Source organism: Eulemur rufifrons, chromosome 16, assembly GCF_041146395.1.
Source record: "Eulemur rufifrons isolate Redbay chromosome 16, OSU_ERuf_1, whole genome shotgun sequence".
Lineage (NCBI taxonomy): Eukaryota > Metazoa > Chordata > Mammalia > Primates > Lemuridae > Eulemur > Eulemur rufifrons.
This window is the reverse complement of record NC_090998.1, coordinates 14,402,214-14,473,145: the sequence shown is the minus strand read 5'-3', so window position 1 is coordinate 14,473,145 and position 70,932 is coordinate 14,402,214. Positions and strand designations below refer to the sequence as shown.

Genomic DNA, 70,932 nt, shown 5'->3' with positions numbered 1-70,932 from the left:
GCCTGTCACTTAATTGAAATTCAGTTCCCCTGGTTGTCCTTTTGCCTTGGCTTATTCATGGATTCAAGAAAATGTATGATTTTCTAAATTAGATGGCTTTTTCCTCATTTTTAGGATAGATGTGACATGCTCTTAAGGTTTCTACATCCTAAATGGAATGATTCAGATAGAGCTGGCAAGTTCAAATGCCTACAAAGTCCAGATAGGGAACGTACATTACTAAACTAATCTAAGAATAAAAGTTATGAATTATGGGTAAATGAAGAAGGCATGACCTACTTGAGGACATACAAATATTTTTTTTTAAATGTTATGAATGCTAAACCAAAAATATCTTCTGAATTCAACTAACAAGTTGAATTCCTTCATTAAGGTGTTAGCAGAATTACACGTGCTCAAACTTGGTTGAGCAACTGGTTGATACATAACTAAGAGAACTTTAAAATGCATCATTTTCAACCCAAAAGGAAATTCCTAGTGTCATGCCCAGCAATCTCTACTTAGTCTTGTGCTATTTAAAATATTTTAATGTTTAGAATGAAGATATAAAAAAGAGCATTCCAGTTTTTTTCATGAAACAAAACCAAGAGTTTTTGCTAATCTACTTCATATCAGGATTCATGAAGTATTTGACAGGTTAAAATAAAGAGGCTTAATATGCATAAATGTAAGGTTCTAAAATTGGGCTTGATAAATCTACTTCAAACTTACAGGTGCATAGAATTGGTGAGATCTGACTTACTAACACAAGTTCCTACGGAAATGACCTATGATTTCTAATAGGTGCAAAATCAGTGAGTAAAAGAATGACATAATTGCCTAAAAAAGCTGCTTCAGGTTGCATGAATGGAAGGAGACCGTTCAGAACAAAGGAAGCCTTCAGTCCCACAAATTAGACACACATGTAGTGTCCTGTTGCCACATTTTAAAAGGGTCATTGCCTTACTGGAATTGAGAAGAGGAAGATGGCCAGGCTGATAGAGTCCAGGGGCCAGGCCCTCTGAGGAGCAGTTGAGTCAGATGTTGAGTCTGGAAAGGGAACACTTGAAAGAACAGAACAGCATCTTCGAATATTAGAGACAAGCAGTGGAGGAGATTTGGCTCCCACAGACCAGGGACTATTCCAAATAATGGTGAATAAGTTGAAATTAGATGAAGCTGATGCAATAAGTGTTATTTGACATGTTATTACTTTTTGGGTAAAGTTAACTGAACATCTTACCCTCTAGTCAGTGGGGGAAAAAAAAGTAGTGATTTGAGAAATGTGACTTATATTTGTGCCATTCATTGTTAATCAATGTAAGAAGATTTATAACAGTCTCAGAACAAGAGGAGAGCAAGTGCTCTATTAGCATAAGGCTAGGGCTATGTATTTTATAAGAATATGGCCAATATTATGTTTCTGAGTACAATATTAATTTCTCAAGTAGATGAGAGTTTTTGAAAGAAAATTAATCTTTAAATTAGTGGAATGGATTTGACTTCAGATACTCATAGAGCCTAAGCGGGAAACAGCTGTAGCATAAATTTAGAACTCTTGATTATTCTCTGTCCCCACCCCATCCATGAAAAGTTGGCTCACTCTTCCCACCTCCCCGGGAACAGCAACAGACAGTGAAATCAGACTTCACAAGAGGCAATTCCTGAGTGGAGAAGAAAGGCCATCAATTTTTAGTGGTGGACAGAAGCTACAAATTGTTCAAGGCACAGTCAGGACTGAGGATGCTAGAAGTTAATTCTATTTCTAGGGAGTGGTTTGTGGTTCAAGGGAAGTAGGGAATGGGGTAAGAGCTATTATCTTTGGTAGAGTAATAGCTTAAAAGAAAGCTTCAAGGGGCAGACTTCTGAGCCACACAAAGTATTTACTCACTGTAATCCATCAGGAGAAAAGTAAGATCCACCCTCCCTGAATCGCACCCCTCTGCCCCGTGTAGAGACCCGCCGCCTGGAAATAAAAGGAAAGGGTTGACTTCCAGGGTACAGACACAAACCTGGTAAAAAGGCTGCCAGTTCCTTGTGTCTTAATGAACAAAACGGAAATGTGCAAAGAGAGGATTATTGAATATAGACCATTATACCATAAGAGAGGTATCCGAATTTCAAATTAAGTATAGGAGCTGACACAATTGCAGAACTGAATTTACAACCACTAATATATGGAAGGCAGAGAATCGCTGTTGGTGATGGGAAATCTCAGTCTACTTAGCAAACTCAGTGCACCTGGGAAACAACCAGGGATTCAAGCAAAAATGCCAAAGTGGGGGAAAATTCTGAAAATACAGGAACACAGCACAATAGAAAACTCCAGATTGTGAAGCAATATTTGCCCCCAACAGACTATTTTGTCACACACGTGTGCATGCATGCACACACATACACACACACTGTTTTTAAATCCAAAAAAACAGAAATGGAAGAAACCTCACTAGAATGAGGCTGCAGAGATGCTCCTGTGATGCTGCTGCTCTTCCTTTGTTTCCTCTCCCCTGTTTCTGTCATCCTGTTTCCATGGATGAGCCCACTCATTTCCCCTCTTAGATGCTCAGTCCCACCCTGTGTCCAGACTGCCTTGTGTGCAGCCTCACATGACCTCAGTCTGGGAGGGACCCAGGCCTGGGGCCCTGGCCTTGGATACGGGGTCTCTCTGTTGCTGCTCTCTCCATCCAGGAACCTGGACTGAGACTTATCTGGGACCACAGCCCCTCCCAAGCAATGTAAGTCACTTCCAGTTCCCTCAGGCCTTGCTGTCTTGAAAACTTTAGAGCTTCTGTTCTCCACTAAAAATTGATAGTCTTGGGATTATGCCTCAGCTCTAGTCCTCATTCTCTAGCTAACTAATTCAACCACTATTCTCTTTTCATATATCCCCTTTGGGAAATGGAGCTTTTGCCGGAATCTCCTCCTAACTGCTAGGGCCCTGTTACCGATGTGCTAACCATCAAAACTGCATAGCTCTAAGTTTGTCGAGAGCTGGGACCATATCTGCTGAATCACCAGGGCCTCGCACAGAGCTTATGCTCAGCAAATATGTTATTTTCAAAATGCATGAATAGATGGCTACTCCCTTACCTGGTCTTTTCAATCACCCTGCTCTACCCCAATGTTGAGATGGTTCCAGAGTTATGGTGGATCTTCTGCTGCCCATTGTGTCTCCAGAACTGCGGACAGACCCAGCCACCAGTCCTTGGGCATGTGCCTTGCCTGCAAGCCTGGGCCTCCCAACCTGTTATGGGCTCCTAGGAATTCTGTCCTAGCTGTCCCAGAATGAATGGACTTTCTGAAGTGGTAGCGATGCCACGTTACTGAAACTTGGAAACATTCAGTCATTCAACAAACATTTAGTGAATGCCAATTGTTGTGTGGACACATGCAGCAGAAGTTACTCTGTCAGCACTGTTGAGAAGATTCACAGCAGGTGGGAGATAAGGAAAACAAAGCTCTTTCCCAACACTAAAACCCTGTGCTTTAAAAAAATAATGAGAATGAGAAAGGATAAATAACATGATATGATGATCAGTGTATAAACAAGCAACTGGATACCATAACAGACAAATTGATCTCATAGCTGTTGTTACATATGGATTCAAATGTCTCCTAAGAATGGTACAATATCTCTTCTGTGATTTCCCTGCCAAAACTGCATAATCTGAATTTAATCATCAGGAAATAATAAACAAGTCCCAACTGAAAAACATTCCACAAAATAACTGACTGATAACTTTTCAAACATGTCAAGGTCAAAAGGCAAAATAAACACTGAGGAAACTGAAGTTTAAAGAAACTAAAGAGACTTCATGACTACATGCAAATTGTGACCCTGGAAAAGAGATATGTTAATCAAAGGCCATCATAGGAACAGCTGATGAATTTGAATATGGACCATGGATTAGATAACAGTATCACATAAGTGATATTAAGAGAGAATGTTTTTTATGAAATAAATGCTGAGGTATTTAAAGGTAAAGAGCCATGATTTTTGCAACTTACTCTCAAGTGGTTTAGAAAAAAGAGAGAGAAAATAATAGAGCAATTGGGGCAAAATATAAACAATTGATGAATTTGGGTAGGACATATGGGAACTCCTACTATTCTTGCAACTTTTCTGTATGTGTAAAATTTTATTTAAATAAAATGTAAAAATATGAAATAACGGAGGAAGCTTTGCTCACTTCTATAAGAGTGTTGAGGGTAAAGGAGAACTGACAAGTTTAAATGTAGATAACTCGAACTTGTTCTAACTACCAAATTATGGGGTCACTATCAAGCAGCCTTCTGTGGATAACAAGAACTTCTGGCAGTAAAATATCCCTGTTAAATTGACACAGATCTGAATTCAACAAGAGCCAAACAGGAACTACTAGGGTCCATTGCCAAACCTTGAAGCTAGTAGCAAAAGATACATGGCCTCCCTAGGCAAGGCCCTAGTGACTACTTCAACCCATGCTCTGAAAGTAGCTTTAGAAAACTAGTCTAGTATTTATTCTAGAAAATAAGTCTAGAAAATTAGTAAAACCTCTTCTTAAACAGCTGCTTATAAGAGATTTTCAAAACTTGACTTTCACTGTGCTGGACGCCCTAATGAGTTGCTGGTCTTCAAACATCTGAGTAGAGTGTAAGGAGAGCAGGCACGCGCTGAGCAGCTGCTAAGTGTCAGTGACATTAGGAAACTGAAGAACAGAGGGGTTCCGTGCCTTGCCCACGGTCAAACATTAAGGAAGTGGCAGCTCCTGGAATTAAACTCAAGAGTTCACGTCTGTTCACTCATCAGTCTGCTTCTGACCCAGCACAGTCCACGGATCCACCCCATGACACTTTAGAGAGTATCTCAATTTCATTGTCAGCCCAGCCCTGCAAGATTGGTGGTGTCATCTTCCCTTTTACAGACGAAGAAAATGAGACTGAGAACTAATGTGACTTGTTCAAATTCACAAAAGCTAGGGCTCAGTGGAGGTAAAAGTCCAACACAGTCTGTGCTACTTTAAAACTTATGTCCCTTTTACTCATCAAGACAGCACTGATAGATCACATTTTGAAGAATTGGGTGTCGCCAAACAAATCATAACTGAATGCACCCCAAACTATAAACTAACTAATGCTAAATTATTACATGATAACCTTAATAAGATAACACTCAAGGCAAAATATGATTTGTAATGGCTTTAAACAATGTTAGAAAACTTTTTTTTCATTTTAATTCAAAAATATCCACAAATAGACCAGACCTCAGGCCTTTCCCTACCCAGTTGTTATTGTTAGTGATTCTCTCTCTCTCTCTCCCCCCCCCATCTTCCTCCCCCTCTCCTCCTCTGCCTCCTCCCTCCCTCTCCCCTTCCCTCTCCCTCTCCCTTTCTCTCTCTTAGACTGAGCAGTATTGAAAGGTCACGAAGAGTCCTGCTGCCCTCTAGTGTTCTTATTCTGGAAGTGGCAGTCATAATAGGAAAATCAGCAAAATCGTCACATAATAAAATGCCACTTATATTTCTCCAGTTTTTAAAGACAGTGGGCTGCAGAAAAGAGAAAAGTGTCTGTGGTCACTGAAAAGCTATTTGACTCCACAGGGCCTCAACAAACACATCTCTAAAGGGACTGTTAAAATATTTCCTTCTCACTGTTTTTCTGTGAGTTGAGATAATGTAGTCTTAAAACACGGCACCCTCTCAATAAGAGGAAATTATTGTTACCTTATTTAATTCTGACAACTCTATAAGGTCAAGGAAACTGAGACGAAGCACAGATTACTCATTGTTTCAAGTTAACTCAGCAAGCATTACGGGTAGAACTAGACCCAGAATCCAAATTTTCAGGTTCTAATTTTAGTTTTCTTCATGACACCTCAAATATTTCGAAGTAACAGCTACTAGTGAGGACTCTTAAAAATATTTTTAATCTTTTTTTTTTTTTTTTTGACAGCATCTCACTCTATTGCCTGGGCTAGAGTGCAGTGGTATGATCATATCCCACTGCAACCTCAAACTCCTGGGACTCCTGGGCTCAAGCAAACCTTCTGCCTCAGCCTCCCAAAGTGCTGAAATTACAGGCATGAGCTACCGCACCTGGCCAATTTTTTTTTTAATTTTAAAGGGATATTTTTATATGCTGCTAGTGATTACCATTAAATCTGAAAAATATGCATTCCATTGATCAGTGGTCATCTCTAGAACTGTGTCTTAAAAATTGTGAGAAACATACAAAGATTTATAGAGTTGAAAGCAAGCTAAATAAGATATTTATTAAATTAACTTTTGTACAAATAATAACTGTTTTCATTTATTGACCAAATTTAGGTGCCACATGCTGTTCTAAAGGTTATGAACGTATCAACACTTCAGTGAGGTGGGGACAATTACCATCGCCATCTAACACATGAGGAAACAGAGGAACTTGTTAAGTAGCTTGGCCAAGGTCAAATATTAAGTGGCAGAGACAACAATTAAACTGAGGTATCTTTCTCGAGAGTCCATGTTCTACCCACTAATCAATCTGCTTCTAGAAAAAACAGTCCAGGAATCCACCCATGCTATTTCATTGCGTAGTAGCATCTATATAATGGAATATTGTGCAATAATAAAACTTATGTTTCATAGGTATTAAATTATATGGGGACATGCTTACATTAAAATGTTACCAAAAAACAGTATGCAAAACTACATACTATATTATTTCAGTTCTGAAATATGAGTACATATGTGTGTATCTGTGTGCATAAAACCAAAACCTATATTTAAATAGTGGCTTTCTTCATGTGATGACTTATGAGTAATTTTGTTTACTCCTTTACACTTTCTAGATATCCTGAACTTTTGTTTATGTGATAGAACTGCTGTGATCATCCGAAAATTTGGATCAAAAAAATAGTTAGGGTGCCAAGAAAAGTAACAGAATTTTCAAGAACAGGATTTAGTTTCTCTTAACAGTTAAATAATGCATCCGGAAGTATAAATGGGAAATATTTGCAAGAAAAACAATGATACCAAGGGTCGGGACTAGAGGAAGGATGTTCAGACCAGAAAGGGAAGTACCTAAAAGAGTGTGTGATAGAACTCCCACGCTGGATGCACTGCGAACACTGGCCCCACTTTTGATCTATGATAGCTCTCCACAGGCGGTGTCCTGACAGATACCGTTAGAATTCACTGTAGACTGGAATAGGGTGGACAGGGGACCTGAAGTCCTCAAAAGAGAAAACAGGGAAGAGCTCTGAACCCAGAGACACATCTCTGGATTGGAGAGTTGCAAACGTTCCGTGGGAAAGCAGCAAAAAGAGTCTTCCCTTTGACAATAGCCCTAAAACGCTGCTGCTCCCTGACCTGGGCGGGGCGTATCAGCAACACCAGATGAGGCTGCAGGGGACCCACCTTGTGGTGGCGTGTTTCCAGACGCCCTGCCTGTGCCAATCTTGTCACTCCCAATGGAAGCCTGGAGATGAAGATAATGCCACTTGGCCTTATACAGGCCATGCTTTTTTTGCTGTCAGGCTGGGAACGTGAAGGCTAAACTGCTGAGTCTGACACTTAGCAGGACTTTGGCACTCCCCCCGAATACCGGCTAGATAGGCATTTTGTTTTAATTGGGAAGTAACGGGTTCACTTTAGAAACCCTTATTTGGTGTGCATATCTGGCTATTTCACAGAAGTTTCAGTTTTGCAAGGAAGTTGGAATTGATTTCTTCCCTGAGGCAAGTTGAGTGAGAGTTGTGAGGGGTCCACAGAAGTTTCAGCACACACAGGGGCGAAGACTCACTCAAACAAAACCCCTGAGAACTCGTTTCAGGATGAAGCTGCAAGAGCAAAGAAGAAGTATTCTTAATACAAACAAATGCTGTCCACTGATCAACAGATACAGGAGGATTCTCCTCCCAACGACTGCAGCTCCTGTGATGAGAATCCGGCTCCTTGGAGGGCCGCTGCTGCTCCTGCTGCTCCTCTCTGCCCTGCAGAGACCCTCGAAGAGTTCTGAGGTAAGGGCAACCGAGGAAATCGCTTAGGATCAATCCTCCACCACTGCATCAGCCTGGGACAGCCTGTAGACGACCCAAACCGCAGGCGCTTGGTATCTAATTTCATTCGGACATTGTAACAAATAACATTAGTGAAGAGTGTTGCAAACAATGATTACAAATTGAAGAATTCTTTATAGTTTAGAAACTTGGCGTTATGGAAGCTAGTGGCGTAGTCGTTTTCTTGATCTCCATAAAAATTAAGTAAAGTACTGCTTCCATGGGGGAAATAATGCAAATGAACCAAGTCTATTTGGCTTTAAACTGTGTCATACAGATTTTGACTCAAGTTATAAGTATTCTAATTTAAAGTTCTAGCTCATGAAAAATAACCTAATGTTAAGAGGTGACAGAGGACATCTTTGAGATCTAGTACTATATTAACAAGGTTTTGGAGTTCATCATGAGATTTGACAGAACATCATATTTTTGGTTTGGTTTGTTTTAACTTAAATAGAGTCTGTAAACCTTTTTTAAAACCTGCTGTAAAGAGTTATTGGTTAGAATTATTTAATTAGTCTTAAAATTTTGTTCTAGTTTATATACAACTAGATGATGTCTCATCATAAATAACAGTAAAAACACCAAATGGTATTTGTAATAAAATTTTTATTTCAAAATACTAGGAGATACAAGTGCTCTTGTTACATGGATGAATTGTATTAATATAATGCTGAAGTCAGAGCTTTTAATGGGCCTGTCACCAGAATAGCATACATTGTACGTGGTAGGTAAGTTTTCAATCCCTCATCTCCCTCCCAACCTTCCCCCTTCTTGGTTTCCAATGTCCTTTACACCATTTTATGACTGTGTGTACCCATTGTTTAGCACCCACTTATTAGTGAGAACATTTGGTGTTTGTTTTTCCATTCTTGGTTTCCAATGTCCTTTACACCATTTTATGACTGTGTGTACCCATTGTTTAGCACCCACTTATTAGTGAGAACATTTGGTGTTTGTTTTTCCATTCCTAAGATACTGAACTCCAGTTCCATCCAAGTTGCTGCAAATGACATTGTTTTATTCCTTTTTATGGCTGAGTAGTACTCCATGGGTGTGTGTGTGTGTGTGTGTGTATCACATTTTCTTTATCCACTCATCAATTGATGGGCACTTAGGTTAATTTCACATCTTTGCAATTGTAATGCAATAAACATTCAAGTACAGGTATCTTTTTGATGTAATGACTTCTTTTCCTTTGGGTAGATACCCAGTAGTGGGATCGCTGGATTAAATGGTAGGTCTACTTTTAATTCTGTGAGGAATCTCCATACTGCTTTCCATAGAGGTTGCACTTATTTACAGTCCTACCAACAGTGTATAAGTGTTCTTTTTTTCACTACATGCACACCAACATCTATTGTTCTTTTGATTTTTTAATTATGGCCATTCTGTTAGTGGTAAGGTGGCTTCTCATTGTGTTTTTAATTTGCACTTCCGTGATGAATACTGATATTGAGCAATTTTTCATATGTCTATTAGTCATTTGTATATCTTCTTTTGAAAACTCTGTGCATGTCTTTTGCCCACTTTTTAATGGGGTTGTTTGATGTTTTCTTGCTGATTTGCTTGAGTTCTTTGTAGATCCTGGTTATTAGCCCTTTTTCAGATGTATAGCATGCAAATATCTTCTCCCATTCTATAGGCTGTCTATTCACTCTACTAATTGCTTCCTTGGCTGTGCAGAAGCTTTTTAATTTAATCAGGTCCCATTTATTTATTTCCGTTGTTGCTGTGATTGCCTTTGGGGTCTTGTTCATAAATTCTTTGCCTAGGCTGATGTCTAGAAGAGTTTTTCCTGTAGTTTCTTCCAGAATTCTTATGGTTTCAGGTCTTACATTTAGGTCTTGTTTTTGATTTCCAGTTCCAACATCCTCAACATTGACTGGATGGAATCTTATCCTTTAACATATTCCTTAATGAGTACTGTTTATTATAAAAGCATCATTTCTTTGCCAAGAAATGAATGTTTTGGAATTTAGATCATTCAAATATGGCTTTAAATGATGGATGGATGATACTTAGTGAACTTTCATTCAAATCTCTAACTTCAGTTTAGCATGCACTAGATGTCAGTAAATAATATTCGGTGGGCTACTCATTAGAAAAGAATGTCTTTTTCCAAGAGGCAAGAATTTTCTGGGCACATTCCTGACTACTGTCCAGCCCTCACTCCACTCTCTCAGAAGTGGACAAATTTCCTTGATTGGGAATGTCGGAAAGAATAACTGAGTGTGCTGCGTTTGGCTCTGATCTTCTTCCTGGGAGTTAGTTAGCCTGATGGCAAAGGGCATCCGTTCTCTGTTCCTCCATGACAAGAATCTTACCTGGGTAGACCTCAGGCAAGTACTGCCTGCAACTGAGGGGGCAAACCTGCCTCATTCTGGGATTTACTCTTAAGAAGCCACTTGCTGTGAGACCTCATTCAGTAAGAAAAATGACATTTTTCTCTTTTTCTTCTCAATTTTTTAAGAACCTGGGTAGACCAGAGGGCTGCTATTTGTTGGAGGCCCCCTTGGGAAACCCAACACCACTCATCACTTAAGTCTTTTCTTAAAAACAGTTCAAAGATTTCATGTAGATTTTAGGCATTCATCCTTATAACACCTATGAGAAGATACAAAGCGGGAGTAAAGTGGAGGAAACAGAAAGTATAATTAAATTATAAGGTTATTAATTTTTTTCTTCCAAGTACTCAATATGCAAAAATGCTGTGATTTTAGTGATACAAAAAGGGTTACTTTCTCACTGGGCAGATGAGTTTTTCAGCTTTCAGTAATATTTATCGAACCAAATTCAATCTCTAACACAGGTCACTGATGCAGGAAGGATTGGAGCAATGTAATGGTTTTGAGTGAAACTTATTTCAGCAAATATTGGTTTTGAGGAGAAGATGTGGCCTTATGGGGCACAGCAAATCTGCAGCCACACTCACCACCTGATGTGAAAAATTAAAATCAAGATTGTTCTTTTCTTATAGGTTGCAATTAAAATCAACTTTGACTTGGCACCAGGTTCCTTTGATGATCAGTACCAAGGTTGTAGCGAACAGGTCGTGGAGAAACTAAATCAAGGAGATTATTTCACAAAAGAAGCCCATAAGAACTACTTTGGGGTGTGGCACAAAGCTCACTTAAACTGGATGAACCAAAAACACGCCTTCTCCACGAACTTGACTACTCCACATGCTGTGGCTCTCTTGGTTTATACATTGAACGACAATGTTCGCTCTAACTTTTCTAAAGCCATGGCCAGTGACGCCAAGACTCCACAGCAGTATGAACATTCATTCCATTTCAAATATTTACACTACTATCTGACCACAGCAATCCAGCTGCTGAGGAAGGAGATCACCACGGAGAATGACACTCTGTGTTATGAAGTCCACCATGAGATGAAAGACGTCCACTTCAAAGCAAACATAGGTGCCACCATTCGATTTGGCCAATTCTTCTCCACCTCCCTCCTAAAAGAAGAGGCACAGAAGTTTGGGAACCAGACACTATTTACCATATTTACCTGCCTGGGTGCACCTGTACAAGACTTCTCCCTCAAGAAGGAAGTCCTGATCCCTCCCTATGAGTTGTTTAAAGTTGTAAATATGAGCTACCACCCAAGAGGAAATTGGTTGCAACTGCGGTCAACTGGGAACCTGAGCACATATAACTGTCAGCTGCTAAAAGGTATTCTGGATCTAAATTAAATCCGCTCTTAGGGTCACAGACCACTACTCTTTTATAAAAGTTCTTTTTTCTGAGTGCGCTTATAAGAAAAAGGCCAAAAACATGGAAATTGGCCTTCAGTAATGATAGAACTGACTGATTAGAGAAATCAAGACCACTTGATTTTTTGGGTTTCCCTCTCTCCTTTCTCCTCTGCTACCTCTAGGAAAATGAGTTTCTGCAAGGGCATTATTATGTAGGGAATTCTAGACAGGGAGAGTAAATCTTGACTGGAAAAGAAAGAGCATAAAATTTAGAACTTTTTCCTTCTCCCTCAAACTCATTCTTTTTTCACTGTTATTATATAGATAAGGAGTTCTAAAAGTAAAGCAGGAGGCAAGATGTGTTCATTAATTTCCAATTCCTTAACCATCTTCTATTATGGTAGGAGGTCCTGACAATACAGGATGAATAAAGCAAAATCATTGACCTGGGAGGATTTTTAGACTAACAAGAAAGGAAAATATGAACAAATATATACAGTCAAGGGTACTAAGTGATACACCAGAGGTTTTTCTTTTTTTTTTTTTTTTTTCTTTGAGATAGAGTCTCACTCTGTTGCACGGGCTAGAGTGTCGTGGCATCAGCCTAGCTCACAGCAACCTCAAACTCCTGGGCTAAAGCAATCCTTCTGCCTCAGCCTCCTGAGTAGCTGGGACTACAGGCATGCACCACCATGCCTGGCTAATTTTTCTATATATATATTTTTAGCTGTCCATATAATTTCTTTCTATTTTTAGTAGAGACGGGGTCTCACTCTTGCTCAGGCTGGTCTCGAACTCCTGACTTCGAGCGATCCTCCTGCCTCAGCCTCCCAGAGTGCTAGGATTACAGGTGTGAGCCACCGCGCCTGGCCCCACCAGAGATTTAAACAATGTGTGTCCGGCTGCTCAATGCAGGGAGATGCTCATTCTCTCTGGGGAAAGCAAGGAAAGCTTCCAAATAGGGCCACATGGGACTTCAAGTGGGAGTAGGAGTTTTCAGTGAAAGAAGAGAGGAAAAGTCATTTTAAGTGGAGAATAGCATGCTACGGTTTCAGTGTATCCCCCATAAATTCATGTGTTGGAAACTTAATCCTCAATGCAACAGTGTTGAGAGGTGGGGCCTAATTAGAGATGATTGGGTCTCTCCTAATAAGAGATGATTTAATGAATAGATTAATGATGTATCACAGGAGGAGGTCAGTTATCATGAGGGTGGGCTATTATAAAGCAAGCCTGGCCTCTGGTGCCTCTCTCCGTCTTGTGCACTTGTTTGCCTTTCACCATGTTATGGTACAGCACGAAGGCCCTTGCCAGGTGCTGGAGCCATGCTCTTGGACTTTCCAGCCTCCAGAATTGTGAGAAATAAATTTATTTTCTTTAGAAATTGCCCAGTGATATTCTGTTATTGTAACAGAAAATGGACTAAGACACAGCATGTGCTAAATCATAAGGATTTCAAATAGCCTGGTGTCTTCAAGGAATCTCTGGAATTCTGGGTGGCTAGGGAGTAGGAAGTGTAGGATGAGGGGAGAGTACAGGTGTAGAAAGGGACGGGGCAAGTTATCCAGGTGGGAGAATTCTGACAGGGCCTGATTGTAAAAGGTCTTGTATTCCATGCTAAGGACTTTGGAACTTCATGCTGTTTGTAATAAGAAGTCATTAGAAGTTTTTAAGGAATGGAACATCAATTCAATCAGTATTTTACAAAGAGCTCTGATGATATTGCGAGCAGGAAAAATTAGAGCTATCACAATACAAAAAAAAAATTGTTACGCTCTTTTTTTAAACAAAACATGACTGATTCAATTTTACGCCTTTATGTTGCCACCTGGTCATTTCACAGAGGGGTAGTTCCATAGCAAATACTGTGCCCTGTTTGATTTAGCAGGGAGAAGACTGTCCTTACCCACATATGAATCCTTTCACATTCACAGCTAACTGGAACTCAGCTGCAGGATCTACCTTTGAAATATCCCCAAATCTGCCTCCACTCCATCATTATTGTCACTGTTTACAATTCAGGCTCTCAGTCTTTCTCGACATTTCAGGGATGTAGTGTTGCAAAGGTCTTCAAACTGGCATCCACACTAAGGTCTAGAGCCTGCTCACTCTGTTCTATCTATAAATACAGACCAGGAAAAGGTGACCTATAAATACTATTATCTCCTCCCACCTCTCCTTGGCAGCTTGGTGGCAATACAAGAGAAATGAGTATCTGCTCCATAGACCCAAGAGTCTAGTGTTTGCAGAGGATAAAATACTACAGTAGAATGTGGAGAAAACAGTGAGATTTTGATAATAAATGAGAATATTCATAGCCAGGTTCCAGAATAGTTTGGAACAATACCTGACTAGGACATTATTACTACTTCATTCTCCTTAGGAATTTGGGACATATAATTCTTCTACCAGGATAATGAATACAATAAAATATATTCAATAAAAAAAATCATAGGACATTTACATCAAGAAGTGAGTGGGAAACGGAGGGAAAGGAGTATAAAATAGAAACTATGATTATGCTCTGACACTATAAACCTCAAAAAAATATTTCAGAACATCCCCCCCCACACACACACACACAAATACACACATAAATTAATCTTTTCTTTCCTGGGTGAAACTACCCAAACATAACTTTAACTCAATTTTGAGTTAAGGCTTAGCTAGGTTAGCCATGTGTATTATCAGATTCTAGAAGTTTGGTTGGTCTTGATTAGATATTTGAAATCACAAATCACAGTTAAGGGAATCAATAATTTTGTATTGCTCTGTAAGTTCTTTGTGGACAGGAAATTGACTACATAGAATTTAAGAGCTAAGTATGGAATTTAGGCTGTTTGACCCCAGATCCACCCTGTCTGAATTTGTGTCCAACCTGTACTACTAATAAGCTATGTGTTCTCAGTCAAGGTGTTTAAACTCTTTTAAGTTTCTTTATCTACATAATGGGCATCATAATAAAACTCCATAGGACCTTTGTGAAGATAAAATAAAATACTAAATTATTTATACATTCCCAGGTATTCAATAAGTGGTAAACTCATGTTAGATGTTATTAACTTTAATCCCCTGGCACAGAGAGGTACTCAAGCTATTTTTGTTGAATGAGTGAACGAATAATGGTGAATGGATCAAGTATCCTCTTTCACACCTCTGAGTGACCTTGGGCCTTCAATCAGATGAACATATAACTCAATTGACTAAAAACAGTTCCATTATTTGAAGACCTAGAGAAGGAAAACATTCTAGAAGGTTCAATTCCTACTCAAAAGTAAGTAGCTGCAGTTACAATGTAAATGATCTGGAATGTGATCACTTGCAAAGTGAGTTACAGTAACTAAATTTTTCCTAGACATTCATCAATTAGAAGCTTGTGTAGCTTTGGGAAAGGAGTTTGTAAATGGCAGAACAAAAATACCACTCATCATAGAGGGTGCTATTTTCCTTACAAGTTGAAGTAAGGAAGGAAGAAACAGGTCAGAGGTCACATGATCGGCCAAGAGCTGGAACTGGAGCGTCTTGGCAGCCACCACAGCTATGAAACTACCTGGGAGAAGGAAGGAGGGAGAGGAATGAGATCAAACGGCAGGGATGCCTTTCTTCCCCAGCTGAGGGGACTCCCTGGAGCACTGATACCACATTCCCCATGAAACTGCAGTCTTCACAGGAGACTCTTTCTCATTCTTTCAGTTTTGTTTTGTTCTATTTTGTTTTGTTTTGTTCATGAGCAGAAACCACAAGCTATTCTATGTCCTTAAAAGTCCCTATAAACCAGGTGAATTATGTTGCCTCTTCTGTTCCCTCTTAATCTGGTAGATATCATACTTCAAAGGCAACATAAGACCTTTAAAATGAGCCAGCCGAGATACTGTAAATCCCCCAATGAAGAGAGATTATATTAAAAAGCATAGCTTCCGCAGTCCTTCAATTTATGCTAAAATTGATCCTGTTGACTTATAACCTCAGTTCAAAGAGTTTCCAGGTAATCTGTTGCCTTCAGGGAGATAAAAGGTCAAATTGGTAGAATAATAAATTTAAGGGAGTAAAATTTGCAAAAGAAAAATTAAGTTATTCTAAACTAACAGCTTCCCCCTCTAATTCTTCTATTATCTCTCACATGTCCTGTACTGGTTACCATAGAAACAGATGTTTTCATGCCCATTGGAAGACTCAAATTATGTTAACAGAATGTTAATTAGTTATTTGCCCTTCAGTGTTGCTTCTTTCAGCAAAATAATCTAGGCCAGAATCTACAGACACACAAATACATGCTCTGTTCTGTATCATTGAATTCACAAAGAAGAGGGGTTTATTTGTTAGAATGTTTTTCATAATCAAAATTCTTGACGTGTTTCTAGGAAAATATAGCCAATTGTTTGTAGTAAGCCTGTTTGACATGTAAACTTTGCCAGTTACTAGCAGTGATAACATGGGCAATGGCTTAGTCTTTCTGTGCTTCAGTTTCTTTACATGTAAAAGAGGACATTTTTTTAAACCTACCTTATAAGATTCTGGTGAGGAGAAAATGAATTAATATGTGTAAAAGCTCTTAGAAAAGTATCTGACTCATGTAGGCACTCAAAACTTTTTAGAGACTATTATTATTGCCATTGTTATTATTTATTTTATTAACTTCCTATATCTTTCCTGTTTTCTTTTACTCTGGGCTTCAATTATCTAAAATTAATTTGCCCTATTTGTGGAATCACAATGACCTTGAAGTACAGTATCTGTCTTAGATAAATGGATGAAAGAATGAGTAATTGAATGAATCCGGGAGACCGTAGTGGAAAGTGGAGCCAGACTTTGGAGCCAGAAAGATGTGGTCATATGTTAGTAGCTAGGTGACCTTGTGCAAATGACTTAACCTGTGAGCCTGTTTCTTCGTGTATAAAACAGGAGTGATAATTGCCTTGTGGGAATGTTGTGATAGCACTTGCCGTCCATCCACCCTCTCCAACGCTGCTGAGAAACTCTGGGACAGTACTTTGCACGTGGAAGCAAGATAATGATTTAAAGGCACAAATGTGTGCTTCAGTGAGAGTGACAGTAAGGATAGAAACCAAAGAAGAGACACAAGGAATAGTGCTTTCTATTTTTCAAGTGCCAACTGTTTGCCAAATAATATTCTCAAATATTAACACAGATTACTCTCTGCATTTTGACAGAAACAGGCTATAGACAACATTGACCATAAATACTAGATTAGCTGATACGCTGCTTGTCAATTTTACCTTTTTCTGGTTTTTTTCAAGAGATTTAATATTTACTTCTGAGCAGTCTGATAAAATACGGATTCAGACTTTATGAAATAAAAGTTAGAATAAGTATATATTTCTTCCAGACTTTATAGCCTAAGGCAGAGATGACCAAAATTAGGTTATAATACACCAATAAAATGATGTTTGTGTAGCAATTTAGTTTACAAAGTGCTTCCACTCCCATCGTCTGTTTAATTCTTACCACCACCCAGTAAATTGACCCCATTGTACTGATGTGAATACTGAGGTTCAGAGAAGTTAAGTGATTTGTGTAAAATCATTCACATTTTACAAATGGCAAAAGTAGGACCCTTTCAATGTTTTCTGACAAGAATTCCAGGACATTTATCTCTATAGAGTGGTTTCAGGGGATTCATTTGTCCTTTAGCAAATGTTACTGAGAAACTACCATAAGTTTCAAGCTTCTTGACTTGTGACTGTTTACATTAAAACTCAGTTCACGCACACATAAACACCCAAATACACACACAAATTCATGTATATGACAATAGTTATCATAGAGAAAACACTAGTGTTTTCTCTTCTAACCTTTTTATTACATTTTTAACCAGTGATAGTTTTGATCTACTAACCTAATGTCATAGCCCATTAATAGATCACAACTTCCAAGTTGAAAAATACTATAATAGGTAAAGAGGGAATAAAAACTTTTGAAGAGATAGTCTAGTGGAAAACTAAAGAAAAAACAAAAGTAAAAATAATATGAGGTATCCTCGAATAAAAGATTTTTTAGATTATAATTCATTTAATTCACAGATGTTTTCCTTTTATTCTCCTAAATATATTGTCATGTAAAAATAATGATAATGGAAGGTAAAATGAGAATGGCCATAAGTAGAGAAAAAGTATCAAGAGAGTTAGGAAGGAAACATCACTTTAACCTGAGAGAATAAAATTAAAAAATAAGCTATTTTTTAACATTCTAATTATTGTGAAGAAGGCTTAAGAGTTGGTTTTTGAAGGATGAGTATGATTACAACATAGTAATGTCTATGTGCTTGTCTCTTATTTAAAGATCATTATAATAGCAGCTATAATTCATTCATTCAATAAAGAATTATTTATTGAGCACTTACTGCATGCTAGGTACTATCCTAGGTGTAGGAAACAAAATAGGTGAAAACCCTTGCCCTCATGGAATTTACATTCCGGTGATAAGAGGCAGAAATGAACAAAATAAATGCATAAATTATGTAGTTCGTTGGTAGGTGGTGGGTACTAAGGAGAAAAGTAAAGCAGAGCAAGGGGATGGAGAATACTATAGGAGGGAGTTGCAAGGTTAAATTGGGTGATCATGGAAAACTTCACTGAGAGCATGACATTTGAGCAAAGGTTGAAAGGAGATGAGTGAAAGAGCTAATACTATGGCTATCTGAGGAGAGAGCATTCCGAGAAGAGGGCACGGCACGTGCAAAGGCCCTGAGACAGGAGCAACAGCAAGAAGACCAGCATGTGGGAATGAATGAAAGGGAAAGTAATAGAAAGTGAAGACAGAGGGTAATGTAGATTGGCTCAAATCTACATTGTGGCCTTGAAGGCAGTTGTGAGGACTTTGGCTTTTCCTCTTAGGTGGAAAACCACTGAGAGGTTTTGGGCAGAGAGCATAGAACATAGTTTATTTACACTTTATTAGAATCGGTTGAATAGATCAGTTGAGAATAAACTGTAATGAGGTACGTTAAAGCAGAGAAACCAGCTAGAAGGCTATTTCAGTCCCTCAGATGAGAGATGAAGGTGGTAGCAGTGGAGGCGGTAAGATGTGACCGGATTCAGGACACATTGTGAAGACGAGAGCTAAACAGATTTCCTGACGTACTAAATGTGACGAGTGAGGGGAAAAGAGGAGTGAAAGATACTCCAAGTTTTGGCTTGAGTACCTGAAAGGATGGAGTTGGCATTGACTGAGATGAAGAAGCCTGTGGATGGAGTAGATTTGGGCACAAACAGCAGGAGTTTGGTGTTAAATATGTTATATCTGAGATGTGAAATAGTCACCCAAGGAGAGAGGCTGAGTGGACAGGTGGATGTATGAGGCTGGAATTCAGAGGAGTGACCCAGGCTAGAGATAAAAATTTGGAGTCAGTGGGACATGGGTGATATTTAAAGCCATAAGACTGGGTAAACCCTGAACAGGAGTGTGTAAATAAAGGAGAAATGATGTCCTAGGACCAAACCTCAGGACAATCCGATTTTAAAAGGTTAGAAGCAAAGAAGACTGAGAAGGAAGGGCCAGTGAGAGAGGAGAAAACCAAGAGAGTTGGTGACCCAGGAGCAAAGAGTACGTATCAAGGAGGAAGAAGTGATTCACTATGATAAAATCATGGTTGATAGGTCAAGTACAATGAGGACTGATGATTGACATAACATTCCAGGAAGTTCAACATATGATTTCTTGAGTTAGACTCTCTAAGTTAAATACTAGCTCTGCCACTTCCTGTATGACCTAACAGAGAACCTTAAGCTTTCCTTGCCTCATTTTTTTTCATCTGCAAAATAGAGATAAAAGCATCAATCTCATAAGGTTGTAATGAGGATTACATCGGTTAGTGTGTATATTACTGCATGTGATACATGGTAAACTCTGTGTAAGAGTTAGAGGTCGTGGTGGTGGCAGTAGTAGTAATAGTAATAGTGGTAGTGATAATAGTATTTTTGAAATTCTTGAGATGCCCTCATTTTACAGATGAGAAAACTGAGGCTCCATGAAAGCAATTAACATGGTCAAGGTCAAACAGCTGGGGTCAGAGCTTCAACATCAAAGCTAATCGCCTCCGAAAACCATCCTCCTGTTATACTGCCACACTGTCAATCAATATTTTCTGATAACACTCTTCAGTGGAATCTTAGCTCATTGAAAAGTAGGAAAGGGTGGGGCTGGAGGTCCTTATGATCTCTAGCCTCAGTGAAGGAAAAACCAAAACGAAAAATGTTTGAGAACCATTCTAATGATTGACCTGCTAAAGACCTAGGCTAAAATGATCTAGGTCTTTGTGGGGATTCAGACAATACAATCTCAGCACAAACTTTGACAAAAGTTTAAAAAGGTGTATGCTCTATTAATTTTCTTTGCCTACTCTTATTGGTAAAAATTGGAGTTTTGAAAATTTCTGTTGATATATATGTAGATTAGATATATACACACACATACACACACACATATATAAATATATATATGTAAAATTCCACATAGAAATTCCAGAAAACTCAAAGGATTTCATATGTGAAAATCATGGAGATATATTTCTCTCTCAGCTATTCATTCTATCAAATATGGGCAAATATCGAGGCAATCAGAGTTAATTCTCTTCCTACCCTAAACAAACAGCCAGTGCAGACTGGTTGAAAAAGAGATTCCAGTCTTTATTTAGGCAATTTTTAGAAGGTTTCCATCTCCCATCTCACCTTATCTGCCATCTCATTGTATTCCCTATTAATAGTTATATCTGACAAGAATATTTGTTTTCCAGTTTTGATTCCATCAGCCACACCACACTGGCCGCTAACATTTTCCAAACTTCCTGAGAAAAATCTGTATGTGCAGGCAGTACACACACACACACACACACACACATGTGCTCGCCCATACACACACCCCAAGCAGGACTATGTGAATACTTCTTGCCCACCTTTTAGTAAAAAAATTCTATGAACAGACATGCCATATACGGACAGACAATACAGTGGTTAAGACCAAAGGGTTGAGTTGAACTGCCTGAGTTTGAAAGCTGCCTACACCACTTACTAGATGTGTGACATTTGACAAGTTTCTTCACATCTCTGTGTCACAGTTTCATCAACCAAAAAACAAGTATAATGAGAATAAATACTTCATAGATTTGTTATGAGGATTAAATAAGGTAATATATAGCAAGGACATAAAACAGATTCTAGCATAGAGTAAGTACTTAATGATGCTAGCTTTCATCATGGTGATGAAGATGATGATAGTTAAGATGGGGTAATGGTGATGGTGATGCTGAAGATGGAGAATCAGGAGATGTCTGCCACCAACCGGCTGGGTCACCTGCGGTAAATCTCTTAACCTCCTGGTGCCTGTTTCATCACTGCAAAATGAGCAAGTTGAGCTCTGTTAGAAAGATCTAAAACAATATTTTTTAAAAAGTAGCTAACTTCCAGTGTTTTTATTAGGAATTTTCTAAGTTAAATAAGTTCTACTTATTTAACTTAGAAAGGTAGTTTTTAAAAATCTCTGCTACCTAAAACATTTCTAACTTTCGTTTCATTTTGTTTTGTGGTTTACAGCTTCCAACAAGAAGTGCACCCCTGCTGCCATAGCTATTACTGCTCTCTCCTTTTTGACCAGTATCATGATCTCTTTCATAAGTGGAGTTTAAAGGACGCTTGTGGCTCTTTTTTTTAATATTCAAATGAAAACTTTTTATTGGCCTTTTGACGAGAAATGAGAATTTATTTGCCAGGAAGGATGATCCTATCATACTTCTGCTGAAACCAGTGCATGGTCTCCTGGTTGTTAATTCTGTTTTGCCTTCCCTACGCCCCTTAGCCATATTCCAATCAAGGCACCCCTGAACGCCTTTGCAGAAATCACTCTGCCCAGCTATCAGTGAACGCAGAGCTGGCTCAGCCCACTGCCTATGACTTGGCCTGTAACTCAGGCCTTAGCCAATCAGTATATTTCTTCTCCATGGACACGGAGATTCGTGCTGGAATAGAAAACAACCAGTCAGAGCCTGTGAGATACGATCAGGGTACTTTTTTAGAACTGGGATTGGGAGTAAAAGAGAGCCTCTTTTTTAAGTGGATATTAATGAAAACAGGGTATGAGCTTATAGCTGCTGGCAGCTATCCTGCCACCAGGAGGGGAGATCTCACCTCCCTGAGAAAAGTGCTAATGCAACGAAGGAATAGCTGAGAAATGAAAAGAAACTGAGTCCCAACGAGAGTGTATGAGCTTCTAGATCCAACCGTGCCTGAGCTGAATCCTCCAAGTTTTTTCATTACGTAAATCGATAAATTATGGTTTTGCTTACATAATTTGAATTGGATTTTCTATCTCAAGCAATTGGAGGAGTTCTGATGAATACAAGGATTCTCCCTTATTTTTTTATTTAGTCACTCTCAATAGGAACAAATCAAAGAAAATCAAATTACAAAGCAAAGGACAAATTCTTCACCGAATGGAAAAGCTTTGAGCCCCAGAGACTTAACCAAAGTGTGAATTTTCTTCTGAGATCTTTATCAGCATTTAAGATCAAACTAGTTGGTTTCAGATGGGAAGAAACATGGAAATTTGAGAAATAAAAGGGAAAGTTAATGAAAAGATGTTAGTGAAATCTCATTTATTGCCAATAATGGGTGTTGCACGGGTGTTCCTAAGATATTACAAAAGTTAAAATTTAAAATCATGTGTTAATTTGTAAAGGACTTGTTGGCAAACTTCATAGCAAATTTAAGTATATGTATTAGTAAAACACGTGAAGGTGTGTGGAGATAAAGGAGAATATATGGGAGAAAAAAATAACCAATTACCAAGCAAATATCAAAGATATTTTGAGGGGGGAGAGTGGGCAAGGGCAATATACGTAACCTAAACTTTTGTACCCCCATAATATGCTGAAATAAAAAAAAATTATTAAAAAAAGATATATTGAGTGCCTATTATGTCAAAAGTAGGAGATGCAAAAAAGTACAAAGTATTGAATTTCACACCTGGAAATGTTCTCCAACTCTTCCCTTAGATAGTATATAATTTAGGAGGGGACATGGAGAATTATTTAACCCAATCACCAAACACCCTAGAATTGGGCTAAATAGGGTGAAGGTGAGGGCTTAGCTCCATACCTTTGGATTCTGAAAGTCTATGCTTCTTAGCCCTTTTGATATTTGGAATAAGCAAAAGAAGTGGAAATCAGTTCATCTACTCCCCATAGGACTGCCGGAAGGATCTGCATCATAATCAAAAAAAAACTAAACAGGGAATTAACTACATAAAATCATCGGGCAGAAAGTTCAGGCATCTATATATGATATCATTCTTTAAATTGGGATTTTAAAACTAACAGGGCCAAGTGCACCTCTGTCACCTAGCTGCACTGGCCTCTACATCCAATAAAGCAGACGAAGAATTTTGACAGACATACAATTTCAATGATTTGTGCAGTGTCTTTGGCAGGCTGGTGGCCACCTAGTAGAGTCCTGGGGGCACGGCTCTGGTAGCAAGCTTTGCAGTGAGCCTCGGTAAAGCAGTAGTGACATGCCCTGTTAGGAAAAGCCACCCAACATCTTTCACATGTGTTTTTCCTGTGCCATGTATTATAAATGCATTTATTGGGCCCTACTATGTACAAAGCACTTTTGGAGATTAAAAGTTGAATACACTAGGCCAGATCTCTCATGAGTTTATAATCTGTTAGAAGAAATTAAGAACACAAGTCACAAAGGAAATACCAAAAGAAAGGGGAAAATCAAGTTTTCTGTTTATGAGAATTCAAAAGAGACACTTCTTCTGAGGCAAGAGGAGAAGCCAGGACTACTTGGGGGGCAGCATTTGAGCCAGGCCTTGGGGCAATGGGGCGGAAGCAAGGGATGAGAGGAAGGATAAAAAACAGTAAGAGGCCGGGCGCGGTGGCTCATGCCTGTAATCCTAGCACTCTGGGAGGCCGAGGTGGGTGGATCGCTCAAGGTCAGGAGTCTGAGACCAGCCTGAGCAAGAGCGAGATCTCATCTCTACTAAAAATAGAATGAAATTATCTGGCCAATTAAAATTTATATAGAAAAACTTAGCTGGGCATGGTGACGCATGCCTGTAGTCCCAGCTACTCTGTAAGTTGAGGCAGTAGGATCGCTTGAGCGGCACTCTAGCCTGGGGAACAGAGCGAGACTCTGTCTCAAAAAAATAAAAAATAAAAAAATAAAAATCCAGCCAGGTACAGTGGCTCAGGCCTGTAATCCCAGCACTTTGGGAGGATTGCTTGAGCCCACAAGTTCGAGACTAGCCTGGGCAACATAGACCTCTTTTCTAAAACAAACAAACAATAAAAATCCAGTGAAAGAAAATTTCACTGGAATTTTGTTTGGGGAATCAGATTGTCTAATGATCTGAATCAAACTGATTTACACTAAATAAACTAGTTCTTTCCTGATTTGGTAAAATTCAACAAACATTTATTGAACTAGGTGTTTTCAGAGATACCAAGATGTGGCAAATATTGGCAACTGATAAAAAGTAGGAAAAAAGATATACAAATATTATAGGACTTTATTCTTTCTTTTTTTTTTTTTTTTTTGATAGTAAACAATCATGTGTTGTGTTTTGTTGTTTTGTTCTTGTGGCAGTTCACTTTTTCCTCCCCACTCGTGCATCATTCAAACATCTCGCCATCCTGTGCTCATGGCCTCAGGGGAGGAATGAGACAGAGCATAACATAAAAACATGTGAGCCTATTGCACTTTGTTTTTCAAGACCTGAAGGACTTTAGAGAAATGAGAGGAACCCCAAACCAAAGCATTTGAAAGAAAGATTCAATGAGAGTAATAAGCTTGAGAAGAATGGAGCTTTCCCACAATACATCCACAAGCTAAGCAGCAGCAGCAGGCAAGACGTCATCAGAGCGAGCAGACTGGTGGTGTCCAGTGGTGGGAAAATGTGGGGGAGACTGTGAGTGATGGCCAGCCTCACCAGAGCCACCAGCACCTGAAGACCACCCACCTGTATTGAAGTGGGCACCACCTACCTCTAACATCAAAGGACTACCCCACCTGCCATTCCCACTGGTATCCAGTGAGGACTTTCTTAAACAACTACCAGTCATTCTTCTAGTCATTTCGCAGAAAGACTCTGCCCCAAGACTCTTCTTGGTCCTCATCTCATTCATTTCCATGTGTATCCTCCTAGCTGTTGCAACACCCTGGAGCACAACCCTAAGACTAAGAAGAGTGAAATTCTGGACACATATAGGTTCAGAAAAAGCAGCAAAGCGAGAGTGCATATATAAGGGGAGAGTAGCAAATGAATCAGCTCAAGATCCTCCTCAAAATAAGACAGTTATTAATAGAAATCTACTACAAATGAGCAAGCTTTCAGCTTTGGTGCTGAGAGAAAATGCAGAGTTAACATATTGAAATTCATTTTTTTCCGGGACTTCCAGGCTTCGGAAATGGTCAAAATCCACTTGACCATCCCCACCAGACATTCTGAAAGTCTTACGATTTGTCTGGAGGTGGAAGGGGGATTCCTTATTTAAAATAACAATGGTAATTACAATCAATGATAGCCTTGGCTTGGAGTTATCATTGCTTTTCTTATTCTCAACAAAGTTCCTATCACGTGAAATAGTAACTTCAAGGGCAATATTGAGAGTATACACTCATTTACGATGCATGAGAGCCAAAGACTTACAGTAGGCAAATGAACTTTCCTAATCCTTCTTCCCAAATGCAAGCACATCTCCATAATCCTACTTCTGCAAGTATTATGGTCTTTTCTCTGTGCAAGGTTAGAGTACCTCCATTTTTCAATCTCTAATATCTCCTAATCATAAGACCCCAATAGGAGGCAAATGAGAATAAACTATCTACTCTGGTCTTATTCAGATAAGAAAGAAAATTTTATTATTGCTCATTCGTTGTTCTTATTTACTTCTGGATAAATCATATCAAAAATATTTAGCGATGGCTTATGATAGTCAAGGCAGTGAAGTATATAAAAATTGGTATATGAGCAATAAAAATGGAGTTTATTTTATGATCCCAGGCCTAAACAGACATCTAACAGATTGTCTAATGATAATATTTACATTTACCTAGTATCACAAGACTGGAAGAACGAGCACCACATGTACTCACCAGCAAATTGGTACTAACTGATCAACACTTATGTGCACATATAGTAATAACATTCATTGGGTGTTCAGCAGGTGGGGGGAGGGGGATGGGTATACTCACACTTAATGGGTGCGGTGCTCACTATCTGGGGGATGGACACACTCAAAACTCTGACTCAGCTGGAGCAAAGGCGATATATGTAACCTAAATATTTGTACCCCCATAATATGCTGAAATAAAAATAAATAAATAAATAAAATATATATTTCCATTTACCTGGACTCCTTCACACTATAGTAACTGGAAATAGAATTGTTAAGAGTGGAAATTAGTTTAGGGTTTAATTATGCTTTAAGATGAAATATAATATTTAGAAACATCCTCAAATGTAATAACACCTTGATTTTTTCCAGCAATATATTCTTAGTAATTGCTATTTCAAGCAGACTTTCTTTGATCATTTCTCTTTTATTTTAATAAAGCAAAACTATAGGTAAATGGTTGCCAGATGACTACTAGGCACTTATGTTCTAACATACCACATACCTGGCATCAAAAGATCTTAGAAAGCACTATGAAAAATCATGAGATTTGAATTTATTTTCTGACAAAAATGAATACTCTATTCCACTCCTACTTGTCATTGACCTTCTTAAACATAGAAACATCAGTTTCTATACTCTTGACGGCTTTTTGGAGGATCTCTACAATTGGTCCCATATCCTTGACAATTTGTTCCAATAAATCTGCTGCTGACTCTGTGGGATTGTTGGCATTCTTGGTTTTTAGTGCATCCTGCAACTTTTTCAAGATGTCTGTCACAGTGGTTTTGGAAGGACCTGGACTTGTGGTTTTCTCAGATGTGGTAGCGTCTGATTGTTCTTTGGGGTCTTCCCTATAGAAGTCACTTAACTGAAGATTCATGATGGGGAATTTCATCAAGAGTGAAAGAGAAGATTCCAAACTCCCAAGGATGTTACCATTATGCAGCGCAGAGACAATGACTGGTGTATGGACGTTTTTGAATAATTCTTTAGCTGAGTCTTGCACCTCCTTTACATTGGTACTCTTCTCAACCACAGAGCACATAACTGTTGCAAACTTGGAACATAAAGACTCCTTTTGCATTTTGTTGTACTTTTCATTCACTACAGATTGCATCTCCTTAAAAATTCTGAGCATTTGTTCAAAGAAATCCTTAATGCTATTATTTTCTTTCACAGCCATCAAGAGGATCTGAGTATTCATGTTGTGGTTAAACAATGTGGTCAGTGTGTTTGTGAAAGAAGTAAGATCTTTTATGTGAAAGAAGAACATTTTGGCAGCTTGAACCAGCCTCTCTTTATCCTTTTCTGACTCTGAAGACATTTCTCCAGCAAAGCAGTTTCAGCACTGCAAAGCAAAACAGTAGTCCAAATGAGGTATGAGTAAATTTATCAGATACAAGATCAATATACAAATATCCATTATATTTATATTCACTAGGAATGGACAACAGGAAACCAATAATTTTTATAAGTATCATTTATAACATCCTCTCAATGAAATACTTAGGTACAAATCTAAAAAAAAATGCGCATAATCGGTACACTAAGATTCAAAAATATATGAAATTCTGAACTAAGAAAAAAAAAATCAAAGAAAACCTAAATAAATGGAGAAAAAACTCTGCCCATGGATTAAGACTTTATATAGTAAAGATTTCAATTCAAACCCTGTCTATAAATTCGAAGACTCTTTGTAATTAAGATGTCAATTGTTCCCAAATCAATCCATAGAGTTAATGGAATCACAATCAAAATGCCATCAAGTTTCTTTATAGATACAGAAAAGTGAATTCTAAAATATACATGAAAATGTAAAGGAACAAGAATAGACAAAATGTTTAAAAGGAACAAAGTTGAAAGACTCACACTGATATTACAATATACTATAAAAGTATAGCAGTCAAGACAGTGTATGTATTGGTGATGTGTAGACCAACATAACAGAATGGAAAGTCTAGAAATAGACCCACAAATGTGGTCAATTCATTTTTAACAAAGATATAAAGGCAACTTAATAGAGAAAGTTTAGGGTTTTTTCTACAAATGTTGTTGGAACAACTGGATCTCCATATGCAAAAATATGAATCTTGATTTATGTTATATTATATATAAAAATTAACTCAAAATGGAACATAGACATAAATATAAAAATATAAAACCATAAAACTCTTAGAAGTAAATACAAGAGAAAAGTTTATAACTTTTGTTAGCCAATTATTTATTTGATATGACACTAAATGCACATCCATTTAAAAAATGATAAGTTGGACTCCACCAAAATTAAAAATATTTGCTCTGCAAAGATGCCCTACACAGAATGATAAGCCAACCCATAACCTGGGAGAAAATGCTGCAAAATACACTTCTGACAAAAGACTTGTGTCCAGGGATCCTTGAATGTTATAATGTTCAGTAACTTGACTATGGGGGTGGAAACATAAACTTACACAGGTGACAAAATTGTGTAGAATTTAATATAAACATAAATGAGTATAAGTAAATCTGAAGAAATCTGAATAGATTAGTGGATTATGTCAAAGTCAATATTCTGGGTGTGGTATTTGCAAGATATTACCATCAGGAGAATCTGGGGAAAGTAGACAAGAAATCTCTCTGTCACATTTCTTACAAGTATATGTGAAAAGTTGGTTTGGAAAAAATAAGGCATGGTGGAGGAGTGGATTGACAACTCAAGATAATGAAATACATCTTATTCATAACTTTTTCAGGTACTATAAGCCATCCACACAGAGACATCTAGAAGGCTGGTTAGAGACATGTACTTGGAGTACAGGAAAAATTATTGAATAGCAGCTATATATTTGGTATACATCAACAACCAAGTGGTAAGAGAAACATGAAATTGAATGAAATTGCCCGGGGATAATATATAGAGTAAAAAGAGAGCTAAACATGGAAACCAAGAGAACATAAATATTTAACAAGCATTTGAATAAAGAAGAGCCCATATAGAAATTGAAGGAATGTTTGAAAAGACAGGGACCCAATAGAATCATACATCTCTAAGAAGAGATAGTTTAAAGTAAGAACTGGCCAACAATTGCAAATGCTGCAAATAAGATGAACGCTGTACATCAGTCATTAAGTTTAGTCATTACAATGCCTTTGGTGATGCTACAGAGCAATTTTGCAAGAGGTGGGAATATGTACAGAAGCTAGGTAACAAATATTGAAAAATTAATGGAGAAAATGAAGTCAAGACGGTGCATGCACACGACCCAATTGGGAAGTGTAACTGTGAAGAGGAGAGAGAAGGGAGGCTGTAGGGTCAAAAAGTTGATTGTTTTTAGGTTTGTTTGATTTTTTTTTAAATGCAATATTCATAAGTGCTTGTGAGTTGTTGAAACAATTATAACTGAACCAGGCAGATTATTCTTGGAAAGAGTCATGCAATCTATGGTTTTTAAGTAGAGCTTTTCAGGAAAAGAAGGAGTGAACTTTCAAATAAAGAGGGAAGGAAAGCATTCTACACGAAAGAAACCATCAAAAGAGAAGTTAAATGCACATAAATTTGGAGACATCATTGACCTTTCACTCATTCACCACCGCCCTCAATCCAGCAGTCAAACTTGTCAAATCAGCCTTCCTGATGCCCTGTCACCACCCTGACTCCAAGACCTATGCTAGGAAAATTTGCCTCCTGCTTAAGCTTCAGTCCCAACTATCGATTTGATGCAAATACTGACTTTAGTCAAGGAGGATTTAAAAAGTTCAAGTTGGTTATCTTTATAATGAAGAGGCTTATTATAAAATCAATACTATTTCTAGTTTTTCTCTGATAATTCTGAAAAGGAGACTAGCACAATGTGCTCAGCTTGTTTGCGTTGTTTCTGTTCATACCTCAATTAAGGCAAGCCCAGCTAGGCTGCTACGTGTTGGGAGAGAAAGGGGCAGCTGAGTAGGCAGTAAATGTTAAGAAGTGTAGTAACACAAGAGAAACAAACACCAGCTTAGCAACAAGTGGGTTAAATAGTACTCTTTATCAATATTCTCTTCAGAAATAAAATACAATTGTTTTAAGATAGGGTGACTGACATCTCTCATCCAGCTACTGTGGACATTGGATTGGTGATCCATGCTTTATTCTCCATATCCACTAATCTAGTTTACATAAAGTGACCTTCTTGAAATCCAAACCTATGAATATTACACCATAATAAAAAAAATGTCAATGGTTCAATATTACCTACAGAATAAAATACAATTTCTTATCATGGCATGTAGGGCCATCTACAAACTGCTCTCAATTTTCCACTGTTTACCTTCCCTTAACTGCTGTTGTATATACCCTGTGCAGCACAGTGGATTAACTTGTTCCCTGCAAATGCTCTACAACTTCTTGCTCAGCTGCTTTGCTCTCAGTGTTCCTTCCATCTGTGTTATCTCCTCCAGTACCCCACCCCCACACACATCTATTGAAATTCTATGTTTCATCCATACCTAGTGCAGATACACTGGCCACACATTCCTATACCGTGGGGCCCTAGGATACATCAAGGGAAAAATGACCCACTGGGATAAAAGTGAAAAATTACTCCACTTAGCCCTTCTTTGAAACCATAGGGCAGCACCTTTAGATTTTATAAGTCACCTGTCTGGCATCTTGGTCCTGTACCCTCTACCCACCCACAGCCCCCTCACCCCCACCAGGAGATACTGCTGTTAGTATAAGAAGAATAGCTACCATTTTGTAAGATATTGCCGCACATCAGCCAGAATGCCAAGTGCTTTACATACATTATCTCATTTAAGCCTTATGACAACCCACGAGTTATGAATTGACACTCACATTACACTCCTGGAAAAACTTAGGTTAAGTGACTTTCCCAGGGTTACATGACTAGTCAGTAGACCTTTGGGTACATAAAAGCAGAATTGTCTTATTCTAAAGCCTGTGGTCTTTCCACTAAGTCGTACTGAGGCTGAGTGATTCCCCTGCTTCTGAGGTGTCTTTGCTGTCGAGGAATCGATGGCGATTAGGACAGAATCCAGAGGAAGAAGCATGGAAGACTCTGATCTAAGCTTTAAGGGAAAGGAGTCAAGTTGGTCTTTAAGGTTTTTATGTTGTCAAGACAATTCACTAATATAAAAGAGAGGTAATGATAAAGAGTAGAGCTCCCAGCTGAAAAGAAGAGCAAAAAATAAAATAAAACATTTGGCTGAAAATATCCAGATTTATGTCTCTTGAGAACCTAAACAAAGGAATTAGCAATAGTTAGAGGTACAAATGCAACAGAAGCTACAGGAAACTTAATATCCGGAATAGTTGACAAGATGAAATCCCAAAGTATGAAAGCTGCAATCAAAGAGCCATCTTCTCCACCGAATTGAATTAGTTCAGTTGTATAGCACTTTTCAACAATAAAAAGTTCATTAGAGAACAGGAAATTAAAAATATGTTTTACCACTTTATTAGTCTTTCAAATTATATTATTCAAACAGAATTCTGAGGACTAAGCCATGCAGAAATAACCTATAAAACAGACAGGCAGAGGGACCCAGCAGAGACCAGCAAAGCCTGTAAGTCATCACATTCCATCAGAAATATCCAGATAAAACCCGATGAAAAAGCCCTTCAGCAATACTCCCAAACAACTGCTGGGACTACAGAACTCACAAACACAGCAAGGTAAGCAATATGGATATTTCCATTAGTATTAATATCATGCTCTGTTTCTCAATAGCAAAGGGAATTTGAAATAGCATGTGTCTTGAATCCTAGCCATAAATAAAGTAACATAACAGTTTTGTTATAAGAGGATCCCATGGCATGTTCCTTGTGATTGTTTCTCTGTAGTCAACAAGGAAGAAAGAAAATTAACAACTTGTAGGTCTGATTAAATCAGAGGGGAAGAGAAGCAGTAAAGACATCAATTTTAGAAAGAATTAAGGATAACATGACACCCATATGAATGTGTTGTTTATATGGATGGTAACATTTCCTTCTATGTCGTTAACATTGATTTAGGCACTCAATATCTGTGAGAGAATGAATATGCAATCTAACACTAGTTAAGATATATTGCTTATTCTCCTTCTAAATTATATCATATTAAAAAACCACTGGGCATTTGCTGCACATCCGCAAATAAACTATTATTTTCTTGAGAGCAAGGAACATTGTCTATTTGTTTTTTCAAATGCCTCAAGATGTATAATACAGGCTTCACAAGTGCACATTGATAAATGCTGATGAAGGACCTTGATATTCTGCATTCTGGTCAGAAATATTCTTTAAAAGAATTGACATCAGGAAATGTATCATATCATGATCAACTTTTTTCTAAATTAAAGGCCATGATTTTGATTTGAATTTAAGAAGGCTCAGAACTAGTTAGTAGCTGTTATTTTTCTCCTGAGAGGCTCCCACCTTTACCTATATACCCTATTTTCCATACTCCCAAATAAGCTGCGTGACAGCAGGACCCAATTTGGACAGTGAGGAGAAGTGACAGCAGGAAGGAATGTAAAGCCTCAGACAGAACCACGACTAAACACCAGAGATTCAGACAGCATCATGCTTTTATTTTGTTTTTCTTTCTTCTTTTGTGATTATGAGAAAAGTTCAAACATATACAGAAGTGGAGACAATAATATAATAAATTCCTATGTACCCATATTCCAGCTTTAAAAATTATCAAAACAAGGCCAATCTTATTTCCTCCATAACCCTACCCCTACTATTCCTTTCAGATTATTTGGAAGCAAATCTCAGAGATCATTATCATTTCATCTTTAACATTTTCAGTATGTATTTCTAAAAAGGCAAGAACTAAGAGCTCCTCTTTTTGAAAATTTAACCTTATGCTCCCCACAGCAACAATATTTAAACAGGACCACGTTTGACTTTCAAAGATACCCAGTATTGTGCTATGAAAATGTATTCTTGGTGGCAAGGTAAAAACTTTTAGAATGCAGTTTGCAATATATATCAAAAGTAATAAAAAACTTAATTACCTTTAGTTATATAATTCTTCTAGCTATTAATCCAGATGATGGAGGGGGGGAAAATATCTGTCTATATCAAAATGCTCATTAGAACATTGTACTAATGAAACAATTAGGGACTTACTAAATCATGGTAAAGATGTATAATAGTTTATGTAACCAATAAAATACTTATACAACTACAAATATGGGAAGATGTTTAGTGAATTAAGATCAATTTTATTGACACTATTATTATAACTTTGTAAAGATACTTATGCATATAAAAAATTTTGGAAAGAATAAAAATAATTAAGATAGTAGGCTTATGGATGTTTTCCTCCTCTATTTTAATAACGTTATATATTAGTGATAATGACTTTATATTTAAAATATTTTATCAACCCCTTTCACTTTTAATTTGTCCATGTTATAATTCTACCATCTATCATAGCATAGATCATGTTGCTTTCTCCATGAAGCTTTTTCTAATCATCTCGATATTAGTTTCTCTTTAAATTTCTATAGCACTTGACAGTCAATGGACCACTGTTATTCATTAAAATATCCTGAAAAGTTTTGTTTGAATATATGACAATCCATTTTCATTTTGCAAGGTGGTTCCTTTCCTGGAAAAATTAAAACAACTGTATAATATCTCTAATTAAATATTAACTTTTAAATACAATCATCAATATATTTCTACCATATCTTATATGCATTTTAATCTTGAATGTTTACTTCTCAGTTCAAGAAAATTGACGAGGTTAGGTTCAATAAACATCCATCTCAAGCTCATCTTTGTTTCCATTTGAATTTCCTAAGATGGGCTGATCACTGGTAACGGCACTTCCAGACTTATTTTTCTTGTCATTTTTATGAAATAACAAGTCAGATATTTCTAAACTTTGTTTTAGCAACAGAACTCTCTCATCAAACAAAATTATACCCACCCAGAGCCCATATGTGTAGAACCAGGGAAAGCACAAACTGCTCCAGCAAAGGCTTGGATGGAATAGGACTCCCAGGGCTCAAGAGCTCCACCTGCTGGCTAGAAATTCCCCATCGGGCTGCTCCAGGGCTGCCTAATGGACCACTACAATAAAACATGCAAGTAAATAGCGCAAACTCTGTATAGAAGCGGATGGTAACTCCTTAAATAGAACTTTTTACTGACCGGGAGCATCGTCATGCGATAAGTCAAATTACGTAAAAGTTCAAATTTGCCATACAAGAAGGTGTAGTTAATCAGAGCTAGATTAAATCTACCACTTAGCTCCTTGCTGGTGCCACAATCTATAAATGTCACCAGGTCATCACTGAAAATGGAATAATATGGGAAAATGTATATGACCCAGAACTCCTCTCAGAGACGGTGTAGGTATGTATATATTGCAATATATCACTTTTTTCCCAGCTTGCTTTCAGTTCTTTCTACATGGCCATCTTTATTACTTAGATTTTTTTGTCCATTGGTTTTAGGCTGATAAAATTCTCCTTCATAGACATTTGGAAATTGTGTTTTCTTCTAATTTATTATTTGATTTTTTTACATATATTACACTAATACATTTTTTATTAACTTTTAATTCCAAAGACTAGCCCATTATGCCAGGACCATTTATGGAGTAATAATTTCAATTATTATTGATGTGAGATTCTACATTTATTATTAAACAGAAGGATCTGCTTTTGGGACTGATTTTTCCCATGGATCCATCTACTCTTGCACTGTGCAAATCTGTTTAATATTGTGTTTTTATGGTGTTTTAATATGGGAGAGAGTCCCGTCATTCCTTTTTTTGAAAAAATAAGTAGTCTCACCTGCTTAGTCTTTCAGATACATTTTATGATTAATTTAGGAAGATGTGATAAGACGATGAGTTAACAGAAAAGGAGCTGACCATTTAGAACCATTCAACTTTCCATCCAGGAGGAAGGTTCATTTCTCCATTTGTTTATCTTAAGGTAGATACAACCTCACACCTTTTCTGGAAACTATGCCCTCATATAATGGTGTACGATAACTTCTAGAGATATTTTCCATTTTTTCAGGATAAGAAAGAGGCCTCTTGCTTAAATATCTGAATAGGGATATAGTTGATTATCTTCTGAATTTGAAGTCAGAAACTGGAGTTTTCATAAGATCTGAAAACCAGGAGCCAAAAAAAAAAAAAAAAAAAAAAAAGACAAATGTTTAATGAAAAATTCCTAGAAAAAAAAAGAAAATCCAAAGTCCAAATTTGTGTTTATCAAATTGCAGTTTGCAACCCATTAGTGGGTTTGTGGAATATTAAATAGATCCTCAACTAGCAATTTCCTTAAATGGAATTGGATTAGAAAATTTTCTAAGTATCATTTTGTGGAAATTTGTGTCTGTCACACGTGTCTCTGTGTTTGTGTGTGTGTGTGCGCGCGCTCTGGATGTGAATCAAAGATAAAAAGAAATTCCTGACGATGGTAGTTTATTCTACCAGGAGTTTCCAGTACATTTTTCTAAATTTAACAACATAAATGGTTATTTATATTCCTAATCCATTTTATAAAAATTTTCCATTTCCAAATTATATCTGTATGACTTGGGGGATAGGTTATTTTCATGGTTACTTTCTTGAGAGAAAAACATTTTCATTCCCTCACCCTACATTTCTGAGATTCCCCACATCCAGACTAAGAACCATAGTGCTAGAAGACATAGGACCCAAATTAATCAAGATGTTGATGACTAAAAAACATAATGTTCCGGGTCTATCATGGGTATAGATAAAGGACTCCATTTTTTCTTTCTTTTCTCCCAAGACTTTAATAGAAAAACAAAACTGCCAGGCACACAGGAAGTCATCTTAAGGTATGCATATTGAGTAACATAGAGTTCTTACTGGGCTCAAATCTAGATTTTTTACCCAAATAAACTCCAAAGAGCATGACTTTCTTTTTTCTCTAAATGGTACTGTAGGCCGGAAGTACAAACACAGGAAGTCTCCTATCAGGTTTATTTTATTCAATTTATGGTGTATTCTCACTACTTATTAATATTTTCAAACAATAAAATGGCGTTATTTTCTTCCTGACACTAACTCTAGCACAATAGAGACCATTCTAGATAACTTAAATTATAAGCTGTGCAAATGGAGAATCACAGAGATAGTCCTAACCGCACTGTCCCCTGTACAGTGCCCATCTTGTTCCCAAATAAAATTTTATCCGAAGACTCTTGAATATATTCCCGTATCAGGAGAAATTGTTTTAAAAGATTCTAATATTATATGTGTGTTGCTTTGGATGTCCCTTAGGTTTAGAAAATAAATAATTTGCCCTTAAAGAGATATAGTGATTTGAATATTTTTAATTAAGATAACCAAGTATATAACACAAAAAATAGCCCTGCAAATTCAGAGATTTTAATACTCTTCTAGCCCTTACTACCAATTTAACTCCAAATGTTACATAAGTCAGTCTGGCATTCAATGTGGTGTGTTCAACGTGGTGGCCAGGAGTTGGGGAAATTAAGGAACATTGGTAATCAAGAGCTAACCATTTCAAATTAGGGTCTATTTCAAACAAAAGTTATTAAATATCACCTGGAAAAATCATGTTTATTAATAACCAGATGCTTGATAAACATGAATATTTCCTAAGATTTCCCATCACCAAAAAATCTAATAACTTATGCATCAATGGATTATATTGTTACCCACATTCTCCATACACTGATTCCAAGTTTCATAAAAATAATTGTTTTAAAGAACCTGGAGAAGTACGCAATGGCTCACACATGTAATCCCAGCTACTCAGAAGGCTAATGTGGGAGGATCGTTTCAGCCCAGAAGGTTGAGGCTGCAGTGAGCTATGATCATGCCACTGCATTCCAGCCTGGGTGACCCTGTCTCAAAAAAAAAAAAAAAAAAAAAAAGGAAGAAACAATGGAAATTTATTTTGAGCAGGCGTGGTGGCTCACGCCTGTAATCTCAGCACTTTGGGAGGCTGAGGTAGGAGGACTGCTTGAGCCCAGGAGCTCAAGAGCAGCCTGGGTAACATGGCAAGATCTTGTCTCTACAAAAAATAAAGAAAGGAAGAACCTGGTGAGTTTTCTGAGGAATTCCCTAAATGGCATATTGCTACTTTGCTATGCATGAAGCAAAAGATTTTCTAGTCAGATCTACACAATTAGCAGATATTTTTCAAGACTTTAAGTGAAGATTTACTATTTTATTTTTCAGAGATCATATTTGAAATATGGCTCAGAGTGACTTCCTCTACCCAGACAACCCAAAGAGGCGACAGGAAGTAAACCGTCTTCACCAGCAGCTCCTTGACTGCTTATCTGACAGCTTCCATGCCACCAATAAATTGACTGGGGTTCTAAATATGCACTTGGGGTGCAGGCTGGCCTCCATTGAGATGAAAAGAGATGGGACCATCAAAGAAAACTGCGATATCATCATCCAAGCCATTACGGAAATCCAAAAGGAATTGCAAAAGGTTGATGAAGCACTAAAAGACAAACTAGAGCCAACACTTTACAGAAAACTTCAGGATATTAAGGAAAGGGAAACAGAGAAAATTGCAATAGTACAAAAGGTGATCTCGGTCATCCTAGGAGAAGCTACATCTGCAGCCAGTGCAGTGGCTGTTAAACTTGTAGGCTCAAATGTCACAATTGGCATAATTAACAAGTTGGTCAGTGTGTTAGCTCAAATTGGTGCTTCTCTCCTTGGTAGTATTGGAGTTGCTGTTCTTGGCCTGGGCATAGATATGATCTTCCGTGCCATCCTGGGAGCAGTAGAGAAAACGCAGCTTCAAGAAGCCATCAAAAGCTATGAGAAGCATCTGGTGGAGTTCCAGTCAGCCTCAGAAAAATATCATCATGCCATTACTGAGGTCTCCAATACAGTGAAACATCAAATGAAATGAACATTTTATCTGCCCCTGGAATATTTTTCTGCTTCCCTCTCAGTAACAGTGTTTGCTTCTTTGATTAGGCTCATTTTCCATACACTTCTAATGGGACTTCAATAGGGTAAACAATTTTGAAAGGGGAATTGAAGATGCCAAAAGTAGATGACTTTTGTGTTTAATACCAACAATAAATGCCTGGATCAGTTGGTGCTACCCCTGAGAGGTAAAAAATTACATCCCAGGATGTTTTCTGACCCTGATCTACCAGATCAACATTGGCATAAATGCCATGTAGACAAGCAAGTATAGGTGTTACCTTTTCCTTTTCTAATTTCCAGCCAAAATCCTTAAAATTTACACTGACTGCAGAGACTTTCATTTCTACCACTAGCTTCAAACATCGTTTAGTTCTCAGGGACATACTTAGCAAATTCTGCCTAGACACAATCCTTGGGCCTGCAAATGGAAATAAATACTACCGTATTTTTGACCATCAGATTAAATCCAATTTTCTGTAAACCGGAGGGGACTGAAAAATGGTTTGTAACAATTTGCTTTAATGATGAAATGAAGCAACGGATCTGTAAACTTCTACTAATTATACAATGTAATCTGGATGGATTTTAAAAAGACAAAAGTTAAAACTAAAAAGATAAAGGTTCTGTTTCTATAATTGCAATCAACTCTGACCAACTGTGATGGTTAAATATCACTCAAGTGATGTTTCTACACTCTAGAACATGTAAAAAACAAGCAAGGAAACCACAGCTATACATGCCTAAAATGTATTTAGGATCTAGTATAGAAAGTCACTACTCTTTAAGAATTTGTCATTTAAAGGAAAGTCATAATTTATTACATTATCAATTTTCAGAAAAAAGAGAATTTCATTTTCAATACTAGCAAAAAGGAAGCAGCTGTTCTTACATGAAGCATTAGGTAGTCCATTTCACTAATTACCTAATTTCAGAAAAATCCAGAGGGTGTGGAGGCCTAATGGTTCAGCTGAATCTCTGGAGAGGCAAGTGTTTTGTTTCCTAAATCCATCACCAATGAATAATTCCCAGCGGGGCTCTTTCAGCGCACACTTACAAAATTGTTAGTATGCTGTTGATGGGAAAATGTATTTGTTATAGTTGATTCTTGCATCCAAGTACAAGAAATAAAAACTGCTCAGCGTATCTCAAAAATTTTAATTACGTAGGTGAAAAATTTTAGCTAGATGAAAGACCTTAATTTTTCCAATGTACTCTTCACTTTTTTTCTCTTCTAGCATTGCTTTTTTAAGTTAGTTGCAAAACATAAAAATTTAGTTCACCTTCAAAATTAAATCTTATTTTCTTTATTACCGGTTTATAAGGTTTAACCTACAAGATCTTGTTATTGCTTTCTAAGACTCAAATTCAGTCTAAAATCAAATCAAGAATTTACTAAGACAAAGGTCAGTTTAGGTATGGGACCAATTTTATACCATTAAGGGCACACAAATATTCTGCTCAAAATTAATATCTATCCCAACCAATATATTTAAATATTTATATTTGATATTAAGAATGGGCCTATTTCAAACTGATTTTCCTATAAGGGATATATTCAGATTAAGATCACAAATAACCAAGAGTGTCCTTCAAGCGCAGAATGTTTAAAATATTTAAACTTACCTTTAAGGGGAAAAGATGGGGGAAGAGTCTTGGGGAAGGAGACAGAAGGTAAGGAAAATAAGAAGACTACAGATGAGTGAATAATTCTGTTAGTATAGTGACATCACAGAGGAGTTTTGTGTGTTGAAGACAAGTAGGGAATTGAGCCAATATTTATCGCCCTTACCACCCATAAATTTAAAACTGACTGCATATCCCTACATGTCTTCTTCAAAAAAATCACTCCTGTAAATTAGCAATTTGAGATTCTAATACGGGCCCTGACCTATTTCTTCGGTCTACAAATATTCTGTGTGTCTACGAACCACCATTAAATTTCCACAGGCACCAGGCGCCCACGTGGGGTAACTTGATGCTTGCAAAGCGCATTAAACTCAGTGGCAAGTGTTACACGGACACTTGTTTTCCAACGGAAACGCTCCCAAAGGATCGCACCCGCCTACGTCATAAGAAACGTGAAAATCCAAAACCTAACACAATTCCAGGGCAGAGAAACGATGCAAAACAGCTCTGTTATCTTCCGAACATACCGGTCCGGGACATCTAAAAGTTCTAAGTTCCCGGAAACCAGGTCAGAACGCCCCCAGCCGGAGAAGCAGGGCAGTCAGCCAATCAGAGAGCCGCTTTCTTCTTATTATTTCTATTGGACTAGATAAGTGTCAATCGACGTGGCGTCTTTACGCGTAATGAGGCGGGCTCTCAATACCCAACCAATTAGATACTGTATCGGAGCGGAAAAGACTCTGGTCCTGGAGTTCTTGGGTGCTCTCTATGGTTCCAGGGCCTAGCAACGCTGAGACCGCCGGAGGGGCTAGGAAGTGACGTAGGGATTGCGGAGGGGCGCGAGGTTTCAAGATGGCGGTGGCTGGCTAGTTGGCCGAGAGGCTGACTTGAAGGCCCTACAGAGTAAAAGAGGCTGGGAGTCGTCCCCTCCCTGCTTCTCACAGCTCTGGGAGCCCAGCAGAAGTGTGAGTGTACGGAATTGTTTTATTTCGCTTCTTCATCTCTCTCGTCCCTTCCCGGGCCTGCGCGGTTGCCTTGGGGACGACACCAGGCCTCTTTGCCCCGCTCTTCCTCTCCGCGGTTGAGGTCTCCGGGATCGCGGAGGGGGTATCTCTGAGCCTGGGGCGGCGCGGCTTCCAATGGTTATGCGACTGACTTCGCCCGGGTCGGTTAGGACCGCCTCCTATGCACGTTGGGTGGTAGCCTTGGGTTTGGGGTCTTGCACCTCGAGTCAGGGGCAACCGTCGTTATGGTTTCGGCAGTTGCTGCTGTTGCTTCTTTTCGCGTACCTGGACCCTGTCCCATTGAAGCTTCTTTGGCTATTTAGAGTTCCCCAACGGTTTTTTGGCTTCATTTTCCGCTCGCCTCTGCTTTTAGACAAAGAAGTAGTTTGTGTAGACTAGGGCTCCAGTGTCTTCTGTAAAATTCTCTGTGATTCGTATCTGTTCTGTGTTTCCGTTGTGAGAGAAGGGTCAAAATGTGAGCCTGAGGAAAATTGTGATAGGAAAGCACAAAAGACACAGGCAATCAAAGATACGAGAGCTTGTATTTGTACTGATTGCTTGTTCCCACCTTCTTTACCCCCTACTCCCTTCTCCTCCCCAAGCCCCAGTTTTTCTGAGAAGGAAGCACTTGACAGGGTAAAATACAATAACAGCCAGTGGAACAACTCTGAAACATATAGTAGAAATCGGGCCAGTTGGACACTTGGTGAAAGACACATTAATAAACTTGTCTGACAAAATCTTCTTAAAAGGGAGAAGGAAAGGTATAATTGTATGGTCTACCAAAAGATTTACTTTATAATCTTCCCTTCCCACCTTTTAAAAAGTGTCTACTTTGAAAAGGAAACAAATTTGTCAACCTTTATTATTGGAAAGATTCAAAAAGTTAAATCTCCTACCTTTGGAGTAAGAGGAAGACGTCATGTAATAATGTATTATGTTAATAGAAGTTTTAGGTTGCAAAATATTTTCCCTCAAACACAATTATTCCTTTTAGTTACCTCAAAAAGTACACATCAGGAGTTAAGTAAGTACTAGTAAGAAAAATATATCTTAATCTTAAAAGTTTGGGGGAGTTCTCAATATGTTTCTAATTTTGAATATTGGCATTTTTAGTTATGTTTTGAGCTCTTGAGATTCAGGAATTATATCTGAATCAGAATAAAATATGGTTAAATTAATGAGTTTTTACTGTCTCAGAGGTGTTGGGAATGTACAGCATACATGCCAAGTAAAACCACGGAGAGAGGCAAAGGTGGGCTACTTGTCTCTGAGCCCGTGTTGGTTACCTCCATTCCCTTTTTATTCATCTTTTACTCTGCATGTAAAGAAAGGGAGGATGTAGAAAAAGGACTAATGGCCTGTCCTGTTTATGGTTTGTGCCCTACTGTTAAAAGAGCATTTTTTAGTTGATTTTTTTCAGTTAACAGAGCCAGTGCTGTGATCCCATAAGAAAAAAATTAAATTGATGATTCGGTGATATTTAAAGTGTTCTTCATACCTGTTATGTTTCTAAAGAATAATAGAGATCTAATTGTTTGGTCAAGAAAGTAGAGGCCCTCTTTGAATACTAACGTCAAAACTAAGGAAAGAAGCCAGGCATGGTGGTGCACAACTGTAATCTCAGCTACTTGGGAGGCCAAGATGGGAGGATGGCTTGAGACCAACCTGAGCAACATAGTGAGACCCCATCTCAAAAAAAAAAAGACACGTAAGGAAAGAACAAGGTCTCACAAAATCAAGAATTAATGGAATGTTTCTTTTCAGAAGATTGGTAGAGACTCTGAAAAGGAAGAAATGTTATAAATATAAGAGATGTAAGCTATTTCTTCATCTTCCCAGGTTTTTTTTTTTTCTCTTAATGAACAAGTAAACCACACAGATTGTCAACATGGGACGGAGATCTACATCATCCACCAAGAGTGGAAAATTCATGAACCCTACAGACCAAGCTCGTAAGTGTCCATTAGTGTGGAATGATGAAGTAGAGGAATATTAAAAATTGCAAATAGTAGGGAAACTGTTTCATTATGCTTAATTATAAGATCAGTAGTGATAGGAAGAGTAAATTATGTAAAGTTATCCAGTGTTCTTGTGGGCACTTGATTAAACTTTAAACATGGAAAGAAATTAGTACTCTTATTTTTTAAGTTTGATTGACTTGAAAAGTGGAATTGGCTTAAAGCTTTCTTTTGTGTCTGGAATTTTGAACAAATTAGTTTTGTAAGCTCTTATTTAGTATTTTATTTTATCTTTTTCCTTCCGATTCATAGTTATTTTTGAAGAAACATAAAAATGTTTTGACATTTTTGGTTGTCTTGATTAGAGGATGCAATTAGCATCTAGTGCGTAGAGAGGCCAAGGATGCTGCTAAATATTATCTATATTAAGTTGGAGAAAATGCTAATATTTAAGATTTGGAAGTTTTATTATCTCTCCCTCTCTCCCTTTTAAGGAAAGGAAGCCCGGAAAAGAGAATTAAAGAAGGTATGATTTCAGAAGCATCCTTTGTAACTTTGAGTGGTCTTGGGCACATCTCGTGATTTGGGATTCATGGATTTCAAAATAACATTTCCAGTTATTTTCCAGAAAAGATGCTTTATGCTACTTATAAAAACTGTAGAATTTTCTAAGCCAAAAATTACCATACTTAGAAACTAAGCCAAAGTAACTTTGTAAATAGGTTTATAACAGGTTATAAGGGCATTGTTTATTTGACTGCCTTTCCTAGTGAATGAAAATATACTTTTAAACTTTTTTTTTTGCCGTTTGTTAAAACATAACTGCTTTAAAAGCTAATGAATTAGAGACTGGAAATAAATATGACACTAGATACTAATAGCTTTGTATATTCATTTTCCTGTTTAGTTAGCTATTAAGTTTGTGGCAAAATACTTCAAAATAAGAAAGGATTTACTTTATAGGATGGATGATGCTTTAACACATTGAGAACTTAGATATTTAATAATTTTCAATTGTTTTGTTTGTTTAGCATTAAATCCTGCAATACTTTATTCTAATATATAATTTTAGAATTTAGCTGCAACCTTTGTGGGTTTTTTTGTTTGTTTGTTTGTTTGTTTGTTTTTAAGAAACTTACAGTGTTTTTTGTTTAACTGCTAAAGATCTCACAGGGTTAAAAGAAATGCTTTCCTAAGAAAGCACATCTAATAATTAACATGTCTTTATTTTATTTACTAAAATCTAAACATTTTTGAGAGTAAGAAATTACATATCTTTGTTTCTGGTGGTTGATACAAGTTATCAGAAACCAGGGAGAAGTTCAAAGTTCAGCTTAAATAGATTCTTAAAGCAGATTAAAATAAAAACTCATGAGTGTCCAGCTTCTTGACATTCTGCTCTTTTATTTTTCCAAGAACAAAAAACAGCGCATGATGGTACGAGCTGCAGTTTTGAAGATGAAGGATCCCAAACAGATTATCCGGGACATGGAGAAATTGGATGAAATGGGTAAGAATTTACGTAAAGGTAAATATAACAGTCTGATATACACAGAGGCAGGCAGGTAATGAGTGAAGTGACATAGGCCTAAGAAAAACAGAACGGCATGATGGCATTTGACATTTGGATTTAGTTTTAGTGTCAGGGAGATAAAAATGAAGTGGTGGCAGGTTATTGCAAATTAGAGATCCCATATACTGGAATAAGAGGGAAGCCATTATTTGGCTTCAGCTAGTTATGATATACCAAAAGCCCAGTTTGGCCGGCTTGATTTTCTAGATAAGACTGAAATCTGGTTTATGAAGTCATAGTGGGTTTTTTGTTTGTCTTGATTTGTTTTTTAATGTTGGCAGCTACCATGTAAATCTATATATTAGGCACTATGAATATAAGGCAATTTTCTATTTTTCTAGTGAGGAGATCCAAAAAGTTATTTGACCATTTAGTAAAGATATAGAAGAAAACATCAAATATTTAAATTATATAAAATATCATACTAGGATTTGCCTACCTTTTTCACATTTCATGGAATAATTTTCTTCAGTTTCTTCATATGCATCTTCAGTATCACTCCATTATAAGTGCAGTCCATGAAATAGCTGCATGTTATCTTTCTTTGCATCCAAATGTTTGAGAATTATTGATGCTGCCAATGGAATTTTTATCCTAACCCACAAATACCCTTTCTCTTAATATTAGAACATCTAGACTATTTTGTCTTTTTTTATAGAAGTTTTCAAATATGCAAAAAACAGAATAGTCTAGTTAAATCCCATATTCTTTTCTCCTGTCAAGTTTTTGCCAGTTCTGTCATCTACCCTTTGCTACCTTTTTTTTTTTTTTTTTTTTTTGTATTTTAAAGTGATCTTTGCAAATTCAGTAGTTTTCCCCAAACAGAGTAGTAAGTACAGTGACATTCCTCAGTGGTGCATTAAATGGGATTCAAAAACACCGAGTCATGAGGCATTATGGTATTACAAGATTTCTGAAATAATGTGGAAGAGCCTGTGCAGCTAACCTGGACAAGAGTTCTGAGTCAGGCTACAGGATCCCAAATCTTTCCTACTTCAGCTGTAACTGATTCCATTTATTGCCTCCCATCTAAATACCAGCAGGGACAATTACTTTCCTTAGGGTATCAGAGAATCCTTTTTAAATGACCCAAAATTGTTATTTTCTTTAAAGGAGATTAATAGTAATAACTGAGGTTTATTTAACTTGCTATGCACCAGCTTTTTTCCACATATTATCATCTAATCCTCACAACAACTTTGTAGGGTAGGTGCACTCTCCCTATTTTACAGGTGAGGAAACTCAGGCACAGAGATTCTGTACTTTTCCTAAGGTCACTGCTATGTGATGGCAAAACTGGGATTAAAACTCAAGCATTCAACACTTTTATTAATCACACTAGGAATAGGGTGGTGTAGCAATATACCTTCAGATTTGAATAAATTACCAAGGTTTGATAGTTAATGGGATTTAAAGAAAAAGATAAACTTGTTACTCTTGAAGGAAAGGTGAGAAAGGGACACTGTTCATTAGGATTCTGGTTACAGTTTATGAAACTCAGTACAAGCTAGTTAAAGCAGAAAGAAGCATTGGTTCCCAATTGAGAAATCCCCGAGGGAAGCCAGCCTTGAAAACCCAGATGTCATCATCAGTACTGTCCATCTGTCTAATCTACTCTCTTTTGGCCACATTTAGCATACTGCTGACAAACTTCTTCTTGGAATAGAATGTGGAACATGCATATGGAATTAGTGGTAATTGGGAGACAAGGCCACGAGCAGCTCTAGATTTGTTTTATCCCTGCTTAACGTCTGTAAGAAAAAAAAAAATCTGAGAGCGTTTCTCTCCCAAATCTATGTTTAAGATCTCAGAGAAGGATCTGGTCCCAATTGAGATGAGCCAGTTGATCTCTGAGTCAGTCACTAAAAAGGAAGATGGGGGGATTAGATTGACCAAGCAGGCCTGGTGGTCTTATGCTAATTCCTCATGGGACAGAAGACCTCAACTTAAGCCCCATCTGATCAGTTGGGGAGAAAAAGGGTTATATGGTAGCCAGACAAGGAACATGGATTTGTCATAAAAATAATAGTTAAGTGGTAAGCCAAACACCACTAGATATTTTATTTGTAATCCCATTTTATCACCAGAGCTTTGTTATAAAATAATTGATTTCCCCGTTTTCCAGATGAGGAAGCTAAAGACGAGGGAATTCAAGTAAAATGCCCAAGATTTCAGAATTAAATGACAGAACTAGTATTGTATATAAATTCAGGTCTGTCTGAGGGAAACTTCCCTATGCTAGGTTTTCAGCATAGAGAAGTGAAAATTGATTTTTATTATAATGAAGATAAAAGTCAAGTACGTGACATTTTTGAGAAAAGAAAGTAAAATGAATGGCCATCTGAAAAAGGTAGAATTTTAATAAACTTAACAAATCTTTAATAAATAAATAAGTTCTTTGAATAAAATTAAAAAGAGTATGCTGGTGTCTGGATTCCTTTAAAAAAGTTTTAGTATATGAGGAGGTTTTTGTTGAATTTTGTAGCCTATTGATACCTAAATAAAGTGACCTTTTATATTTAATTCTGTAATCTGCTTTTTCTCTCAGAATTTAACCCAGTGCAACAGCCACAGTTAAATGAGAAAGTACTGAAAGACAAGCGTAAAAAGCTGCGTGAAACCTTTGAACGTATTCTACGACTGTATGAAAAAGAGAATCCTGATATTTACAAAGAACTGAGAAAGCTAGAAGTAGAATATGAACAGAAGAGGGCTCAACTTAGCCAATATTTTGATGCTGTCAAGGTAATCAAGTTTCTTTTGAGAGAGAAACTAAAGTGGTGTACAGATTGAGTATCCTTTATATGAAATGCTTAGCACCAGAAGTGTTTTGGATTTGTGATTTTTTTCACATTTTGGAATATTTGCTTATACCTAATGAGATACCTTGGGGATGAAACCCAAGTCTAAACATGAAATTTATTTATGTTTCATATACGAATAGCCTGATGGTAATTTTATACAATAAATAATTTTTTGCATGAAACAAAATTTTGACTGCGATCTATGACATGGAATTTTTCCATTTGTGGCATCATTTTGGTGCTCAAAGTTTCGGATTTTGGAGCATTTCAGATTTGCAAATTAGGGCTATCCAACCCTGTACTTACATTTGCTCTTAAAAGTTAATGGGAAAATTGATCACATTGAACCTCTTCCTCATGCCAATTTCTTGTAAAACTAAACATATACTTAGCCCATGAGCCAGCTAGCCTCTGTGATTACACAGGGTAAATTAATTCATCTACCAACCCAGTAATAATAGCCAAAAACTGGAAACAGCCCAGGTGCCCATTAATAGGATAATGGGTAATCAGAGTGTATGTATTTCTATAATAGGTACTACTCAGTGATACTACTACTCAGCAATAAAAATGAATTATCTACTAATCCTCAAAACAATATGGAATAAAAAAAAAGAAAGAAAAAACATGGATAAATCTTGAAAACACACTAAGCTTTCATAGTTATAATTCCATTTTTATAAAGCTCTAGAACAGGCAAAACTAATGTGTGCAGGGAAGAAAATTGTAGCAGTGGTTACCTTGGGATGGTGTTAGGAATTGATTGGGAAGGAGTGTGAGGCATATGCATTTGTCAGAACTCATTGAATTTGTACATTTCATTATAAATATTACCTCAAAATAAAAGTGGAAAAAAAATCAAATGATGTAATTTTTATAAAGTAGGTATTATGGTTTCCATTTTATAGGTAAGGACACTTAAAGTAACTCACTTAGTGTCCTATTAGCTAATACAATAAAATTCAACACAAGCAGGCTGATTGTAGAGCCCAAGCTCTACCACTGGATATATACTATTTGTTAATTGGTATGTATTATTCTTCTATTACCCAGAATATTAAATAGGGTAGCTTTGGTGCCAGATAGTTTTGTACTATTTGTTAATTGATAAGTAGTATTCTTCTATCACTCAGAATATTAAATAGGGTAGCTTTGGTGCTAGATACTTTTTAACAGTAGGATTTCTGTAAACAGCAGCTATTTCAAATTATATCCAGAAAGAATCAGCTGATAATAACAGAGGGAAACAGTTGCATTTCGGTTTTTATAAAGACAGAGATTTCTTTCAGTTCTTTAATAGTCTTTGGAAGTATTGAGACATTCTAGCCTAGTTTTTTTGTGATATTTATGTTAGTTGGAAAGGAAATCCAAGTTATGAAACAGCTGGCATGTCATTTTTAGTTTTGAGTAGGTAGATTACTTTTTTATTGTACTACTGAAAGGTTCTCTCTGTTTCAGAATGCTCAGCATGTGGAAGTGGAGAGTATTCCTTTGCCAGATATGCCACATGCTCCTTCGAACATTTTGATCCAGGACATTCCACTTCCTGGTGCCCAGCCACCCTCCATCCTTAAGAAAACCTCAGCCTATGGGTAAGGAAGCAGTGTCATCATCAGAGAGCATTTATTAAAAGCACATACTGACTATTCAGTGCCAAAATGAATGCAGTGGGAAATAAAAGACAATGTGGATGTAAGCAGTGTGACATTTAATTAAATATGAAATAAATCCCTTGAAAGTTGTTTAGAAGAGGAATTAAATATTTCATTACTGTTAAGTGATCACCGTGAAATATTTTTTACAGACCTCCAACTCGGGCAGTTTCTATCCTTCCTCTTCTTGGACATGGTGTTCCACGTTTGCCCCCAGGCAGAAAACCTCCTGGCCCTCCCCCTGGTCCACCACCTCCTCAAGTTTTGCAGATGTATGGCCGTAAAGTGGGCTTTGCCCTAGATCTTCCTTCTCGTAGGCGAGATGAAGACATGTTATATAGTCCTGAACTTGGTAAGCAGTGACTATTCTGCTCTTACAACCTTTTCACTATCATTTTTTATGTTGGCCCTATTTAACATATTGTTTACCATCCTCAGAACTTGGGAAATAAATGAGGGTATTATATACATACTAATGTACATACAGATAGATAAATCATGGGATCTACTCCAGTAAAATCATCATGTATAAGGGAAGTGTAGGAATGTTTATTGTGTTTTAAATTAGGTTTTTCTTAGAGATGTCACTGTCTTACTACCAGTCCCTTAAGACTTGTATACTGGTTTCCCTTTCAACTTTTTGGTCATCAGACTGGAGTGTCATTGAATATGTTCACTGTGACTGTGCGTATACATACACATTATTGCCAAATGAAAGTATTGTCAGACTGTGAAAAGCTGTATATGGGATTTTTTTAACCAATTAAGTTGTTATATTTTGAGTTAAATAGCAAAATTTTCTGTGTTTCTGGGTACCATGTAGTGGAGGATCCAGTGTTGTTACTTGTTCCATGATCCCTCCCCATTTCCAGCTCAGCGGGGTCATGATGATGATATTTCCAGCACCAGTGAAGATGATGGCTATCCTGAGGACATGGATCAAGATAAGCATGATGACAGTACTGATGACAGTGACACTGACAGATCAGATGGAGAAAGTGAGGGGGATGAATTTGTACACCGTGATGATAATGAAAGAGACAACAATGAAGAAAAAAAGTCAGGTATGTGCAGATAAATAGTATTAAATTTTTTAAATTTATAAATCTTAAATTGCATAGCATATGCTTACCACTAGTTGGCACTCCATTGCTATCATTAACATGGCTATCTCTTCCTGCACTTCTGGGTAGCAATCATATCTAGTACTTTATAGTGTGTACTATATAGGAAACATTTACTGAATTTTGTTGATCCCAATCTACCCCACTCCCTTTCTCCCACTTAGGTCTAAGTGTACGATTTGCAGATATGCCTGGAAAATCAAGGAAGAAAAAGAAGAACATGAAGGAGCTGACTCCTCTTCAAGCGATGATGCTTCGTATGGCAGGTAAGGCAGGGAAAAATAGTGAATCACCTCTTGGTATTCTCTTATGCCAGTTGCTTTACGTACCTTTTTCCATTTAGTATCTCAGCAACCCTACAGTAAATAATAAGCCCTTGTTTTACAAAACTTAAGGTTTGGAGCCATTATGTAGGCTGCCCAAAGTTACATAGCTAGTACATGGTTGAGCTGTCATTTAGATCCTGGTCTTTCTTATTCTAAAGCCTGGTCCATTCCACTGTGCTGCACTAGCATAGGTGAAGAGAATACTATTTTATTCTTCCACATCTGAGTATTTTATTGAAGAAGACTACTTGGTGGTTAAGATACATATATTGAGCATGTGTCTTAAGTCATTTCTGTTCTCCAAGCTGTAAAAAACTGAATCAGCTCCATTAACCTGGTTTAAAATTCATTGCAGGTCAAGAAATCCCTGAGGAGGGACGGGAAGTAGAGGAATTTTCAGAGGACGATGATGAAGATGATTCTGATGACTCTGAAGCAGAAAAGCAATCACAAAAACAGCATAAAGAGGAAGCTCATTCTGATGGCACATCTGCTTCTTCACAGCAGCAGGCTCCCCCACAGTCTGTTCCTCCTTCTCAGATACAAGCACCTCCCATGCCAGGACCACCTCCTCTTGGACCACCACCTGCTCCACCTTTACGGCCTCCTGGACCACCTACAGGCCTTCCTCCTGGACCACCTCCAGGTAAGCATTTACATGATGTGAATAAATAAAGTTTAAATGAGGTTAGAGTGAAGTCATTCCAAAAAATATCATTAGTATTGATGTTTCTTGTGTCTTCATAGTGGAATTCTCTATGATCTCAAGGATTCTCAAAGAATAAGTGAAACTTGTTGATTCCTAAGGCATTGTTTGCAACTTACAGTTCTAACAGCTACCTGTTTTTCTCCAGGTTTTTTTTCCCCCTTTTTTAGGGTTCTTATTTCTGGTTATAGCAGGCAGAAACTTGCACATATACCTGATACTTTCTTTAGTGTTACTTTTTAATGTGACAGGTTGGCCCAGTTCTAAATTGGTAGCTGATGGGACTAGGGCACAGTTAATACTATCTTGTGTTCATCTTAGGTTAGGAATTATTGACTGTCAGCGTAATCTTCATAGTTTTTTTAATTAAAATTACCCTGTTGACCTGAAAAAATACATATTTTATGTATATATATATAGTTTTTTTAGTTATAGTTCTTTTATAGAGACAAAGCTGATGAGTCTATTTATCAAGTATTCAACTTGAAAGTATAAAAGGTTTATTTATAATTTGAAACATCATAAAAGAACTTTTCAGCTATTTATCATTTTAATCCTTCATCCTACAGTCAGCCAATTAAGTTTTCTTCAGTTGAGCTAATACTTTTCTGATTAGTGCAAAGTGAAATTATCTATCTTACATCATTCTCAGGGGTCCTTATCTATATCTTAATGAGTTTCAGGGGGTCCTTAAAGCATTGGGCTTTATATTCCATTTTCAGCTTATACTGGAACCATTTATGAATTCTTAATTACCTTTGTATATTTCCAGCCCCTCAGAGCTGTGATTAAGCATGCTTTCTGTTGGTGCTGGGAATAAAAATAAATGATCCATAACAAATCCAGTACCGTTTTTCTGGTGCTCAAGTATTTGTTGAATGACTTCTATTTGTATGCATGTTTCATTAAGCTTTTGAAGTTAATTCTGATTACAGGTCAAAGTGATAAGTCAAACCACATTTGAGTTCCCTTTATACCATAATTATTGCTTAATGTTTTATTTGTTTGACATTAATCTACCATTTTTCTCTTTTCAGGAGCTCCTCCATTCCTGAGACCACCTGGAATGCCAGGACTCCGAGGGCCTTTACCCCGACTTTTACCTCCAGGACCACCACCAGGCCGACCCCCTGGCCCTCCGCCAGGTCCACCTCCAGGTCTGCCTCCTGGCCCTCCTCCTCGGGGACCTCCACCAAGGCTACCTCCCCCTGCACCTCCAGGTGAAGCTTTCAATTTCTGTAACAAAAACTTAAGCCTACTACATGTTTCATTTGATGTAAGACATTGTCAGATTTTAATATTCTGAAATCCAGAGGTGTCTTACAATTGGTGGTGGTTTTTAATTGCTGTTGGCTTTGATTAAAGTAGTTTTTCCAGTTGATATTTGCATTTGATTCTGCCTGTCACTTGAAGTACTTCTCTTAGCAGAGAACCTATTTGATTAAATTCTCTATTTGAGATTTTTTGTTTTAGTTGTAATTATGAAAATGTTCCATGCATCTGTATGAGTACCAACCTAAAGTTTAAAATCGCAGGGGAGATTTTTTTCTCCCTCTACCCAGCATCAGGGTTAGACATGCAGATTTTCTGTGGGCTTGTTTAATGTGGCAGATATATTTCTGGTTTACTATATTGAATGTCCCAGTTTGATATGAAGGTCTGCTTTTAAGTGCCCCAGCTTGGGCTTTTTCTTTCCTGCCTTAGTGGTACATGGAATAATTATGTGTTTATATAATCATTAGCCTCTTGGATTTGATGAAGTATAGTGCTTTAAATTTAATTTAAAAGTGGCATTTGAAGAATTTCAAATCTGCAGTTCTTGGCATATGAAGATTGTATGTCTCAGCTATCAATAGGACATGAATTCTTTTCTAGCAATGATGACAGATTGTGATTAATTACATTCTTTCATTCCATGTGCATTTAATGACCAAGGTTAAACTCTTATTTCCTACCCACTGAGTTACTTTTTTTTTGCAGAGGAGCTGGTATGGAAATAAGTAGATAATACATGGAGATCAACCTCCTGACCTTGACCTTAATAATATCTGCACTATACAGCTAGACTAGAATCTTAGACTATCAGAGTTGAAACAGTATTTGAAACTGGTGGGTGTTGTCAATTTTACTTTATAAAGTAGGACATTATTTAGAGAAGAAAATCCCATATTACTGTAAGTACAGGAATACAGGCTGAAGGCGAATACTGTTTTATATTCCTTACTACCAGAATATATTTCCAAGTTTCAAATAGCCAACAGCATGAGTCCAACTTATTTTCTGTAAATTGTTATCCATTTTTTAAAAATTGTCAACCTGTATTTCAACAACCTTAATACTAGTTAAATTTTATTGGTTCTTGTGGTGTTCATTCTGTCTGTTTTTGTCATCATTTAGGTATCCCTCCACCCCGTCCCGGCATGATGCGCCCACCTTTGGTGCCTCCACTTGGACCTGCCCCCCCTGGGCTTTTCCCACCAGCTCCCTTGCCGAACCCTGGGGTTTTAAGTGCCCCGCCCAACTTGATTCAGCGACCCAAGGCGGATGATACAAGTGCAGCCACCATTGAGAAGAAAGCCACAGCAACCATCAGTGCCAAGCCACAGATCACTAATCCCAAGGCAGAGATTACTCGATTTGTGCCCACTGCGCTGAGAGTACGTCGGGAGAATAAAGGGGCTACCGCTGCTCCCCAAAGAAAGTCAGAGGATGATTCTGCTGTGCCTCTTGCCAAAGCAGCCCCCAAATCTGGTCCTTCTGTTCCTGTCTCAGTACAAACTAAGGATGATGTGTATGAAGCTTTCATGAAAGAGATGGAAGGGCTACTGTGACAGCTTTTGATGCCAGAACAGGCTTCTGTTACAACAGTAGCCCATGAAGAAAGATGCTTTTATTAAACTTAGATGAAAGAGCTGCTTCCACTGTCAGGGTATTTTCTAATTTCAGTTGAAGGAATATCCGAAAGTTTAGCCTTGTTCAGAATTTACTGCATTAAGAGAGAATATTTCATTGAGAATAGATTGGTTATTAAAGCTGTGCTGCTAACATCCATTCCCTTTCACACCACCATTTTCATCCCAATTCTTCTCCTTCTCCAGTTCTTTGGAAGTTTGTGATCAGGGGGATCTGAGTTCCTTACTTGTTTTGACTCTCGTGTGCTGTAGGCACTGGAGTATAGATTTCTGAAAAACCAGTTTATTTCATCTTGCCTTTTGTGTTTGAGTTATTTTTAATATTTTCCTGTAAATATTTTGTAATATTTTACTTGTAGTGAAATGGATCACAATGTCATTTCCTATTAATACAAAGCAGGATATGTGGGAAGAAAATGTACAATTCTTTGATTAAAATTATTTCCCACTGACCTGAACTTCGAGTGTTTCATGGAAAAAACAAATAAATGTTCTACACCAAGATACTCTGTGTTACTGATAATGTGTGAACATGATACCTGTTTTATGAGCAGAAAAAAAGCAAGTATTTAAAACTTAGGTTTTAAGGGATTATTTCTGGTACAGAATGAGAATCTTAACTGAAAACTTGGTAAAAACTAAGTTTTAATTTTAAGGGATAAAAAGGAATAATTTTTTCCTTTAAGATTATTATATTGGCTTTAGAGAAATTGAGAGATATTACAAATAGTATGACTCAGCTTTTTTTGCTTAGAAGGTAGTCTTATCCTCAGTGATTACTTATTTCTTACAGAGCTTAGTGAACTGATACTAATTGAATGACAAGGCCATTTTAAGCCATTTCTAAACTATTAAAGAATCAGAAAAGGTTAACTTTTTTTTTAATAGGTGGGTTTTATATGCTTTTATATTAAAATATTAATGCTTAACACTATTTGCATTGATTTTTTTTTTTAATCTAGCTCCTACAGAAAATATCATTTTCTTTACAAAGTACTTTAATAACTAACTCATCCACCCAGTAACCCGGGGAGATGACTTTTCACAGAAATTTTCCTGATTTTACACTTGAGAGTATTAAAACTTAAAAAGGACTCATTTATCTGGTAGCCCAAAATGTATATTTTATACACACAGATACACACACAATGTATGCATTGTGTTTAGGCTAAGCACACCTTTTCAGTGTATATTAAATGCCTTTCATGAGAATCTCATACCATCAAAAATTGGTGATATTCTAAAATGTGGTGCAGTAATTCAAGGCTTTTATTTTCTCATAGTTTATTTCTTTGGTGAATTTTTAAGGTTTTTATTCTGAGATCTTTTGTGTATCTGGCTTTGCTTGGAAGTTGTTTATTTACTCTAAGATTAAAACAAATCCTGCTAAGACACTAAATAGATCATTTTGAGTTTGTTTTTTAGTGTATAGTTCAGCAGGTGAATTGAATCTTTGATCAGCTAGATGCAAGGATTGAACACAATTACCTCATCCTTGGATCAATATTGTAATTAACAGCGTCAGCATAAATAGTTACTTTTCAGTATTTGGACTGCAATATTTTTAATGGTTTTTCTTGAAATTTATATTCTTTCTGGGCGAGATTTCTGGTTCATGTTAATGAAAGGAAGCTATTGACAATTTATCATAAAGTCATTTCCTAATATTGCTAGTTTTATTTTCTGAAAATTAGTGGTAAAGTCTGACACATTTAATACATCAGCCGCAGCTTCAGAAAAGGGGAATCAACAATTATGATTCTGGGTAGACATTTGTTGTCATGATTTATGTCATGGTATCAAAAATGGTTAGATCACAGCTGTGAAATATAAGTCAGATGCAAATCTTCAATCAGATACATAGATAGGCATGGTACTGCTTCTTTATGAAAGTGTCACTTTATTACACAGCAATTGCCCCTTAAAATCATTTTGAAATTCCTTTTTCTCTTTCCTGAACTTTAAGGTGCTATAAAATGTGAATAAAGGATGACCACAATAATACTTTGCCATGGCATGGAATCAGCATAGAGTTCCAGATGTTATCCAAGATTCTGTTTAGTTTCAATTCTCATTTTGTATATTCTAGTTTGTGCTTTCTATTAAAATATCTCCTTACATATAGCTGAGGAAGGTTATTTTTTAAATTATTTTTTATTGCATTCAAGTAATTCTTCAAGACCACAGAAAATGCCACAATCACCACTCCATGTAGAACTGCACAGCTTGTGTTTTATCCCTAACTCAAACTGGAGCAGGTCTAATGTCTGAAATTGTTCTTCAGCCAGAAATAGCTTGGAGGACAGACCTTACTGCAGGACTCCTGGGGCTCAAAGCTGTCTGCCCCGCAGAGCTACACATAATTTCTACATATCCATGTCCTTGGTTCAAGAAGGTATGAATGAATTACTGGAAAAAAGTTTTACATCTGTAAAAATAAGAGCTTTTGGCAAAGGCTTGAACTGGAATTTCAGTGAGGCTGAAATAACTGCCTCCTTGCTTCAGTTTTCTAAGAGGGCCTTGTGTTAATAGTTTGGCTACGAAGGAGAGAGAGGACAGGGCAGGTGGCTATGGACTGGGAGAATGAAGAAGTTTTGTTTAATTGGCAAACTCATTTTGCACAGGGCAAAATAGCCAGTAGGGAGAGGTGAGAATGAGGGGGTAATTGGTGGAATGTGGTACCTGAGTATTCTGAGGGGCATCAGAGTCAGAGCATAAAGTTTGCTTATTCCACAGAGTTACTGAGAGTCTACTGTGAGCTAGGTGCTGGGAATACAGTGATGAGCAAAATCACATAAGGTCCCTAACCTCACGGACCCTAGGGAAATTCAAGGAATAAACTTCAATGTCTCCCTCTTGCATGGTGTTTGGACACTGCCACCACTTGCCTTGAGGTGTCTGTCTATTTCCATTGCTCAACCGCTCTTCTGGGTGTCATATTATTTCATTAGCTACTGAGCAAGAGAAAAGCAGCCCATGACAGAGCAACAGGCCTGGACTATGAGCTAGGTCCTGGTGTTGCTAGGAGTTGGCCTGACACAGCCACACCAGGGTGATCTCTTGAACATAAACACTGACTGACTGAAAAATCAAAACAAAAGCAAGACCACTCTGTAATCATGTGTGAACACAAACATAAACATGAGCATTGTTCAAACCACAAAAATAACTGAAGAGCCCCCTGTCCCTGCTAATAAGCACTAGCATATTTACCAATTACAGCTTTAGCTTTACTTTCTCCCACACATTACAGCATTCCTTACACCCTACTTCCTGACACCATGCAGTCCTGAGCAAATGCCCGAAACCAACCAACATAACCCCAATTTCATAATAAATCCTAACACCCTCTTACTGAGACATCCCACACTTTTCCAGGGTGTGTACTTTCTCTGGGTGCAAAGAGCAATAAACCCAACTTGTTCAACTACACATGTGTTTCTGGTGGTCTTTGGCTGGGGGACATAGGCAAAAATACAGGTTCAGCTAAAGAGCTCATTGCTTGGAACATGACTCTAAACTCAGTAATAGTGTGCACATCTCAGACCTCTTGTGACTTTTTTGTTGTTGTTGTTGTTGTTTTTAACTTTTGTTTTCGTCGTCTTTTTTTTTTTTTTCTTTTTATTGTGCCCAGGCCTAGGGATGGAGTCCAATCCAGGGGATGTTTTCTCATACTTGTTTGTTGTTGTTGTTTTTTTATCTACACTTCTTGAAGAGTTCTTAACCCCTTGTGATTTTATCTGTCTGAGGTACCACCTGCTCAAGGCTAAGGGCTAAGTTCATAATGAATTGAGTTCCTATATTTTGTTGAAGCACTCAGTGTTGACTTTTTTCTGTCTCCCTAGGAAGATCTCTTGGAACTTTTTTGATTATCTCATCAGATTTATATTCTTTCATTTTTAGTCTTCTATACTCTGCTTCTACTGCTTTTTAACTTGCTTAATATTTAATGTTGTCTGTAGGGTAAGGGATGGACATAGGTCCGATAAATCTGTTTGCAAATGACCTCTAAGGGATGAGGAGTTCCGAAGGTCTCCAGACAGTGACTTTAGAACAAATTTTTTCTCCAGGTCACCATTTCCAAACCTGATAAAGACTCATTCCTCAGTCTTGTCCAAGTGCTCCTGAGAACTGGTCTATTTAGTGTTGTCTTTCTGGACCCATGACGGGCCCTTGGTCAAACTCTGGGGGTTAGAAGTTACACATCTTTACAGACCATTGCATTTCTCCTAGTCTTCACAATCTAAAACTTCACCTCTTTCGGGCCAAACGCATGCTTCTTTCATGTTGTCTCAGTACAAAGCTAATCTGTACACTTGCACTCTAATAAGCACAATTTCATAAGGGGTATTTTAGAATGGTAGTGACCACTTGAGCTTTTGACATGAAAAAGATAATTCATTGGAGAAGTACTTTAAAACAGAAATCAAATAAACCCTCAGGAGTAGATTGCTTATCTTGTTTGTTGAAAAGAAAGATAATTTTGTTGAACGTAGGGCTCATCCCTCCTTCAATTCCATACTGTGGGGTTAAGTAGGGCTTTCAATGGCATGGCTGGATACAATTATCAAGGATCCAGTTACTGTCCAAACAAGCTGCCATTCTCTCTCATGTGTGTATATGATAAAATCTGATTTTCAACATGTAAACTTTCTTTCCTTTCCTTGTAGAGAAAACAAAAACAAAGCCTCACGTCTTCAAGATATCCTTGTCTAGTTCCACTGCTGAGAAACTCCTGTCCCACGTGTCACCTTATTTCTTTAGCTACTGAGCAAGAGAAAAGCAGCCCATGACAGAGTATGGCTGTCTGTGTGTCTCTCTCTCTTCTTGTAGGGAAAACAAAATAAAGCTTTGCAGTGATAATTTCATGTCTGCCCGAAGCCAGCTTCATTTCTTCTTCCTCACCACCTTCTTCTTTTTTTCTTTCTTTTTTTCTTTCTTGTTGTTGTTGTTCCTCTTACTCTCCATTTCCCTCTCTTGGGAAACTAAACATTTATTGATTAAAAAAAATTCATTAGTCGGGGTCAAATTTCTCATGTTTTAAACATTCTAATATGCCTACATTGGTTTCATGAATTAATAAGCTACCACTGTTTCTAAAACTTCTTTATATCCCTCCCTTCCCCACCCCCCCTTCCCGAGTCAGCACCTATCCCCTCCCCCACCCCCCACCTCAGTCTGGGATATATACCTACATGATGGGTGCAACGCGCACTATCTGGGGAATAGACACGCCTGGAGCTCTGACTTGGGGGGAAAGGCGGTACATGGGCAACGTATGTAACCTGCAATTCTGTATCCCCCATAACAATAAGATGAAATTAAAAAAAAAAAAAAAGACATAAATGTAAGATACCAAACCATAAAACTACTGAAAGAAAACAGAAGAAATGATTTAGGACATTGATCTGGAAAAAAAAAATTGTCAGAAAGACTTTAAACACATAGGCATCACTCGGAGGGGGGGGGTGGGAGGAGGGGATGAGTGTATACCTACATGATGAGTGCAGTGCGCACTGTCTGGGGAATGGACCTGCTTGGAGCTCTGACTCGGGAGATAGGCGGTACATGGGCAACATATGTAATTTGAACTTTTGTACCCCCATAATAAGCTGAAATTAAAAAAAAAGAAAATAAAAAGAAAACTTCTTTAAAATTAAAACTTATATGTAAAAATTATATTTAACTAAATAGAATGATAATAAAGAACATCTTTTTAAATGGTTCTTTACTAATATTCTTCTTTTTAAAAAAAAAAAAAAGTTTTCCCTGTCACTATGTATACCTCGAATTTTCGTATGGGCAATGTAAAAATGTAAAGGGTACCATTCCAGCCAGCAATCCCCCTACAGGGTATCTAGCCATAGGATAAGAAGTCATTTTATCAACAAGTTACCTGCATTCGTTTGTTATTGCAGCACAATTCAGAATTGCAAAGATATGGAATCAACCTAAGTGCTCATCAATTCATGAGTGAATTAAGAAAATGTGGTATATATATACCATGGAATACCACTCAGCCATAAAAAGGAATGAAATAATGTCTTTTGCAGCAACTTGGATGGAACCGGAGACCATCATCCTAAGTGGAATATCTCAGGAATGGAAAAACAAACACCACATGAACTCTCTAATCATTGGGAGCTAATTGATGGGCACACAGGGGCACAAAGAGATGCAAAGATCATTGGAAATCAAGAGGGGGGGATGGGGGAAGGGAGGAGTAAAAACCAACCTATCAGGTACAATGAACATTGAGTGATAGGCACACTAAAAGCCCCAACTTAAGCATTAGAAAAACTATCCATGTAACAAAAGCATTTGTATCCCCCTAATATCTTGAAATTAAAAAACATAGAGGGTAAAAATGAATGTCTATTCCAACTCCATTAGTAACGTGAGCCACCTTGTCAGCATTTCTATGTGAGGAAAAAAGTGATAATTTTTAAAGACTATTTTCTAGTTATATGGCAAAGTATAAACAAACTAGGGGGTCTCAAGAAGCGGCATGATCCAAACTGTGGAAAAATCTCTATGCGTTGACACTTTCTCTCCTGTTTTCCTTCCAGGCACATCTTCTCATCTCCTTACTGATGCCTCTTCCTCTGCCAATCGATTAAATCTCATAAGATCCCCAAATCCCATTGGCTGTGGCTATTTTCTATAGATTTGTATGTAAACTTGTACATTCTCCCTGGATGACTTGATCCACTCTGGCCATTTTTAGTCATGACTCCAAATTCTTATCTTCAGGCCAGACTTTTTTCCTAGATTCAGATTCAAATCCAGCTGCAGGACTGTCTTTCAATTCCCATGCCTTTGTGGAGGCTGCTTCTCAGGTTAACTCACTCCCCTATGTCAGGTGCTACCCTTCCCACCAGCCAGCGTTTTGACCAGGCTGAGTGACCCAGGTACCCCATCCCCTGTTCCCATAACACCTTGAGCATCTCCCTGTCTTTACATGTTCCATTACTATCTTCCTTTCAAGTGAGTGTTCCACGATAGACACTAAGTTTCTTGACGGCTGGTTACCAATCGTAGGTGTAGCGCATAATGTTGCTCAATAAATCATAGAACAAATAAGTTCCATTTCTAATCTTCTTGGGTGCACTTAACAAGCCATGAATTCTAAACTAGGTTGTCTTCAGGGACAAAAAAAAAATGCAAACTCAGGTTCACAAATTTTAATCATTTATTAGTTTCTTTTTTGTTACACATTGAATTGTGGATGTCCTATAATCAGTAAAACAGCCACCAAAATTGTTTTTATGGTTTGCTATCACAAAAGTCCCAGTATTTCTAGAATGCTATATGTTTACCTATTTTGATAGGTCCCATAACTACTGCTACTCACTCTAAATCCAGTTTCGCACAGAAATAAGAAAAGCTACTATTCATTGAGCACATTTCTATATGGGAAACTTAGTGCCCTCATTCACATTATCTCACTGAATCCTCCCCAAAACCCTCTGAGGTAAACTCTTATTATGCCCATTTTAGAGATAAAATTGAGGTTTAAAAAGATGGAGTAACCTTTCCAAAATCAGATAAATAGTAAGGAGCAGAGTGGATGGGAACCTAAGTCTCATTTCAGAGAGCTTGAGTTCTTAAACACTATGACACTTGAACTTTCAACCATTGGAAGGGGCTTTGTGAAGAGTCTGCACACAGTATGCCAGTCATCACCAATTATGGGCCCGACTAAACCTTCTGATTCCAGGCAGACAAAACTAAACAGACCAGTCCTCAGGGACACAAAGACAAGACTGGCCCTGCAGGAAAAACAAAGATCAAACAAATCCTGGCCAAGTCACAGCCTGCCACACTGAATGGCTCATCTCTGCAGGTAAGAGTATATGTGTGTGTAAAGAAAACTATGGATTATAAATCTATTAAAAACCAGAATTCAGTTCCCACCAGTTCTTGTCCTAAGTCTCCTTCCTTATAGTCTAGTGGTTGAAGAAATACTGGCATTTTAAATCAACAATCATAGGTCAGCAAGAAATTTGTTCATCGAGGATCACAGGCTGAGCTGATTTTGTAGGTGGTATACATTTATAGCACCAATAAATTATTAAGGTTAAAAAAGAAACTCTCAGAAAGAAAAATGGTGAGAGGCTGCTTGAACTTTGAGGCAGGAGAAGTATTTAGGGGGATCCTACGAATGCCTGGGGCAGTGGTGGGAGGGGATGGTCAGTTACTATACTTTGTACCTATGTTGCTCTTAGGTAACAGGGTTAGACAGACTCCTGTGAATCTTCAGTGGAAAAGGCAAAAGTGATTTTTTCTTATAACTGATTTGATGGCCCTTGTCCTTGTTTCTTCATCATTTTGGTAGTAATCTCTCAGATGCCTCATATCTTTAAGAAATTGGACTCAAACGTCAAAATCAACACAATATATACATATATATTTTGTTCCACTGCCCCCAAGTGGTAACACTGAGAACTAATTCTAATAATTGGGCATTTTGAAAAAATTCTATCAGCCAATGTTACCTATAATGTAATCTATAAGGGAAAACCCACATCCCTGTAGGAAATGGTACTTTTTTCAATTTACTGAGTGCCTAATATGTGGCACATAGTAAGTGAACAATCTCAATCCTCACAACAGGCATGATGTCTGTTTTACCTCTGAGGAAACTGTAGGGAGTAGAGTCAATAGCTGAGCATTCTCGAACTTGCCCACAGTATCTTTGCAGTTTATTCTCCTCAGGAATTAGGAGGCAATAATCTGCCTCCCAGAAGAGATGTGTGTGTTCTCAGTTTTTACACATCAAAGGTGATCACATGGGAGAATTCCAATATTCATTCCACAAACAGCAGAGAGACACAAGTATTAACAGAAGCTGATACCCGATATTAACATATGTACCTGACCTTTGTCGTGCCATCAGGAACCAATAAAAAAAAAAAGATGTGGGCATTCCAAGAACCTGGAAATCTGGTTGGCCTCATTCACAGCTGCACTCCCATCACTTAGTACAGAGCACAGCATAGAGGTGTTCAGTAAACACTGGGATGAAATAAAGTCCATGTGAGAAGATGGGCCAGCCACTACTAAGGATGAAGACTTACTGATTTTTTCATTTTTTTTCCCTTCAGGAAGACTTCAACTCTGACTAACAGGAAAGATGAATCCAAAGATGTGAAACTAAACTGGGATCTTTTTTGTGGGGCCTGTGGGCCAGAATGAAGCTTGCTGAGAAGGATGAAATGGAACTACTGTTGAACTTTTAAATGTGGATTCCTGATATGAAATGTGTTTCTCCCTGCACTTAAATCACCCGCCCCTATCCTTCCTTACAAATTTATTAAATAAATACTGTGCCATTAAGCAATGCAATTCCTATAGGCATTACTGGAATGAGGGTATCACTTCAGACTAGTGAGAGAACATAAGGGATTTCAAGCAGGTTATTTGTTGAGTAAAAATAACTTCTAAAAGCAAGAGGTGGGTTTTTTTTTTTCTTATAAAGTCAAACTGACTCCCAAAGTAGTATAATATGATGGAGACAACACCATTATGAAGCTAGAAACTTGAGAAAACCGTTTTAAAAGCTCATGAGCATGTGTAACTCATGACTAAAGGCACTATACTGTTATGCAACGTGCCAGGGGAACAAATTTCCAACCTTATGACTCATGCTTCTGTATTGTACATATTACTGCATGTTTTCTCATTAAAAAAAATTGTGAAAATAAGGGTGCTACATAAAGATATCTGACATTCAAATCATGAAAGCATAACAGCTATTAGACTAAGAATGTCTAAGTCGATACCGTGTCATCAGGGCCACCATGCGAGGACAGAAAGTTAACTCCGCCTTTTGAAAAGTATGGCAGGAGAGACAACTTCCTGCCAGAGACCAGCTCAACCTGATAGTTCTCTTCCCAGAACTTGGTCCTGACCGCCCACAAACAGGGCAGGAGAGCTAAGGCCCTGAGAAAGGGAAGTAAAAATAATTCCAGAGTACGCCACGCCACACCTACTCTGCCTCCCCTTTGCCTCAATATGAGCAAAGGCAGCCCCCGCCCTGTCTCCCTGATCCTCCCATAAAGCCTCAAGGGCGATCTGCAAACCAAACCATTCCAAGGGGTTCAAGCCAACCCACCAGCACCTGCTCCAGAGCTTTCCTGGTCGCCCCCGGGGTCGGCCGGCAGGTCCCCGCAACTACACAGCTTTCTCGACCATACGCTTTTCACCGACTTTATTAGCTGTCGACCCCGACGGGCCCCTCGCCGCCCACCTCCCCGCTAGATCGCACCGCCCCCCCTCCCCAAGACATCTAGCACATCCAAAAATCACTGCGGGACGGCTAGGAAAAGAGCCTTTGCTGGAGAAGCCGGCTCCCCGGTGGCGGCGTCAGGGTCACTTGCTCTTCGCCTTCTGACTCTCCGTCTTCTTGGGCAGAAGCACCGCCTGGATGTTGGGCAGGACGCCGCCCTGAGCGATGGTCACTTTCCCCAGCAGCTTGTTTAGCTCCTCGTCATTGCGGATGGCGAGCTGCAGGTGGCGAGGAATTATCCTAGTCTTCTTGTTGTCCCGCGCGGCGTTGCCAGCCAACTCCAGGATCTCCGCCGTCAGGTACTCCAACACCGCGGCCAGGTACACCGGCGCCCCCGCGCCCACCCGCTCGGCGTAGTTACCCTTGCGCAGCAGTCTGTGCACGCGGCCCACTGGGAACTGCAGGCCCGCGCGGGAGGAGCGGGACTTGGCCTTGGCCCGCACTTTGCCGCCCTGCTTTCCGCGACCTGACATGTCCTCTCGCCTAAAACAGCAGAGAGGGAGAAAAACAGCGACCCAGGACTGATACCCGCACGCAGCGCGCCACACCGGAACTGTCTCTACAAACTCTTTGCTGCCACTAGGAAGCGCCTTCCCATTGGGGGCCGCAACGCCCTCGGCTCCGGTGACCAATGACTAGCAGGCTCCGCTCCCAACTAGCGCTCTGGCAGAGGGACTGCCTCCTCCCTCGCTCGCCAATCAAAAGAGCAAGCCCTTATTCTATATTTACATAATCTCCTATATAAATACCTGGGGGACAGCCTCCTCCGCGTTTGGGGACCCCGAGGGATTGAGTGGGTGAGGAGTTTAGGGGGCGCTGGGCTTTCCCCGCTCACACTCGCCCCCCAGGGAATGAAACTCTTAAGAAAGAAGGAAACGTGGTCGGAAACAGAAAAAATCTGGAATTAGAACTATAAGGTTTGCCCCTAGCAAGTGAGGTCACACCATGTGCCAGACGTTGCCATGCTTTCTAGGCGGAGTTTCCCGTGCGTAATACAGCGTCCCAGCCAGATAGTTGCCTGACTCCGGAGCCCGCTGCTGCTTAGCACAATCACAGCCTCTCTGCCGAGTTCTGCCTGCCCAGTACTACTGGTATGTCGCCTGTTCCTATGTACAAGCGCCTTGCCTCCTGCTACCGAACAGTGCAGGGGAGCTAGCTCCAAAAAAGCTTCGTCGGTAGTTGGCCATCTGAACTGTCTTTACTACACCAGATGACCCGGACCCTTGGGCCAAGTTCTGCTGCTTGTTCACTTCTAAGGGCTCTGACATGAATGCTTCTTGAACTGACCAGGGCGACAAGCTGGCCTGGCCAGAGCTTAACATTTCTTGTCTTTGGGGTTATGGGCCTGAAAAGAGCCACCAGGTTTTACTGGAGAGGCTGCAGGCGCAGCTCAGTTGCTGAGCCTGAAAGTCTTGGCCTTAGCTTGCTCCCTGCAAGTCCGGGCGAGACCAATCAGGGGATCACCTTCTCTGGGATGACTTGAAGGACCCCCGGCGTACTTTTATAGACGAGCCCAGAGACTAAAGGAAGAATGGCAGCAACTTCTTATGTACTCGAATTGTGGACCCATAGTATTTGAAACAAGTTTTTTTTTTAATTAGAAATTACTTTCTACTAATTCCTTGAGGTCATTTTAATTATCTTAACAATTTTCACAATTATACAGTTACACCCCTATGTGATGTAATGTTAAACACTTGCTTATTGAACAACATTTAATGTGGATTATAGTATCCATTTAAAAGTAAAACAAATTTACCGTCTCAATATTCTAATAGAGATTTGATTTTATTGAAATAACATTATCAAGTATTTATGTATGTCCTGCGTACCTAGCACAATGATTAACCTCAATGTCTTTGGAGCTGGGAAGCAGCATATTGTCATGGTTAAGGTGGTCATTCTGGAGCCAAACTGACTCTGCCCAAATTCTGAAGTTAAATAAATTTGTCAAAGTCACTTAGTAGCTGACTTTCAATAAGTTATTTAACTTTTGCACCTATCTCAAAGTGTCTTGAAAATTAAATGTTAATTAAGTTAAATATGTTAATAAGCACCTAATAACAGATATACTGAATAAATGGACATACAAATCTCTGATGCAATTTTTTTAATAGACAAAAATGCCTTTATTACTAATATGTTGCTTAACTACACCCACAGTGTGCTAAGCCAGTTTTGGAATCCATCCTGCAGCAGAATAAAACTGGGCCAAAGCAAGAGCTGTCAGGGCTCCTGGTCCCGGTTATCGAGATGTTACTCTTCCAGCAACTCAATCTATAGAGTTTTTCTTCAGCTGTTTTTTGTGACGTGAGGAGAGTCATTCTGGATTCCTCTGTAGGACAGAGAGGTCCGACCTTGAGGAAGACCGGCAGCCCACGTCCTCTGCTTTTATGGGCTTAATGATATGGCCTGCCTTGGTGACAATCTTGGGAGTAATCAGTTTTTGGAAGGCCCTCTGGGTGTTCCACGTAGATCCTACAGGGGTCTGGATGGTCCTTTCAAATTGCCGGTGGTGGGTGAATGGATGTGGGAGCACTCGCACCTGATGAGCTGCTGCGTGGATGTTGCGCTTCTCATTGATAATCGCATTTGGCAAATTCTTGTCTTTTCTTGGAGGACCCTCAGGGACTTTTATGAAAAACCGGCATCTTTTCTTGGCACTGGGCTTGAGGCCCACACCACCCCACTCACCCCAGCCAGGTAGCATCAGGTCCACGTCCTGTGGCTTACTTGCCTCCACAGCTTCCCTCTTCTCTTTCAAGAAGTCTCTGATGACATCATCCCCAGCAAAAGCTTCCTTTACCATCTGTTTTTGGTCTCTCTCCATTTCATCCTCCAACTCCTCTATTGTTGTGGGAACTGCCAAAGACTTCACAGAAGGAGATTTTGTGGTCAGGAGGTTCTGTAGGTCAATCATTTGCTCCTTCTTTTTCTTCTTAGGGGCATCAGTCTGATTATTTGGGTTCTTCTTCAACCGATGCCCTTCTAACATAGGTCTGGGAAGCTCCTTATTTTGAAAACATCCTTCTTTCTCCAGCTCTTCTAGCTCTTCCAGAGTCTGTACTTTCTCTGGCCTCTGCAGCAACAGAGGTTCATCTTCTTCTTCTTCCGGGGCAGGTTCCTCTCTCTGGACCTGGGGAACAGTCCCCACTGAATTTGCTTTTTGCTTCCTGGACTGATGGTTTTCCTTGAGTTTCTGAGACAGTGTTCTCAATTCAAATAGCACCTCCTGGCTGATAGAATCTTTTGTTTCTTGACTGCCCACTGACTCAGCATCCTGGTTGAGCTGGGACCTTTTTCTAAGGGATCGCCTTTCCTCAAATTCTTTCAACAAAATTTCTTCGTCTGCCACCAGTCTTTCATCTCCCTCACTTTCAGAAACATTGTGGGACAAAGGCTCTGGCAGTTGTTCAGGGTCCTCCTGGATTTCAGCCTCTCTTGCATCACTGGTGCAACTCCTGAGCATCCAGGGATTTGCTCCATCTGCATTCATCTGTGCTTCGTTCACTGCATCAGGGACGAGTTCGTCCACTTCTGTGCCTCCCTCTTCTTCCTCACTCTCTGAGGCTACCTGGAGTTTCTGCGTCAGTTCTTTGTTCTTGGCCAGTTGTTCATGCATAGCTTGTCGAGCCTCCAGGTCATATTTGGCCATAATTGCCTTTGACTTGGCCCATTTCCCACTGTTCTGGTGTTTAAGGCTCATTCGCTCCATCATTCTGGCCTTTTCAGTTTTTTCCAGTTCTTCCAAAGCTGTAGTCGGATTGACCTTCTGCAGCTGCTCAAACTCTTTTAGGGCTTGCTTGGCCTTTGCTTTCTTCATGACTCTGTGATACTTTTTGCTTTTGATTTTCTTCTCTCTTCGAGCCCTGGCTTCATAGTAGGACTGTAGAGCCCGGGCTCTCTGGAGCTCTGCTCGGCGCATCTTTGCCTCTTCCAGGCTCATGGCTTTGAGAGAAGCCTTTTCCACAGGAGTCAGTAAAGGGTCTGTCACTGGCTGCTTGTTCTTATGGAGGAGGTTAAAAATTTCCTGCTCCAGTGGAGTTCTTGCCTTCCAGCCACTGAGCACATGTTCAATGGGAGCAAAGGCTGGCTGCTCCTTCTCCAGGGGAAAAACCAGCTGCTCTGCTTGCCGGTTCTTCAGGACGATAGGATCCCATTTGGAGAGGACTTGTGAGGTTTTATTGAATGCAACTTCTCTGTGGATCCATCCAACCTCTTCTTTGTTAAGGGGTAACTCCACAGTCTTCTTTGATTTGACTCTATTCAGTTGCTTTTTCACAGTGGCCAATGAGGATGAAGTTTTAACAGGCTCAAGCAGATCTGCAAGGACCAGCTTTTCTCCTGATCCTTCAGAACTGACACTGAACTCTGAGACTTTCAGACTAGCCTCAGATCTCTCAGCCAATTTCCACCTGTTCTTTCCACCAAGGGAACTGATTGCTTCCAGAAGCTTTTGACGCTTTCTCTCTCCATCACTGTCCCCCTCATCTTCACTGGCACTCAAGGGGTAGTCTTTTGGCAAATCCACTAGTTCTTCTTGTTGGCTCAAAGCCAGAAGGCTCTCCACAGCTCGGCTGGCACTCATCTCAGCAGCTGCTTGTCTCTCTGATGCAATTTTTAACAAGATGTTCCTGGAATGAGTTATGTAAACCAGCTTAAATTTTTGCATATATCATGGGTAATTTTAAAAAGAGCTTTTAAAATTATTATTTTGGACACAATTTTTCCTTTTATTCTTTTCTGAAAGCAAGAGATTTCTAACTTGAAAATGTTCTAACCTTGACTTCTTAGAAGAGTAACTATAAACAAGGCAACCTATTTTGCCTTTACAAGAATCCTTACCTCAAGATTGGTAGACGTTTCTTCTTCTCTCTGAGTCAAGGATTAAAATCATGTAGTGAAGTTTGACCATTCAGGATTTTTTTCCAGACATACAGTGTTCTGAGGGCTCTTTTAATCAAAACAAAACAAAAAAACTCTCCCCCTACTGGTGACTTAAAAAGATCCACATGTGAAAAACTGTAATTGCTTTGAAATCTAGTAAGACTTAAAGCGTTTCTGGTTCTTACTGATTTTCACGGTAGGTCAGGAATGGTATTATAAGAATGAGCATTTCCTTTGAAGAAAGGTAGAATTAGAAGTAAGGAGGGAGAAAGAGATAGGGACAGACAGCATTGTGTGGGATCTGCCCTACTTTTAAGTGCTGAGAAAAGGCAATATAACTTCTATTATATTAGGTCATATTGTTTAAACTTTCAAACATAGCAGGATGAATCTTTCTTTAAATTTTTGGCAAGAATGTGCAAAAGCGGTTCTGAAAAAGTAAACAAAAAAATCTGGCTTGTTCAGTGTCTGCTTACTTAACTTAAAACTGCAGGAAGGAAGCCTCCAGGGGAGGGGCCTAGAGCTCCGTCCACTTTCGTGAGGTTTTCAAACAGGTCCGCATCGAGGGAATATAACTGGGCCTACAAAGCCTCTGAAGTTCAGATTGCAGCTACCCGCTTGTTTTCTTGGTTTGGAGACTGTAACGTGAAAATGTCTGGGCGAGGTAAAGGCGGCAAAGGGCTGGGTAAGGGGGGCGCCAAGCGCCACCGCAAAGTCCTACGGGACAATATTCAGGGCATCACCAAACCCGCCATTCGCCGTCTAGCCCGCCGTGGAGGTGTAAAGCGCATCTCCGGGCTCATCTACGAGGAGACCCGGGGAGTGCTCAAAGTCTTTCTGGAGAACGTGATCCGGGACGCGGTGACTTACACAGCACGCCAAGCGCAAGACGGTCACGGCCATGGACGTGGTGTATGCCCTGAAGCGGCAAGGACGCACCCTGTACGGCTTCGGCGGCTGAACGGGCCCTCCGTCTTCTCTCTGGACTCTAAAAAGGCCCTTTTCAGGGCCCACAAAGTATCACGAAGAGAGCTGTTAACACTTTGTAAGGTAGTACCTGTCAGGCCTTGAGTGTGGCTAGAAGGGTGCCTGAGGTGAAGCGTTTCGCATGGCACGAGTAGGACTTGGGAAGGAAGCATCGGCTCCGAACTGGGCTTTGGGTGGGGGGCAGCGGGGAAGCAGCGCCCCCTGCTGGGGAGGAGTTTGGGAAGCGCGGCGCAGGGCCGTACTGACTGCCTTGGCGTCTCTGCCCTGTAAAGCTTGAGTTTAGAAGTGGTCCGCGCCTGCTTAACCCTGAGCCCCCACAACGTGCGGGGTGGCGTCTACGTAAATCTGGGCTTAGCGAACTTCCCGCCCTCCGCCGGGAGGCAGCGCCCAGCAGGAAAGCGCCACTTCCGGCAAGTCCGGAAGTGCTAAGTGCAGTGTTAGTATGTGTGGCACGCTGGAGTCCCGCTGGATGTGACTTATTCCTTCGCTCACATTCTGAGGGAGAGGTGACCAAACTCTGCTGAAATCAAGCCGGCAAAGTAGCGGCAAAGTCCAAAGTCTGGCCAAAGCTTTTGGGCCCCTGCCATTCCTGCGAGCCCGCTGCGTAGCCAGCCACGCGGAGCGGAGCGTGCGGGCGTCCGGGCCGAGTACCTGGCGGCGGCCCTGGGGTTGGCGGGCAGTGTGGCTCCTGCGGGCAAGAAAAGCCGGATCCCCACCCGGTCACAAGTGACCCAATCGCAGCCCTAGCTTTGGAGTGAAGGCCCTGTGCAGAGCTCCCGTGGGGCCCTAGAGGGGAGACGGGCGGCGGATTGGGTTCTCATAAGGGAAAATAGATGCGAGAAAGGTGTGTGTCCCTGCGCGGCGATCCGTGGGGCGGCTGGAGGCCTAAAGCCAGGTGGGCGGGATCAGCCGGTTGCGCGCTTTCCTGAGGGGAGGGGAGGGGCTGAAGTCCCCAGGACCCAGCTGTGTGCGGGCCGGCAGGGGCCGGCAGGGAGGCGAGGCATGGAACCGAAATCTGTGGTGGCCTCTCTGCGCCTGGCCCTGGCCCTGCTAGTCTCTACCTGAGGGAATTGGGAAGGAGGCTTAAGCACCCCCAAATGCGGCGTGATACATACATACAACGTTGACTAATCTCCCCCAACTGTAGCTTTTCTAAACATGGAGAAATCACTTAGCTTCCTGGGGGTGGTGGGCTAGAGTCCTTCTGGGGAAGTTCCTGGCACTAGGGGTTAAGGAACTGGAACCTGGATTTGAACCTAGCCCTGTTGGGTTCTGCATCTCTTGATCCTAATATTAGGGGCCACCTCCTATGCCATGAAAGCTGTCCTGTTCCTTTTTGCTGACATTTCACTTTG

At 38.9% G+C, this 70,932-nt stretch overlaps 7 protein-coding genes across 8 annotated transcripts; 4 read left to right on the top strand and 3 right to left on the bottom strand.

Moving 5' to 3' along the window:
* Positions 1–7,691: 7,691 nt before the first annotated feature.
* ART4 (ADP-ribosyltransferase 4 (inactive) (Dombrock blood group)) lies at positions 7,692–21,928 on the top strand. The gene is made up of 3 exons (XM_069490242.1): positions 7,692–7,957; positions 10,977–11,679; positions 21,251–21,928. Exons 1-3 carry the CDS (start codon positions 7,772–7,774, stop codon positions 21,340–21,342), a joined length of 981 nt encoding a protein of 326 aa, XP_069346343.1. The 5' UTR covers positions 7,692–7,771; the 3' UTR covers positions 21,343–21,928.
* Positions 21,929–26,425: 4,497 nt separating this feature from the next.
* C16H12orf60 (chromosome 16 C12orf60 homolog) lies at positions 26,426–27,160 on the bottom strand. Its single transcript, XM_069489334.1, has one exon. It carries the CDS (start codon positions 27,158–27,160, stop codon positions 26,426–26,428), a length of 735 nt encoding a protein of 244 aa, XP_069345435.1.
* A 9,863-nt stretch (positions 27,161–37,023) lies between these two features.
* Positions 37,024–37,701, top strand: SMCO3 (single-pass membrane protein with coiled-coil domains 3). The gene has a single exon (XM_069491831.1). The coding sequence runs from the start codon at positions 37,024–37,026 to the stop codon at positions 37,699–37,701; it is 678 nt and encodes a 225-aa protein (XP_069347932.1).
* Positions 37,702–40,220: 2,519 nt separating this feature from the next.
* On the top strand, positions 40,221–53,888 carry WBP11 (WW domain binding protein 11). Its single transcript, XM_069489610.1, has 12 exons — positions 40,221–40,315; positions 42,197–42,309; positions 42,810–42,841; positions 43,732–43,825; positions 46,437–46,633; positions 48,151–48,284; positions 48,497–48,696; positions 49,217–49,408; positions 49,633–49,734; positions 50,150–50,440; positions 51,538–51,720; positions 52,898–53,888. Exons 2-12 carry the CDS (start codon positions 42,246–42,248, stop codon positions 53,329–53,331), a joined length of 1,923 nt encoding a protein of 640 aa, XP_069345711.1. The 5' UTR covers positions 40,221–40,315; positions 42,197–42,245; the 3' UTR covers positions 53,332–53,888.
* Positions 53,889–63,401: 9,513 nt separating this feature from the next.
* On the bottom strand, positions 63,402–64,267 carry H2AJ (H2A.J histone). The gene has a single exon (XM_069490191.1). The coding sequence runs from the start codon at positions 64,174–64,176 to the stop codon at positions 63,787–63,789; it is 390 nt and encodes a 129-aa protein (XP_069346292.1). The 5' UTR covers positions 64,177–64,267; the 3' UTR covers positions 63,402–63,786.
* A 1,554-nt stretch (positions 64,268–65,821) lies between these two features.
* On the bottom strand, positions 65,822–68,332 carry LOC138396607 (U3 small nucleolar RNA-associated protein 14 homolog A-like). Of its 2 annotated transcripts, XM_069490154.1 has the most exons (2): positions 67,899–68,332; positions 65,822–67,754 (listed from the first exon to the last, which is right to left on the bottom strand). In XM_069490154.1, the coding sequence occupies exons 1-2, from the start codon at positions 68,289–68,291 to the stop codon at positions 66,024–66,026; spliced, it is 2,124 nt and encodes a 707-aa protein (XP_069346255.1). In that variant the 5' UTR covers positions 68,292–68,332; the 3' UTR covers positions 65,822–66,023. The 2 variants fall into 2 exon arrangements, with proteins under 2 accessions (XP_069346255.1, XP_069346254.1); XM_069490153.1 differs by having other exon boundaries at positions 65,822–68,332.
* An 808-nt stretch (positions 68,333–69,140) lies between these two features.
* Positions 69,141–69,590, top strand: H4C16 (H4 histone 16). The gene is given in 2 exon segments (XM_069490436.1): positions 69,141–69,456; positions 69,458–69,590. Coding segments are annotated over 2 exon segments (309 nt in total). The 5' UTR covers positions 69,141–69,241; the 3' UTR covers positions 69,552–69,590.
* The last annotated feature ends 1,342 nt before the right edge of the window (positions 69,591–70,932 follow it).

Coding starts and splice junctions, on each gene's coding strand:
- WBP11 (XM_069489610.1), top strand. CDS start 42,246: ATGGGACGGAGATCTACATCATCCACCAAGAGTGGAAAATTCATGAAC. Junction 42,310..42,809: donor GAACCCTACAGACCAAGCTC/GTAAGTGTCCAT, acceptor CTCCCTTTTAAG/GAAAGGAAGCCCGGAAAAGA. Junction 43,826..46,436: donor GGAGAAATTGGATGAAATGG/GTAAGAATTTAC, acceptor TTTTTCTCTCAG/AATTTAACCCAGTGCAACAG.
- LOC138396607 (XM_069490153.1), bottom strand. CDS start 68,291: ATGAGTGCCAGCCGAGCTGTGGAGAGCCTTCTGGCTTTGAGCCAACAA.
- C16H12orf60 (XM_069489334.1), bottom strand. CDS start 27,160: ATGTCTTCAGAGTCAGAAAAGGATAAAGAGAGGCTGGTTCAAGCTGCC.
- SMCO3 (XM_069491831.1), top strand. CDS start 37,024: ATGGCTCAGAGTGACTTCCTCTACCCAGACAACCCAAAGAGGCGACAG.
- ART4 (XM_069490242.1), top strand. CDS start 7,772: ATGAAGCTGCAAGAGCAAAGAAGAAGTATTCTTAATACAAACAAATGC. Junction 7,958..10,976: donor GACCCTCGAAGAGTTCTGAG/GTAAGGGCAACC, acceptor CTTTTCTTATAG/GTTGCAATTAAAATCAACTT. Junction 11,680..21,250: donor TAACTGTCAGCTGCTAAAAG/GTATTCTGGATC, acceptor TGTGGTTTACAG/CTTCCAACAAGAAGTGCACC.
- H2AJ (XM_069490191.1), bottom strand. CDS start 64,176: ATGTCAGGTCGCGGAAAGCAGGGCGGCAAAGTGCGGGCCAAGGCCAAG.